The sequence below is a fragment of the Cyprinus carpio genome, chromosome B3 (genome assembly GCF_018340385.1).
Source record: "Cyprinus carpio isolate SPL01 chromosome B3, ASM1834038v1, whole genome shotgun sequence".
NCBI lineage: Eukaryota > Metazoa > Chordata > Actinopteri > Cypriniformes > Cyprinidae > Cyprinus > Cyprinus carpio.
The window spans coordinates 39,225,772-39,297,860 of NC_056599.1; the positions used below are offsets into that span (position 1 = coordinate 39,225,772).

The following is a 72,089-nucleotide window of genomic DNA, read 5'->3' on the forward strand; positions in this document are numbered from 1 at the left end:
AGCCCAGGGGGGACCAGGGTGGATGCGCTAAGCTCCAGTAACAGGGTAGCAAAACAGCAGCTGAAAAGTTTAGATGAGACCGTAACTCTCACAGGGACAGATGTGAGGATAGGCGAAGCCAAAGCGGAAACGTCTCACCTAAGACAGACAGAGAAAAGGGGAGAGGGAGAGATGAGAGAGAGACCAAGGAAGTGGTTTAAAAAATCAGTGAACGGGGTCAGGATAGAAGAAGAAACTATAATATAAAGAGAAGAGAGAGATAAAAATCAAAGTGGAAGGAAAGCAAAACAGAATGAAATATGGAACCAAAACACAGATGAGTTTGAAGTAGAAAATGCAGTAGGAGTAATACAGATAAGTTTGCATTCTCTCACCTCTTGCTCTTTCACACACTTTGCTGTGTAGTTGCTTAGCTGTTCAGCCCCCCTCCAAGACTGGCGATGATTGCTGGACTGGCAATCAGGGGAATTAATGGGACAAACACTGCATGAAGTGGTTGAAACTTCTCATCATCTGTTTTCTGTGTAGGACAGCTCTCCAGGTTCCCTGTCCTGAAAACAACTTTTTCGTCCCTCCTGCGTAATAATGTTTATTATTTATTATTAATGTTTATTTTATTTGTTATTTGCTTGCATTCCGGGTTATCCTACTTTGTGTTCATTGGTTACAGACTCTTGGTCCAAATAAAAATATATTAATTTAAATTTCAGCATTTTTAATAAACACATGTTAAACAATATTAGGACCCAGGTGGTCTTGTACTGTAAGTACATTTGTGTTAATAGTTGCATTGCAAAACAATTTTGCTGCTATTTGAGGGTGGTATACGGGTAAAGGTTAAGGACTAGGTGTGGTTGGTGTAGATTTAAGGGCTAGGGTTAGGGTGTAAGGAATGGGTCAAACAGAGTAATTCTATAAATGTAATGATAGGATAATTGTGACTAAGTGCATGATTAAATAATATTGTATGTATTTCAAGATTACTATTATTTTTGTACTTTCTAAACAGTGTTTTTGAGAGTTTAAAGTTGTTAGTTTGACAAGATAAAATTGTATCGTTTAAAAGGGAAGATTATTTTATACAGAAATATATTCCTAAGAAAGTGGTTCAAAACCAGTTCCCAATGTGAACTGAGACATAAGACATGATAAATTCACAGATGTTCTAACTGTTAATGTTTTCATATTGCCTTCTTGTATAAAAAATATAATTAATTTTCATGCTCATGTGATAACCAACAAACTAATTTACCCCAGTTTGCTTGAAAGAAAAACAAACTTGAAATCCTAATACTAACTCAACGCTATTTTTAATTGGTGGTGTAGTTCTGTTTTTTTCTAATAGACTGGAAATATAGGTTAACACATACATTTAGTAAATATCCTTTATATGGATTATTAAAAACTTAAATGGATAATGATCAGACCAGCAGCTATTCAACCAATCAGTCCCCCTGCTTTTCAGGGATGGGGTGAGGTTAAATGCTTATGATGTTTACTATTTTGTTCCAGCAAAGGCAAAGGGATGTAGATCCAGGAGCAGTCCTACAGAAATACATTAAGTATGATGTTGTTCCCCTCATGTGTCTTGTTCCTACATGCACATTTTTGAAAATAAACCAGTAAGAGGATATAAGACCTTATAAGCAAGATTAAAGTTCACTTGATTTTTGTTTAACAGTATTTGAAAGGACTTCTTCTTGCTCCAAGATATTCTTTTCCCACCATATTCCCTTCCTACCACCTGTATTGACTTATAGTTGTACTACTTGTATTCACGAACGCACATGTGTGGGTGCAGATTGTATGCACTATGCTTAGAGTAACAACAGGACCGCCATGTTACCGTTATAGCGTGTCTACGGTTAAAACTTTGGACCTATTACGTCTCTTTGAACTAGTGAAGTGCTAATGCACTGGGAAAAAAACCACCTCTTTCAATAATAATGAAATAACCTGACCTCAAACTGTGTTTGGGTCAACTTCGCTCAGAGGAAAGGCAAGCGCATAGAAAAAGCACTGTCAACGCAGGGGATTCATGACTCAGAGACATGAAAAAAAAAAAAAAAAACGCATAGCATTCAGTCACTTTGGATAAAGCTGGCAGTTCTTTGCCAGATTAAGCAGTAATGTTGACCAGACTTTTTGTACTAAAAGTCAAAAGAGCACAAGATGTTTCTCTTTATCTTGAAGTGGCAAAATATGTTGCCAGGTTGGAGTTTATCAGCATTCCACCCCTAAAAAGTTGCTCATTTGTATCTCATCTGTCAAATAATGTTTAGATTGAATGCACACAGCCAAATTGTTAAATTATTGTGGTTGAATTACTCAGAATGTTTTAAAATGTAAAAAATAAAGAGTTAGGGACTGATTTGGGGTTCAACATTAAGGTTAACCTAAGCTAAAACGCCTTAACATTTCTTTTAGAACACAACTTGTTAATGCAGGACAACCATCATCAAAATTGCTGCTGTACATAACTTTTCGAAGCTTGTTGTGGTTGGAGTGTGATTTTCGGCTTATATGCAGACTTCTGCAGTAAACATATGTGTCTTTATTTTGCAGCAGACTGAGCGGGCTGAGATGATGATGGCAGGGGCAGGGCTGCTCGTTCGAGTCTCCATGATGGACTATTAAGGACAGGACCGGGGACTATGATGTTTTATCGAAATCTATAGTGTTCAATTATCATAGTGCATTCGCAGTGGCAGTTAACACTTTATGTTTTATTTGTTAAGATTAGTCACTGCATTAGGTATCATGAACTAATAATTAGCTATTTTCAAACCATTTCAAATGTAGGTTAATGTTTATTTAATGTTTGTGTTTTCCAATGTTAATGTTAATTTATACAACTTGAAATTTTAAAAATGTATTGATATAGCAATTAACATAATCTACCGCAATAATGATACCGTATACAACATCATTTTTCATTATTCCATGACATCTAATGCATTAACTAATGTTAACAAATTTAACCTTATAATAAATTACTGCCTACGTTGTACCAAATTATGTGAACTTGCCAGGAGTGTGGCAAAAAAAAAGACGAAGATCAAGAAAAGGCTGAGATGAAATCTGTTACAACGGGTTTGTTGTTTTGAGAAAAAAAAATCAAAGGATACATGTGGGAGCCCATATTGTTGTGTTGGAGCCATGGCCTGTGTCATATTTTTCTATTTCCCCCTTTCTCTACCTAATAATTTCATTTTTTTTTTTTTTTTTCACTGTCTGTTATATAAAAGCCTTTTAAAATTCCATTTCCTACATACTAGCATGAAACTGTCTAACACACAATCATGCTTCTTCCTGAATCTGAACTTGGTATTTATTAAATTATATAATGCACTTTATTCCAAACACCCTATTGATATTCAGCTGTCCTTGTGGCTCATCAGAAGTGCCACCATTTGGGCTCCATTTTGCTGCAATCTGCTCTTGAGTTTAAATTTGTTTAATAGCACTTAAAGTAAATGTCACGGCTCTTGTATGTCCCTGTGTCATACACAGTGAAGGAATGTTTTTGTCTTCTGTGAGAGCTCAAGAACCTGAGGGAAGCTTCTTTTTAAATATTCACTTAAAACAATACGCTCTGAGCCCAGGGCAATTAGAAAGCACTTAATAGACTTCGATGGCACTCACAGGGTCATGGCCTCACTCTAAGGCGGACAGAATCAGACGGGTTACTCTGTGTTTATTGTTCATGTTTCTTTTTTTTATATATCATTTATAAATAATGCAGACATTTAATGAAGGTGCATCATCATAAGTACGCCATTATTTTAATTTCAGCTGCGTTTGTGGTTGTGTTCCCTGTGCTCTGCATGTGATATGAGCACTCATCTCCAAAAAACACCAGCACTCAGGAGATACTGAGAGGATTTTGTGATCGATTAAAGAGAAACCAAGTTTCCAAAACAATTTTCAACCAAAAGGACAAAAAATTATAATTCTAACTAAAACTGCTGTTACTTTTACAACTGTCCTAAAATATTCTGTGTATTTTTAGATTTTATACTCAAGATTAAAATCTCTCAGTTACTTACACTTTTACATCATTAGGTATTCAGAGTGTGTAAGGATGATGTAATCTACTTTCTCCACTAACATAAGCTCAAATGTTTCTGTTTTCAGCTCCTTTTTTGATCACTTCCCCAAAAAGCTTTAATGTTATTCTTTTGTAGTCTAGCAAGTGCTGTACATTTTTTCTTTCAGGAAATGCAAATTTAGACTTTCTAAATATAATTTTGGTGAATCTGCACTATGCTACACTGATAGGCTTAAGATTACATACCTGTCTAATTGGAAAAACCGGCTTCTACCTACATTTTTTCAGAACTTCAAAATGTAGCCTACCTACACAATACATAATTTCCAGCTGAAATTAAAACTAATGGCAGTAAAACATCAACATCTTTTATTCCTTTTGACATAAATTATGTCTGTATTGTCAGATTATCGATTATGGAATGTAGATGTAATTTTGCACAGTTGAACAATACTATGTTACTGTATGACCTCAAAGTTTTACACTGATACATTTTGACATGTGCATCAAATGACCATATGTACAGCTTTTCCAATGTACTAAACTTGCTTCGTAGCAAGCACTGCACTTATAATGCAGAGTGCTCGGGTACACAGCACCCTCGTACTTATACTCACTCTTACGTATCTACATCCCCCCAGAAGCCTGAGATCTACATGTGAGCAACGCTTTATGTTACCAACACAGAGAGGCACAAAATCACTTTCCAGAACATTTTCATTCACTATTCCTGGCTGGTGGAATGATCTTCCCACACCCATCCAGAAACTTTCCTTTCACTTTTTTTAATCCCTCCCTATCTATTTTATACTAATCTGAACCAAATCTGAATTTTGCTTGTGTTTATTTGCAACTTTATGATGAATTGCTTGTTGTATTCCTCAAATGTAAGTCACTTTGGATAAAAGTGTCTGTTAAATGAATAAAGGAAAATGTAAATAAATGTATTGTAATACACAAATCCGAATAAAAGAGCTTAAATACTTGCTGGCATGGCTTCTTCAGCAAATGCATTTTTATCTCATGTTTGCTTTTAACACTAATGGTTAGATTTAGGGTTTAGTGCACACAATTTTAAACATAATAGAGCTTTAAAATCTTAGTGCCACTCACAGGGCATTTAATTTCTGAACTGCCACGATTTGTACAACAACCAACATAATAATTGTTGCCAGATTCACATTCATCTGTTTCAGGATAAAACCAAAAAACAAACTTTTAGTGCAATTTCAACCAACATTTGAAAGAGATCTGTGTTCAGCAAAAATATCCTTGTACTAAAATTTGCTCCTAGGCACGTTTTTCCAATGAGCCTGGGCTGGGTATCTGTCTATCTGTTTGTTTTGTTGTGTGTGTGTGGTGTGTGTGTGTGTGTGTGTGTGTGTGTGTGTGTGTGTGTGTGTGGTGTGTGTGTGTGTGTGTGTGTGTGTGTGTGTGCGAGTGTGTGTGTGTGCGAGTGTGAATGTCTGTCCCTGATTGAGGCACTGAATTCAACATCTGTTGTTCCATTTCTCCAGCCAAAGCTATTCATCAAAATGGGAGTGAATGGAATTTCTAAACCCTTTAAAATCAAACAAACAAATAAAGCTTAAGAATAGATGATTTGCATCCTTCCATTTTCTTCCGTTTTATTTCAGTGAACCTCACGCAGCTGCAGCCAATGATAGGCACAACTAAGAGTATTATAAGATGAATAATCAATTTCCATATCTCATCTAAATATTGATTATGTCAGCAGGCATGGTGCCTAGATGAACTCCATCCGAATAGAACAGTTTAAGCAAGGCTGGCCATACAGTACACACTGAGTGCAATGCAGAAAAGGTCTGCAAAGGCAAGACCCTATCAATGGGGAGAATTGGGAAGAAATGCCTCTGCAGTTTTTCAGACTCCATCTGCTGTTCTCCATCTGCTGTTAGTCTGTCACACACAAACACATACAGGGGGACCAGGATGGTGACTCACTCTCAATCTGATAATAGCCAACAGCAATACTGCAGCACACACACACACACACATATACATTGTACTCATACAGTTTCACACACACACACACCACACCACACACACACACACAATACACCACACACACATATACATTGTACTCATACAGTTTTTGTAGTATAACAAACTGACCAGGTAGATTCATGTGTGTTTGCTTACAATAGACTGATCTGCCTCTTATGTTCACCAAGGCTGCATATATTTGATCAAAATACTGTAAGACAGTTTAATATGAGAACACTTATATTACAATTTAAAAATTATTAAGTATCTTTTCATATATATATAAATTTCTATCAAAAAGAAAGAGCTACTTTTCTGTATATCAAGATTTACATTCTGAATTTTACCATCAACTTAACACATCTTTACTAATTTCTTATTTAATTTCTATCAAAAAGAAAGAGCTACTTTTCTGTATATCAAGATTTACATTTATTGATTCGGCAGGCAGTTTTATCCAAAGTGAATCGAGCCTGTGACCTTGTGTTGCTAGTGTCATACTGGTTGAGTAAGAAAAAAAATCCATAAATGTATCTACATCTAGGTATATTTCTTTATTGATCTGACTGATCTCTTTTTGTACTATAGATCTAGTAGTTGATTTTTGATGAACAAACTCATTCAAGTAATACTTTACAATAACAGTATGTGAATAATCAAGATTACTTTAATATGAACTAGTGATGAGTTAAGGCATGTACTAATCAATGTTAATTAATGTATTAACTCTTTGTGGTAAGTTTTCAGACATGAATACATATGACTCATGTCATAAGGTTTGTACATGCACTAACTCATCATTAGTTTATATTAAACTGATATTAATTTAAGTATTAGTGCATGACTATTCATGTACAGTTATTACAGTAGAGTGTTTACCAAGTCCCTCAGTGTCTGTACAGACAGTAAGAGAATGGACAGTATGTGTTTGTGTGCGCTCATCATTTGCTGGGTGTTGCTTCCACATGAACAGATGGTGGAATCATGTCATGGCAGTCACTGTTTAAAGTGTGCCAATAGAGTGCTCTGATTGAGACAATGACAGAGTAATAACCCGCTGTTTTTGTGTGTGTGTGTGTGTGTGTGTGTGTGTGTGTGTGTGTGTTTGTGTGTGTGTGTGTGTGTGTGTGGCTGTGTGTGTGTGTGTGTGTGTGTGTGTGTGTGTGTGTGTGTGTGTGTGTGTGTGTGTGTGTGGTCATCTGAGCATGGGTGGGCAAGGACAGTGTTAGCGTGCAGGGTTTTGTGTCTGTATGTGAATCTGCTAATATTAAGCACGACTGTGCTACAGAGGAAAAGTTATGCACTTCCCACTGTATTTATATTTGAGCGTCCCTCCATTTTTCTCTTTTTGTCACTCTCTCACTCTGTCCTAATTCTGTCTCATATTCCACTCTGCTTTCTTCCGTTGGTGGTCCTGCCTCATTTCTCTTGAGGGGCAGCAGGTGGTATGTGGTGTGGGGTCTACATATGTGTGTGTGATGGAAGGTATTGATTTGTAGAGCTGGATATCTTTCCCCGTCCCAAAGAACTTCTGATATTCCAGTTTGGATAAGAAAAAAAGAGTTCATTACATTCATTACATCATGAAAACATAGCGTCATCTTTACAACTCAAAAAAAGTTGTTCAAACAATGATGCAGACTTGTTAATAATAAATATTCTTATTATTTAATAATTAATAAGATAATATTTTTCAATTATCCATAATAATGGAGAATCTGAAAAATTCGTTTTTTTTTCATATTTGATTCAGAAGTGCATGTGAATTAATAGTCCTCTCAAAGTTATGGTCTATGATGTCATCTATTCCACAGTTACATAAAAATGGAATGGCAAATAATTTATGGTGCTATTATGACATCACAGAGCTTAGATTTGTAATGTGACCTGAAAATGTGATCGGTTCACCCTACCTCTTTACAATAGAACAATGAATTGTTAGAGCTAAGATAGTTGTGACTGGACTGACAGAGAAATTAAAGCTAATCGTTGAGAAATCTGTGTAAAATTACCTATGATTACACTTTATTTCTGTAGTCCACTTTAGACATTCAATAAGACTTTAGATTATGGAGCACATATTTACTATTGTCTAAGAGTTTTCCCTCAATAAACTCCTAATTTGCTGTTTATTAATAGTTAGTAAGGTCGTTGTTAAGTTTAGGTGTGGGGTTGGATTAAGGGATCGTACAGAATAAAGCGTTAAAGGAGTAATTCACTTCCAGAATAAAAAATTCCTGAACTCACCCCCATGTCATCCAAGATGGTCATGTCTTTCTTTCTTCAGTCGGGAAAAAATAAAAATAAAAAATAAGGTTTAGGATGAAAACATTCCAGGATTTTTCTCCATATGGTGAACTTCAGTGGGAGCCAATGGGATGAAGGTCCAAATCTTGGGTTAGGGCAGCTACACAGCTGAGGTATAAGTGTCTTCTCTAGCAAAACGAGCAGTCATTTTCTTAAAAAAAAATAAAAATGTATATACTTTTTAACCACAAATGCTTGTCTTGCACTAGCGTGACCTCATGCATTATGTAATCACGTTGGAAAGGTCACACATGACGTAGACAGAAGAACCGACCCATTGTTTACAAAGCGAGAAGAAAATGACTTTTCCAACGTGATAACATAATGCGTGAAGTCGCACATGCACATTGCAGAGCTAGTGCAAGATGAGCATTTGTGGTTGTTTTTTTCTTTTTAGAAAATGACCAATAGTTTCGATAATACCCTTATTCCTCAGCTGGGATCATGTAGAACCCTTTGAAATGGCATTAAAACTGTGATTTCTGCCCGAGTCCCGTCGGATTGCATCGGCTGTAGGGATGAAGACCACAACTCCCATGACTGCACACTCAGTCATGGCGTCTTCAAACTACGCTACCTGATCTTTGTTTCTTTTTAATATGCACCCTCTAGCAGCAAAAAATTACATATTGTGCCTTTAATGCTTTAGAAGTACTAATGAAATGCCAATATGCTAGTAATATGCATGCTAATAAGCAACTAGTTAAAAGTGAACAGTTTCCTAATCTAAAGTGTTACCAAAACATTCTACTGACTATGAGTAACTTTGCAAGCACAAATCATCTAACTTTCATTAGAGTATTAGAAAACCTTTAGGTTAGGGTTAGTAGAGATAAAGATATGTAAAGGCAAAGATATGTATAGAATGTCTTTTGGGGACCATCAAAACAGAGTGCTTGCAGATTTTAAGCAGACAATCTACCAATACCTTATTGACTGGTAGCTGACATGTACTTGCAAAATTACTTATAGTTAGGAGAATGTCTAATGTGGACTATCAAAATTAAGTGTTACCAGATTTTTATTCACCTTTATTTGCTTTCTACTTCTCTGCATATCTCCACCTCTGTCTGTCTCTTTCTCTTTCACTTCCTCTCACTGATAATGGCAGTGGTTTGTCTGTGTGTGTTTCTATGGACAGATTCAATGACGTCATTATTCACTTTCAAGTCTTTGCATTGCCAAAATGAATAAAATTCAGCATCGTTAATGCCCCTTTTCATGACGGCTTTTAATCTTTTAATCTCAAGTTTTAGCTGACTCATGGTCCTTCTTAAGTATATGAGGGTTAAGGACAAAAAAGGGACGAATTATTCGATTAGTGGCTACATTTTGCTGTGGTAGTTGGTTTGTCTGGCTAATCTAATTGAAAGTGAATGCAGTGACAGTGGATCTTATCTCTTACACCCTGCTGCTCATCACTGTCTACAAGCCTGCTGACAACCATCAGTGGGTAAAGGCTCTGATGTACAGGCTTTGTAAAGCGCTGGTTCTTGTGCAAGCATTGTTCTCTCAAGCGGTTTTCACACACAGTTGTTATGTGGCTGTGTAGGTGGTGTATGAGCGTGTCTAAATGCTAACATACACCAACAGTCAGGAGTTTGAACACTATTGACTGGATTTATTTCTCACGAACCTTTTGATGAAGGCTTTTACTTCAAATTTGTTTGTAGACAAGAATAAATTGTGTACACACAATAATGTACTAGAATAACATCTATACTTGTTTGCTACATTTCTTAATTATTTGTTTTTCATTAAATTTTAAATTGCTTGAAAACCTGTAGACACGTGTACAAATAAACATAAAATATATATACACAAAAACAAAACTATTACTTCAACATCACAACCAAATCAAACTGTATATAGTATACCAAAAAGTATTGCGTTATCTTCACCATCTGATTCCAATCATTGTAACACTCTTTATGGAACACTTTTCCAATCTGACCCCCGAGCATGTGGCAGGGCATCCAGGCCATCAGTGGACTACAAGCCAAGCAAATCCATCCAACGGTCACGGACGTCTCCTTCCTAACGAGATAAATACTTTTATGCTCGCTTCACAGCGATAGCAAGGAGTCGCACCAAAACCACAACTCAGCCAGATCACCACCTCTCAAAATCACCTCCACAGAGGTCCACACTGCCTTAAGCCAGGATCAACGCACAGCAAGGCTGACGGCGGAACGGCATTCCTGGACAGTGTGCTTAGAGAATGTGCAGAGAGTTGCAGGGGTCTTCACAGAAATTTTCAACTGTACCTCCCCCAATTAACGGTGCCCACATGTTTTAAGTCCACATCCATTGTGCCAAGTACCGAAACACTCTCCCCGATGTGATTAATGACTACCGCCCGTAGCAATCACACCCATCATTATTGAAGTAAAAGTGCTGGAGCGACTGGTCCTAGCCACACCTCAAAGACTGACTACCAACACAATGCGAAAATCATCATGTGCCGACCGCAAGAAACAGGACCACAGGGAGCAGTGCTGCACTCTCATCACACACCTGGACAATAACAACATATTACGGATGTGTTTGTTGAACTTCAGTTCTAGGCATTAACACCGTCATTCCCTCCAAGCTGACCACAAAACTGGCGACCTGGACATAACACCTCCCTCTGCAACTGGATCATGGATCTTTCTGACCAAAGCGCCTCCAGCATATTCGCGCAGTGCCACACCCCCTCCACCACAATCACACTAACACCGGGCGTACCACAGGCTGTGTGCTGGAGCCCATTCCGTCTAATACCCTCTACACCCACAGACTGCAAGCTGTGCAGTGGATCAAAACGACATCTTAAGTTGCGAAGCCACCACGTTGATGGCCTATCCGTGACAACGGATGAGGGGAGGAGACTGCTACCGGGAGGAGGTAGCACCTGGCCACTGGTGCGCTGACAATAACCTGTCTTAAAAAAAAAAAAAAAAAAAATAAAAAAAAAAAAAAAACAAAAAACACCAGTCAAACAAAGGAGCTCATTTGTGGACTTCGAAGTAAGAAAGGAAGGCACGAGGACCCCTCCACATTTAGGGTTGGTTGTTGAACGTTCTCCAGCTTCAAGTTATCTGGGAACAACCATAACGGGGACCGGTCCTGGAACCACAAACACCTCCAGCAGGTCAAGAAGGCTCACAAACGCCTCTTCTCTCAGAACACTGAAGAAGAACAGCTGTTTCAGCAATTTGGGTGAACTTACCGGTGTGCGATCGTTCTTTGTTCTGTGGTTTGGCAAACAATTGTCCAAAACATACTTCAACTTCCAAACATTAAAGGCTGGTTCTAATGAAGCACATGGATGTTCTTTGTTCTGTGGTTTGGCAAACACTTGGTCCAAACATATTTTATGGTCTATGCTTTCCTGCCACTTTCAAACATTTTTGACAGAATTTAAAACAGTTCTCACTTCTCATAGAGATGAAGTGACATGACCGACTTTTTATGTCTAAGGTCTTTTTAGAAAAGTGAAAGACTAGTGAATTATTTAATAAACACACATCTGGAATTGTTTCTTTCAATTTATTTGTTGCCTTCACACTGAAAGAATAAACTTCAAATGTGCATGCTGCTAAAAGGCCAATAAGTTGTGCTGGTATGTATTATTCTTTATGCACTGCTTCATTGAAATTCTCAGCACAGCAAATTTCACATAGTTTTACAGAAGGAATCTGATGCTTGGCCCATGTTGTTGGGGTGCAGATCTTAAGGGCTTTGTTTTGGTTGGGTTCCGCACACTGTGTATTGTGATTGCTGCTAAAAAAAAAACAAAACAACTTCTTGGGGCTAGTATTAGTTGTGAAGCCTCTGAGGGCCATATAAAGGTTGAACCACTGAATAACTTCAACCATGGATCATGGGTTTGGTGCCTGATTCCCAGGGTGTTCACATGACAAATCAAAACAGGGTGTCTAAAAATTTAATTAAGGATATTTTTTTCCTTCAGACGACGTCAGCCTTTGGTCAGAACAATCACACACACAATAGTATGACTACGCTGAAGCCATTAGTATCTAGATGTTTGATGTTTTATATAAGCCATTGTTCATGATATTGGCATAAAATCTTGTCAATCTTGTCAGGTGAAGCATTTATTAATTTTTTTTTATTTATATATATTTTTTTTTTATCATCTATTTTTGGAAAATCACTGTTTATAATTTTTTTTTTTAAATCCTGTATGTTGGGAAAATCACAGCTAATAATGGAAACAGACTGTGTGGTAGCAGTCATATTTGGTTTTTATTTAATAGAATTCTAATGCTTTAATTTCTTGTTACATAAGTGTACTGTCATAACAACTCCAAGAAACAATTTACACAATGCAGTGTACAGCATGGATTACGTACAGAGAACATTCAGCTCCACTGGAGGCCGAACAGGGGAATTGATTTTATAAAGCATCATTTGGAGGTTCTTCCTAATATCCTAAGTTGAGTCTCTTAAATGTGATATAGTCTCTATTTGAACTAATAGTTAATGTACAATCCCTTTTTTATATCAACATATCTGTAAAACGCAAAAATTATCAAATATTGCCAATATTTAGGCTTATGAGTGAAGAGCTCAAAGATTTGTAAATTAGGTTGCGCTGAGGTGAATGAATGGAGTTGTCTGATGTAAATTACCAGTGACATTTATATGATACTTTCAGTTTTTTGGGAGGGTGTATCATCTATTCCCACAATGGGATGGACATAACACATACGGCATTTGTCTTTTTACACTGCAAAACAAAAAAAAATTCTTAATCAGTTTTTTGTCTTCTTTTCCAAGAAAGTATCTAAACATTCATAAAGCAAAATAAAATCACTTTCAGAGAATATATTTATTTAATTACATTTTACTTACCCAACTGGTAAACTGTTTTAAGCATAAATCTAACATAATTGTATAATTGTAACAAAATATATATATTTGCAAGTGGTGAAAGAAACTTAATTCAACATAAATTCTCTGAAAATGTTTTGTTTCTCAAACAAGGATGTTTAGATATTTTGCCTGTAAACAACACAAAAATACTAAATAAGAAGGATTTTTTGCAGCGTAGGCATTTCTCAGAAACAGAATAATAGATAACATTCACCTGGATGTATTTTACCTGGATAATGACATACTATTTTGAAATCCTCATCAACATTTACTTATAACTAAAGATTAACAAGATAAAAAACAAAGGCAAAAAAACTATCACATACACTTAACACCGAACATACAGAATAAAAATTGATAACACAAACATTTTACATGAAATCAAACTTGTTGAACACTGCTCAAAGACACCTGACCAAATCTACAGGCACTTTCTGGTGATGGACACTCGTTGAGTGTTCAAATTCAATCTGTTTTAAGTGCTACGAAAGTAAACTGTCTCTATAAAATACTGCTCTCAAAGAATAAATCTATTTGAAAAACAAACAAAACACTTGTTTATAAAAAAATAAAGAATTACTCAAGTAGAAATGAAGAAAGATGGAGGGATAAGGATGGAGTTTTTTAGTATGTGAATATATTGCAAACAAGTTTTGTTTTCATCTGATACACAGTCTGGCTGACAAATGGATTTATATCCATTTAAGTGGACATTTTAATGTGGAGGTGTTTTATGTATGGCAACTTTGGCACATTCCAGGGAATTGATTCAAGACTTCATCCACCTGTTAACTTCAATTGTTTTAGATGCTTACCGATTGATTGATTGATTGATGCAAGTTGTCTGGTTTATATGTGAAACACATGGTAAAAGGCTCTCCTTCACACTTATATTCTCAGAACACATTACGACAACCAATCAATTTAACATTCTAGGAAAATATAGCCATATTTTCGATATAGTATACTCACATCACCACCCCCTGAGAAGCATCAATCACTCAGAATTTTATTGTTATTTCATCACAACTCTCTCTATGTCTACGTCTGCCAACTTCTCTGCTCTGTGTTAAGAATCAAAGTGTGGGATAAACACAAGCCAGTCTGTTCTCAGCGCATTCCCGCAGACAGACGAGAGATCTTATCTTGATCTCATCAGGTTCTCTCAAGTAGGCTAATATCAGAACAAACATCAGCGATGTGCCCCACGAGTGAACGTTCAACCCATGATGTGAATTAAACACTAGCATGCGAGCAACTCCAGAAGTCAATGATATGCTTCGCTGCCTGATTTAATGGAAAGCGCAGCTCTAGGGGAGATGCACACTACTAAAGCCATATAAAAGCTGATGGAGCCGACAACCTGCCTGCCAAAAAAGGAGGCAGTGATGTTCCACCGACTCATATATCAAACTTTAAGGTAATGCATGACTTCAAGTGGGAACTGAATTAGAGTCTAATAGTTTAAACCAGTCAGTAATTTACCTTGAGTACAAGAATAATGGCCCTGCTGGAAAATCCAGCTTAAGATGGTAGCGTTTTTTTTAACATGGTAGTCGGAAAACCATGGCACTGGTCATACCAGCTTAAGGTGGTCAAGTTGGCTTGAACAAAGCTGGCAGGTCAACCAGTTAAAGACTGGCAATGTTCTAAAATACAGCTATCTGCTTAAGATGGATTTTGCATGGTGTTGTTGTATCAAAATGTGATTAATCACTGATGTACACTCTTAAAAATAAAGGTTTTTAATTGTTCCATTAAGAACCTGTAACATCCATGGAACCTTTCCATTGCACAAAAGGTTCTTTAAAGTGGAAAGAGGTTCTGAAATTTAGAGTGTTCTTAACACTAAAAGGTTCTTTGGGGAACCCAAAATGGTTCTTAAGTTGCATCACTGTGACAACATTTTTTGGACCCTATTTTTAAGAGTGTAGGAATATTAGTGGAGCTGAGAGCAGAAAAGTTGGACGGTGAGTCCCAGAATGGAGAGGCAGAGCTTCAGGGAAGGGAATCCGAGCAGTGCAGATCCCCGGGAGAGTGAACTGACTGTGGGGAAGAAAAATGGAAAGCTTCAGGGGTAATTACGACCTGCCTGACAGGAATGTCTCACTAATGCCTCTCATGTTTATTCCAGAGCCTGACAGTGAGCGCATTAGAAATGCAATGAAAGACAGTCCATTAGATACTGTGTGTGTGTGTGTGTGTGTGTGTGTGTGTGTGTGTGTGTGTGTGTGTGTGTGTGTGTGTGTGTGTGTGTGTGTGTGTGTGTGTGTGTAGGTGTGTGTGGAATATCTGTGTTAGGTCCCTTAAGTCTATTTACAAGTGCAATATCCATTGGATGGATAGAAAACAGGAAGCAAAGACTATTTGTAGTTGTTCTGTTTTTTGTTGTATGTTAACTTGTTTGTTTGTTTAGACCATTCCGATTTACTCTAAAGCTTATATAATAATGTTAAGGTACTTTTTATTGCCCCTTAGTCCAGGTCAGTGATGTATTCTTAGACCAGCTCTCTTTCTCTCAGCTTCCAGCTCATGACTGCTGAGATAGTTGAGTAATTCAAACCACATTATAGCATCTGAATCTGCATCAGCATTCACGGAATGAATCATGTAACCAAGACAAAGAGTAAGAAAGTATGAGCAAATGTGGCAACAAAAGATGAAGAAAATCTAGACAGATGACTCATCAAGAGCTACAGTAAGAATCACTGATTGTTGAGTCTAAGAAAAAAAGATTTGTTTAAGGCTTGTGAGACTTAAGTCAGTGTAGTTACTATGTAGTTAATATGTAGTTAAAGATACACATTTGGAGTTTTAAGTTTTCAATTTAAATATTAGCAAAATAGTATAGTTTTTGTTTAGTAAATAGTAAAGACAAATTATTAAGGTGGTCGATAAGGTTTCCTCAAAAGTACTAAAAGAATCATTACAGGAATCCTTAACGAACACGTGCTGCTAAGTTAAATCCAAACCAAATCCCTATCAAACCTGAATTCATGGTGGGATATAAACACGGTGATTACTTCTAGGAGTGCATGATGGCATGAAAATAGTTGTGTAGATCTTTAGTTCTGGTTTCTCTTTGCACTGTGACTCAGATTTCTGAAGAGGTAAGGTGAGAAGATCTAGGCAAGGAAACCTAAACTGCAGTAACTAGAGGAAGGCAGGGAATACCGATACGCTATGTGTGTGTTTTATAGAGAAAAGGTTGTGAAAGAGAGAAAAGGAAGGCGAGCTGAGTATAGATCTGAGTCATTACATTATTAAAGGTCAGCAAATGTCACAGTCGTGAGTTGTTGCCCATAAACGCTGACCTGCGATCAGCTGCTTTGAAACTAGACGGCAACTGGTAGTTCTGCGCTAACTGCATACAACCCCCCAAAGTTTTAACACACACCTGAAAATGTGTACAATTCTGATTAAATAAAGGGCCTTGATGTTATAGACAAAATCTATTAATACTTCAAAGATAAGGCAAAAAACGAAATCCTTATTAGATCAGGAAGAAGGCTCCAGGTGGAGGAACCATGGTGTGGCTGCTAAGTTGCGCGATATCCGTGAAGCTTGTGTTAACGTCTATTTGCGTCCTCTTGTGAAGCCCGGGACATTCAGAGTTTGTGTCACAAGGGCACATTAATATATCTGAGAAACCCAGCATATGTTAAACATTCATCAGAGTTTGTGGTGGGTTTCAGTATACATTATGGTGAACTTTCTTCAGGGTAATAGGCTCATGTTTATTTAGAAGTAGCTATTTTAAGCCAGTGAGTCTGATCGCTGATGTGGATCCATTGGTGCTGTTGAACCAGCTCATCAGTGAATAGTCCCTGCTGGGTTCAAAAGGATCAAAGGTCTTGTGTCTGTGTCCCTTGCTGGATGGCCATCATGGCTTCGCTCTTCCATTCTCCTCTTTCTGCTTCCTTGTTTCCTTCACTCCATCCTCTCATCCTCTCTTTATTGTTATATTGATAACATAGCATCCTCTTCCTCACTGGTCAGGCCTGAGGTGGGGGGGAGTCAGGCTGAGCCCCTCCATCCACTCTCACCACTAGAAGAATAAAGAGAAAGAAAACGTTAGTGGTTCGTGGTTAAATTCTTCAAGCAGTAATGTTTGCAAGTCAGTGACTATACTAATTTATTATTTACTAATTTAAATCATTTTCAGATCAGTCTTTGACAATTCATTTTAGTGAATCCTGTGGTTCATTCAAAGGATTCATTTTAAACACTTTTTCCTGAAACTGAATTTGAGTTAAATAGTGCTGATTTGTCCCAAATTACTTGACTGCATAAAATTTCTCTATACAGGATTAATAGTGCACACCAATCATTTTTTGTAATTACACACACACACACACACACACACAACTATCTAAAAATATTAGGTCAGTCATTCGTTCGTTCATATGTTCATTCATTTGTTCATTCGTTTGTTTGTCTGTCTGTTTGTTGGTATATTGGCTCATTCATTTGTTTGTTCATTCATTTGTTTTTTCATTCGTTCGCTCACTCAGTCATTCATTTAATTATTTATTAAATGTTTCAAAAAAGAAGTCTCTTATGCTAACCAAGCCTGTATTTATTTGATTACATTTATTTGATTACAGTATTAAATTAAAAATACTGTAAAATAGTAATATTCTGAAATATTATTACAATTTAAAATAACTCATTTCTTTAATATATTTAAAATATAATTTATTCCTTTGACGCAAAGCTGAATTTTCAGCATCATTACTCTAGTCTTCAGTGTCACATGAAATCATTCTAATATGTTGATTTGATGCTCAAGAAACATTTATTGTCATTATCAATGTTGAAAACAGTTGTGCTGCTTAATATATTTGTATAAACAGTGACACATTCTTATAGGGTTCTTCAATAAATAGAAAGTTCAAAAGAACAGCATTCATTTGAAATATATATTTTTTAAGTTTAAAAATTGCTATTTTATGTTGTCACCCTAATTTATATCCTTATTGTTTATTGTGCCACACAAATACTGCCTCAATGCAGTAAGCTATTTTTCGCTAGTGTAGATCATTTTCAAAATTGTGGTTTGACTGTAGTTGAACTTCTTTGACTAATGAATAACTTAAAGCAATGTCACAGTAACTTCCCTAAAAGTGAACATTGAATATTACAGAATATTACACTAGGGGACTTTCAGTTTGTTCTTACACTGTTTGACATTTTGTATCTGTGTCGACTAGTCATGGATCACACAACTTCAGTTATGAATATAGTTGACTAGAAAAATGATTACTTATTGTGCATGAATAGTAGTAACCTTTAAATATTATTGGTGTGCACTAAATCATCCTTTACGAAGAAATATAATGCATTGCCTCATGTCATGTTAAAATGGAAAACTGAAAACTTTTTCTCACTAAATAACATGCAGGTTCCATTTTTAGCCGATTTTAGGCGAGCAGCGAGCAGTCCCCCTGGAGCTCTGAGCATCCCGTTCCCCTCTGCCTGCCCTAACCATTTAACTGCAATCACTACTACATTCAGCCTGAGACACAAATGCCTCATTTTCCCACTAACCCTTCAATCTGTTGTCAATTGTGGGATGCCATGGAAACAGTTCCGGAATGCTGCAAGTAGGCTTTTAGTTCTGAGAGCAATTCAGAGCTGTGCCATTTGTGTAATACCAAAAAAAAAAAAAAAAAACACCTTTTTCCCAACTAAAACAAAAAAAAAAAAAAAAGACACCTTTTTCCCAACTTGTAAATGATATCATAGAAGTCTATGGAGACAAATGTAGCCATACCCACTCACTGGAGAAACAAAAGTCTACTGTTTAATTAGACAAAAAAAAAATAATTGACAATTTTCTTACAGAGGTAAGACATGCCAAGACCACTCAATAGAAAATCTAGGATTAATTCCAATATGAAGTAAACTGTGTACACTATAAACAAGCAGTATAAAAAGGCAAAAAATAAATAAGTACTGTAGTGCTCAATAATAACAAATTTAGATGTTTGGGGGTAAAATACAACTTAACCAAACTGGAGATTGTTTGTCATATTCTATTCATACTTTGAATCAAACCTGGAAATGCTACAGTCTTTTGTCCCATGAGGGGCGTCCTACATTTTCAGTGTCCTCAGTGGGGGATGCGGTATTTTGAAATCACATTCTCTCAGCCTACCGAGGGTAGTTCTGACCAAACGTTATACTCAAGAGCAACTCTGAGAGCACTGAGAAAGTGTGAGAAAATGTGCATAGGCAAATAGCAAACGTAATATTTCAATGTGGCTTTTTCTTTCATAGTTAAATATAGTTCAACAATATTATTAAAGGGACATACTGTATACAAAAGGCAATGGACTGTTATGAGTCAAATGCACAAAAAAGTGTTGAACTTTATCAAATGTAAACAGATGTAAATAGAGAGGCGAGAGACATGTACCTTTAAAAGGATAGTTCACCTTCGTGTTATTCCAAATCTGTGTGACTGACTTTCTTCTATATCTTCTATTTATTTGAAATATCTTTAGTGTTTCAAAGAAGAAAGTAAGTCATACAGGTTTGGAATTACATGAAGACAAAAGCTCCAAATGTCAATGTTAAACCTGCACTGAAAAAAGGGAAAATGGGGCATTTAGATGGATGAGAATGAATCTGAAATGTATATATAGAAAGGAAGAAAAGCGTAGAGTGATATCAGAAAATGTGCCTGAAATTTGCTATGGTTCATGCCGTACTGCCAGCCTTCGACCAGCTCAAATGAGGCACAGCCCGATGGGAATTGTCCCGACTCTCCCGATTAGCCGCTCAGACCTTGGCAGATGGCGTGACTGATCTTCATGTTGAGCAAAGTGTGGATCCATGTGATCACAAGTGCCTGAATCGAAGAGGACTGAATTCCTTTAAAAAATTAAATACCCTTTCACCTTCATCCATCTCCTCTGATATCCACTCATCCATTCGTTCATTCCCTAGAGTCTAGTGAAAGCTTGGAAAAGTAAGAGCTGCTAGGGAGTGACAGAGAGGGAGGGAGAAAGAAATACTGGTATACCAGCACTAACTGCTGACAGTATGTTGGTAACTCCTCCTGATCTACTGACACAGCACATTTACACCAGTTAATCAAGTTATCTGTCACTCCTAATTGACAGCAACAGACAACAGAGACCAGTGACTCTAACTAAGAGTTAAATGAGGAGATATGTACAGACAGGAACTGCTGATTCTGCAGCACATTCACTGGCCTCTTGGGTGCTCTAACAAGTTCGCCCTATTAGCTAAATAAAAATACATCTGCACACATTTCTGAATACACCATGTGGGTCGTCTGAACGTTTTAATGATTCCGTAGAAGCAGCGGCAAACATTTGAAGCTGATGCTTATTGGCAACTTGTTGGTAGATCAAAAAAATGCAGGCACTGACGCACCAGTAGGTCTAAAGTCTTCCTGCGATTTGTCATACAACAGCTCCTAATGAGCCAGTCTTACTGTCAGACTGTCTGGCCAGTGCATATTTCTCTAGCCTTATTCAACTGTTCACTGACCATCTACAGTGTTTTGCACACAAAACTAGAAAGTGCTATCTAAAAATCTGCAGCTTCAATCTGATTCTTCTTCATTTCCGGCAGGTTTGACTATTTTAGATGAACCTTTAGGTAAAACTTGTAAAAACAAAAATGTATGGTTTTGCTTGTATTTCATACACACCCTTAGACGGTTCTTGGCCAAAATAACATGCAATGGGCCCTTGATGCCATTAGACAAAAGTCTGGCAGTGCAAGATGAAACTGACATTGATGTTATTAGCTGAAGAGGCGGTGGTTTCTTAAACCTTCTAAAAGCTTTTAAATTTGGTCATTTTAAACCCCATAGTTAATTGTATTCAAAAAGTGCACTGATACATCAATTAAAAAGACTTCTAAACATGATTTAAAATGATAAAATGAAAATAAATGTTTATTATGTACTGTATTAGGAGACAGATGCTGTGATGGAAGATCCAAGGGCAAAATATTGATCACTAAATGTGGGCACTGAGGACTGAAGCTATAGACAAAGAGACCCTTGCCACTAATTTGTTTACAACTGGCGTCTGTGTGTTTACAGTAGCCATGTTTGAGAAATAAAGGAGGGTTTGCCAGAAAAACCTGATGGAAAAATCACACCTGTTCTGGCTGACATTGGTACATTATGTGTGTGAATGCATGTGTGAATATGTGTGTTTAGACAGAATATAACACTCCAATCCTAACCTAATCAACTCAAGGCAGACAGCAAAGAGAAAGGGAGCAAACAAATGTTGATGAGAAGATAAATTACATAGAAATAAACTAAAAGGCATGTGGATGAGTCTCAGAAAACTTATCAAGAACATGTCAAGGCCTTATTTCACCCCAAAATGAAAAAAGAAAGAAAAAAAAGAAAAGAAAATCGATTTTCATTCCAAACAGTTTTGGAAAAATCAAACAGTTTTGGTTACCACTGACTTTCATTATATGAAAAAATAAAAATTCACTTGGATATATATATATATATTATTTCTTTTTTTTTTTTTATTTTTTTTTACTGCATTTATCATCATATTCTAGTAAATAATTACTTTATTATACAGTAATAAAGAAAAATAATAAAAAAAATCTTAAAAGTAAAAATGGTCAGATATAACAAGGTAATGAGAACTTTGGGAGGACATGCTTAAATGTGATGTCACAACGCAAACAATCTTATGATTAGCTCAATGCAAATGGGACCTGTATGTGTTTTGTTGTATACTGGGCCTCTATGATGGTGTTGTTTCAAGGGTCTGCTTCACATTCCTGACACTCTTGTTTTTGTTTTCCTCTTTCTTTGCAAAGGTTGCATCTCCTCCCCCCAAACCCATCACTATTCACCACCCAGCTCCCAAGATGCACTGCTGCACCCTCTCAAGAATGTGATAAGTCTCATCTCCAAAACCCAAGACTGTCTTTTTCTCCCTCGTCTAAATCGGGTCTGAACTCAATAGTCTGATCATCTCTTTAATAAATGCCTGTGCTGATGTCCTTCTTTCTTTTTCTTTCTTTCTTTCTTTCTTTCTTTCTTTCTTTCTTTCTTTCTTTCTTTCTTTCTTTCTTTCTTTCTTTCTTTTTTTCAAAGAGGACTGATTTATGTATGACAGGTTAAAATAATGCCTTTGGCTCAAAGAACCATTTTCAATAAACGCAAATGAAAATGCTACTATTTATTTATTCATTAAGAAGGTGCTTTTATCCATAGTGATTCACTCAGGCCAGTACTTTCTCTCTTTTTCCTTCTCTCTCTCTCTCTCTCTCTCTCACACACACACACACACACACACACACACACACACAGTCGTGTGGAACATTCGATATTTGACATTTTAATAATAAACTGTTCAATGTACTAACCTCTCTTTGTAAACAGACTATACTGATGCCAATATCATGATCTTTAATTTCTCTGTTCTGTGATATTTGCAGGCCTTAGTCACAAAAAAAACAGTGATTATTTATTCCTCAAAAGCATCAGTTAAAGGATCAGTTCACTTCCAGAATAAAAATTTCCTAATAATTTACTCACCCCATATCAACCAAGATGTTCCTGTCTTTCTTTCTTCAGTTGAAAAGAAACCTTCATTCCTTTTCGACTGAAGAAAGAAAGACATGAACATCTTGGATGATGGGTAAACTGTCACAAATTTTTTATTCTGGATGTGAACTAATCCTTTAAATATTTTGTGTTTTAAAAGTTTTCTCTAAGACTGTTGACTCAGAAAGACACAATATAGCACATCGCTTTAGATATTTAATGCTATTGCATTGCTGGATTTTCTTTGTCTTTCTTACCTTTTTTAACTCTCTGAACAAGGCAAGAGGAATATAGAGTTTGGGGAATCCATTTAGCAAAAATTGTTATTATCTGCAGTTCCTTTTGGACACACTAGTGGCGCAATAATTACACTGCACCTTTAAATGAGTTTTGGGTGCTGAATCAATTATATTAAGTGATATGCATACAGTTAATGTTCTTCCAACCTAGACCATTTGTCCCCAGTGAAGATGTTTGACATCCTTCCATGCACTTTGCGCCAGGTTGAATCAACATGGCCACTTTATTGTTGAGCTGTAATCCCTCCCTGTCTCGTCCCCATGGCGTCAGTCCTGTGCAAAGGAACTAGGGGACTATAATTGCCGACTTGTGGTCTTTTAAATATTACTGAACAGCACACAAGCGATTTAGAGATTTCCCTGGAATGTATGAAAGTTCTTCTTGGGTTTATTTTCAGGGTTTGTGCGTGTATATCTATGCAGCTCTCCACTTGTGTGTTCCTTTTCAGATCTGAATGATAAACGTGTCAACTGTGTCATCCACACCCAGCCTTACATGGAAACCCAAGTGTATAAGATAGTGGAATGTAAAAAAGATATGAGAGCGAATGGAGAGATGGGACAGGGAGAGAGAGATACTAAAGATACACACAAGAGAAGTGAGAAGTATGGGAGTACATTTGTAAAATGCACTGTACAAAGTGACACTGGCTCAACCAATAGCTTGCGTTAGATCACAGTTTGTTTGAAACTAACTTTCCGTTATTTAGACTGGTGCAGAAATGACAATAATCCTCTTGAGCCCTGTCTTTAGCTCGTGATCTTACCGATCTGATCTGCTGCATGCAGCTGTGTGTGGGCCTGCGCCTGCGTCTGTGTCTGTGTCTGCGCTTGCTGCTCCTGCAGACTCTGGCTGTCCACTGAGATGCCGCTGTCACTGTGCAGCTTCTCTCCCTCTGGAGATGGTGTCTGATTGGCTGTGGCTGCGCGATTATTAGCTGCCTGTTTATTCTGCTTGCAGCTGTTCCACCTGGAAGGCACAGATGCACATGTACAGCACAAATGAAAGTAATGAATGAGAGGAAAGCATAAGCAGCTTTCAATTTCAACAACAAACGTGTTTGCACAGTGCTGTTTTAAAAAATGAATTATTATAAATATTTAACTAAATTTATAGATTAAAATTAATTTAATTTATAGCTTGTTATTAAGTTAATATAAATAACATCACACACAATAAAGTAATAAAGTAATTATTAAACATAATTAGCTGAAACAATCATCTAAAAATGACTTGAAAATCCTTTATCTGATTTGGTGTTCCCAGTTTAAAATGACAGGCTGGTAATACTTTACTTATGAATAATGCATTATAAAGGGTTATTAAAGGGTATAATGCATTATAATTATTCATAATGTGCACTGTAAAACATTATATCTTGTCGTGAATAAGTACAACTGAATTTAAAATGCATATAAGTGTTATAATGTATTAACTGTGGTTACAATTATTCATGAGATGCATTATAAAGTGCATTACCAGGCATAATTGATGCATTAAAACTACTTTTATAATGCATTATACATAAAGATTTCAAGGGCCTTGTAAAAATTGGTTGTAAATTTCTCATTGTGCTATATTATCACCAAATCTTGCATTTAATCTTTTTGTCAGCTTGTTTTCTTTCAATTATAACAGGTTTTGTATTTCTTTTTGCAACACTGATCTGAGCTTATACACCTCAATTTTTTAATGAAAAATGAAATTTTAAATGAAAACAAGTTGACAAACAGATTGAATCCAAGATTCAGTGATGATATAGCAAAATGACAGATTTTAAGTGATTTTTTGAAGGGTGGTTATTTTTGACCGTGAACACCAGAAGTGTAACATGGTGGGGGAAAATCCCCCCAAAAACTATGAAAATTATCCAATTTGGGGGTGTGAGTAAAGTCACTAAATTTCAGCACAATGTGATAACATAAACTAGCATTTTCAGAAAAAAGAATATCCTCTCCAGGTCAAAATGACTGGAACACAGCATGAGGGTTAATCTAAAAATCCAGCATAAGTACAAATTAAGTCCAGGCCTAAATTATTCACCACCTATCAGTGTCCTCAATCATTTCAATCTGTTCTTACGTCTTTATTTTAAGTTTTTTTTTTTTTTCTCTCTATCGCTCACCTCTTGAAGATGATGTAAGCCAGGAGGCCGACTACGACCGCTGCAAGGATGGGGCAGTAGATGGGAATCAGGTTCTCGTTTAGCCCTCTGCCAATGAAATGAGGGGGGCTGGGTTTGGGTGTGGTGGCGTCCCCTCCGGGGTTGGGGCTCCACAGACGGTTGGGATCAGTGACGAAGGAACTGGAATCACTAGTGGAAGCAGGATAGGTAGGACTCAAAGGATCTAGAAAAGAAAGAAATACAATCACACATACATTAGCTCTGAATGCAAACTGATGGTGAAAACTTCTGCAATCTGCTGTTACATCCAAACAGAATTCAAACTATTTATGTAAATTAAAATGTAAATTAGATATTGAATGGAACCTAATGAGACCATTAGTAGAAGGTGTGAAATTGACCAATGGCTGTCTGGATAGTGTTATATGATATATAGCCCTTTTCACCCACTAAAGGCACTATTTGTCTTTTTTTCTTTCTTCCTCTCTCTATTGATTTGATGCATAATTTATACAAAGGCAACCCCCCATAAACTCCTTCCAGTTCCCAATAGAGCACAACAGTGGCCATCCACTTTTTCAGAGGCCTTTGTGTCAGAAGTATTTTCCCTATTCATTTTCTCCATAATCATTAAAACCCAAATGAACCAGCTCTGAGATTAATCACATTACAAACTTTTGGTTTAAATCGAAATACTTAAAACTGTTAATAATACATTACTCATCCAGTGAAGTAATGATGCAAATGATGGTGAAGTCATGAATTCAGTAAGTTTTAATAGAAAGCAAAATAAATATCTCTATGGAGGAATAAATAAATGGCCTTTACTTATTAAACCCAACTGTTGCACTTATACACACACACACAACTTTCCTTTGTTTTACTGTTGAACTCTTCGCTCTTTCTCAAGAAAAGAGTCCAGAATCGAGTGGAGATCGTTATGGTTCATATCTTTCATGACTGTAAAATTGGTGGTGACAGGGTTCGATCTGGCTCAACAGGAGGTCTTCATGTTGCCATGACTGTCTAAAACACTCTCATTCTCATCTGAACTCTTCCAGAGCGGCCATATGCGTGACTGATTGAGCAGTGCTGAAAGAACTTTGGTTTGATTTACAAGAAGCTCAGCTAAAGGAGGAAATAAAGTTGGTGTCGTTTAAGAACCAGCACTCTTGATTAACATTGACAAAACATTTAGGATTTGGAAACTGCTGTTAATCTTGCCTTTGATCTCACCACAGTATGAAAATTCAGCTTAAGCTGGCTATTGACCAGCCACTATGTTCTAAAGCCAAAAATCATTCTAAAAGTGATTCCAACGATATTGTTATATGTGTGGACGTCCCTATAGACCTTAGACAGGGTAGCACACAGGAATGAAGACAAGACTGTGAGGAATAGAAGTACAGTGCTTTCAATGGATAGTACTGTTGTTTAAACACCATACCGATCATTCAGCTAACAAAACATCTTTCCAAAAAAAAGAACTTTCAGTACACAAAACTCTATAAAACATTTTTACAAGATGTGAGAAGGTGATTTAGGTCCTTAATACATTGTGTAAAGACTGCAAGTCTATCCCTCACAGCCTAGTTTTTATCTACATTAAAGGGGTCATAAACTGAGAAATCTATTCCCTTGATCTTTTGACAAATAAGAGGTCATTACTATAAAAACATCCTGTAAGTTTCAGAACTCAAAACTTGTCAGTAAAATCTTTTTACCACGGATTCATTTACAAACAAGGCACAATTCGACACAGGATTTTCAGAAAGATTAAAACTAAAGATTCATTTACAAACAAGGCACAATTCGACACAGGATTTTCAGAAAGATTAAAACTAAAAGATGATGCTGTACTTAGTATATTGGATCAGGCAGTAATGTCTCAACACAAGTGTGAGGAACTGCTTTTATTACATGGTAACTTTTGCTTTGTCTGTTATTACAGATCATTTGAAATGTACTGAGTATTTGTGCCTTTTTAACCTAAATCACAGCAGCGTCCATCTGTGAAGAATGTAGGCTGTCAATAATACACAACTATTAGCCAATCATGCAGTGGGCTTCTAAATAAACATTTTGATATAAAAATCTTGATAACTTTAGTGGACATCAGAGAATAGTATAAAATAAAAAAACAAAGGCAGTTCATGACCCCTTTATATTCAGTATGATGTCTAACCCGATTAAGATCTCAGTCTATTATTAAAAATTAATAGTTATTGTTATCATTATAGTTATAGTCCTTGGTGTGAACCAGCTAGAAACCAGCTACTCTGTTCCACAGCAACTAGCTTATTGTTTTTGCTTCATTTTATAGTCTATGAATTGTCTGTAAAATATGAGTCATGTTTGAATATTAAAGTCATAATGAAAGTGACTAAGTTATGAGCTGTTTAACAATTAATTAAAGAAAATTGTTTTCTAGATGGATTTGCAGACACGCACACACAGTCTTCTTATCTTTGGCACACCTTTCAAACTTGTGGGCATCTAAAGATGTGTAGCTGCCCTCTTTCTTTTCTTTATCAGTCTCTTTCACATGCTGTCTCTCCCTCAGTAGCTGTCAGTCTTCTCAAGACCTCTCCCAGCCCGTCTCCTCCCTCTTTCTTGAAGGAAACATTCATTTGTTTTCTAAACGAGTATGCACTAAAAGTTAAACGATTTCTGAAAGTGCTCTCTCTATTTCTTTCTCTGTCTCTCTGATTGAAAACAGAGTATGTGAAATTGCGATATGTGGATGTGTTTTCAGCCTGACTGAGCTTGAAACCTGAGTGAAAACGAGGATTTGCTTTTTTAGACAGAGGCTTGTAAAACTCACCCAAGCCAAAGGTTAACAATTTTAAATTCTTCTCTTTTTATTTTAAACATTTTTCTTCTTAAGTGGGCGCTTTCGTGACGAGGTGCCAAGTGTGAAGTGCTTGTTAACCCTCAGCTGGGTGCCTTATTTAATGAGGAGTCTTTATTCTCCACCTCTAACAGTGCTGTTTTTTGGAAGGGATTTTAATGCTTATCTGGCAACCCTTTTCAAGTTTGTTATAATGGCTCTCTTTATCTAACAGAAAACACTCTCGAAAGACTGTCACACACACAGCAATCCTTATTCTCTCCTTTTGTGTGTGTGTGTGGGGGAGTGTGTGATAGACAGGAGGGGGGACGATAAGAGCCTGATGTGTGTGTGTGTGTGTGTGTGTGTGTGTGTGTGTGTGTGTGTGTGTGTGTGTGTGTGTGTGTGTGTGTGTGTGTGTGTGTGTGAACGGATGGATGGCTAAATGAACAGAAGCTTTGCTGTTAAGTGCTCTGATTAGCTGCAGTAATTACACTAGCAGGAAGCATTAACACACACGTATGCGCACACACTTATTAATCTGTCGTAAACAAGGATTTGTTATTTAAAATGTATATAAATAGAGAAGTTCTTAAATTTGGGGCTATTTGTTTGTCTATGCATGTTTGTGTTTTTGTCATCGTTTAGAATTTTTTATTTGGATTTAATTTACATTTTATTTTAAATTTGTCTTTTCAGTTTAGTTTAGGTTTTGTTAGTTTTCATTTTACCATAGTAAGCTCTAGTTTCATAATACGCCAAGAAAAAATTGATTTGTATTTTATTTTAGTCCCAGTTATGAGACTGTATTTTATTTTAGTTTGTTTTTTCCCAGGTAATTTAGTTTTTATTTTTATTTTGGTTAACAAAAGTGTTTTCATAGTTTCAGTTTTTGATTTATTTAATGAGAATGATGCTGAGTATGCATTCTGGTCGTCCTATAAACATTATTACCCATAAGATCTCATTCCATGTTGACATAAAATCAGTTTTTGTGCAGCAAAAAAAATTACATTCTAGATAGAAAAGCACACACACCCTCCCTCCATGCACAGCTCTCCCAGAACAGGAGACATGGGCCGATAATGATGCTTTGAATTTCTTGAATTAAGCAAGTTCTCTCTCTCAGTCTTTATTTGCTTGTTTCTCATGGTTTCCCAACAGAATTCATAACATTAAAGGGATACTCCATCCCAAAATTAACATTTTTTGTCATTAATCACTTACCCCCATGTCGTTCCAAACCCGTAAAAAATTTGTTCATCTTCGGAAAACAATTTAAGATATTTTTGGATTAAAACTGGGAGGCTTGTGACTGTCCCATAGACTGCCAAGTAAATAACAGTGTCAAGGTCCAGAAAAGTATGAAAAGCATCATCAGAATAGTCCATCTGCCATCAGTGATTCAACCGTAACGTTATGAAGCAACGATAATACTTTTTGTAAGCAAAGAAAACAAAAATAATGACTTTATTCAACAATTTGTCTCCTCTGTGTCTCTCCGCATCAGCGTTGAATAAAGTCGTTACAGCTTCATATCTTTATGGTTGAACCACTGATGGCAGATGGACTATTCTGATAATGTCTTTCATACTTTCCTGGACTTGACAGTGTTATTTATTTGGCAGTCTATGGGACAGTCATAAGCTCCCGGTTTTCATTCAAAATATCTTAAATTGTGTTCTGAAAACGAACAAAGCTTTTATGGGTTTGGAACGACATGGGGGTAAGTGATAAATGACAAAATTTTCATTTTGGGGTGGAGAAACTCTCTAAGTATGTGAATTACATCGCTAACACCATAGAATAACATATTTCTAATAGCTGGGCACACAGTAACACCTGCACAACTGGGATTTACATACAGTGTCTTCTGTTAGTTAGCTAGGCATTAAAGAACTTTCTAATCTCTTAAATTACAGATTGGAGATTAAAGGAATATTAGACTAAAACTGAGAGTAAAATTTATCTCCAGTAAGAAATGTGATATTTTCCAAAAAAAAAAAAAAAAAAATTAATTCGGGCACAGTTTTTTTCTCTATATAGTGTTGATACAGCATCTAGTAAAATTAAGCTGTAATAACAGCATACTGGCAAAACAGATCCCGCAAACGCTCCAGTGTTTGTTCTCTGGAAAGCATCAGAGGTTTCTATTTACAATGTGTTTTTGCAGCATTGAGCAATATAGCTGATCACAGACATATCTGTGGATTTCTTGAAAAATTAGATGCATTTTAGTCAGAATCCACTCAATATACAGTAGCTCAAAATGCCAGAGTTTTTGTTTAATGCAGAGGTCTGCACACTCCTTTCAATATAACAAAGTGTAGACACAATATAAAAGATTCGTTGTGTAGTGTAGAGAGCTTGGTTGATTATAATGGAACTGTGTGAGATCACTGTGAACTAAGATGAGTGACAGATTTTAGTGGTTATAAAGGGAGAGAGCTCTTTTTGAGCTTTCTTTGCTATTTTATTCATTCAGAATTTTAATAAATGAAAATAGTTTTTCATGCTGCTATAAGGACCAGAGGCAACACGCTGCAAATTAATCTACATATAAACATGGGATTCACTTTCGAAATTGCAAAGATTGACATAGAGATTGAAAACCATATAGCAAAAGAAGGGACAGAAATATGAAAAATAGATTCAAAAATAGATTATTAACTCTACATCAAAAAAAAAAAAATAGGAATGCTTGAAGATAATTTTTTTTTTTTTTTTTTTAAGTAGACGCTTTTTTCTTTATTTAGATGTATTGCATGTTCAGAAATTAATACAACAAAATATTCTGGGGGCCATGAAAATTGAGTGAAAATGATCAAAAACGCTGGTGGTGGCTGGCAACTTTTTTGAAAAACACTGATGAGCAAAGAGTTAAGGCTAGAGCACCTTTAGTGATTTGATTCTGGAACCTGGTCTGTGCTGATTAGAGATAGAAGTGATAATTCACATAACCACGAGTTCATTGTGGCAAATGTGGTCCAAATTTACTCACACTACTGTGACTGCACTGTGTGTATTACTGGCACAGCAGTGTATGTTAGGCTACATTTTGGAATGATCTTGTCTCTCTTATCTGATTTACTGTAATGAAGCAAAATGTAGAATTTTAATTTATACAATGACTTTCAGAGAAGTTGTTCAGGAAATCTAATCCTGATGGTAAACCTTATGATGCATACCTGATGAAAGCACCACACAATCATGTCCTCATGTTTGACAAATCATCTAATCTAAATCAAATTCTTTTAATTACCTTACAGGCAAAAAGTTTGCTTCAAGAATAAAAATAAGGGCGTTGATAGTTCTGCTGTAAAAACAATAAAAACAGAAAGAGCAATCAATGTTTTAACATCTGTCTATATGAAGCATAGATTTTATTCAGTTCACAACAAGTCAAATAAATTATTGAAAAATTGCTATACACAGTCTTCCAGACTAGGGTGAAGTCATTATGTACATTAACAATAATGTGAGAAAAAAATAATGCACATTTATAAATTAACAAAACAAATCCTTTTTTTTCAAGAGATTTCTCAAGAGCAAAATTTTAAATTCTTTTAATATTCAACATTTATAAATTAACAAAACAAATCCTTTTTTTTCAAGAGATTTCTCAAGAGCAAAATTTTGTGCGGCCAATCAGATGTCAGGGGTGTCAAGTGCCACCCTGAACACCCATCTGGCTCCCCACAATGGAAAAGGGGTTTATATGAATCGTAACCATACATATCCGTATCGTTACTTTTAACTCAAAGTAAAAGCATTAAATTAAGTAAAATTATTTCAGTTATTAGAAAACAACATAAAAAAAAAAACAATAAATGAAAAAAAAAAATATCACATGGGCTACTAACTGAAAGAACCAAAAAAACTAAAAAAAAAAAAAAAAAAAAATAAAACTAAAAAAACCGATAAAAAAAAAAAAATTTCTTAAAAAAAATAAAACTAATAAAATGACAAAAGTACGTTAAAAAAAACATTTAAACAAAAGCATATAATCATATATACATAATATTAAAATAACACTGGTGCATAATGAGTCATATCAAAGATGAACAGTGTTTTCTTTGCCACTACAGCCATCTATCTGAACAAGTGAGTGACGATATGACAAAACAATAATGCTTGGAGTGGGAAATGAAACCCGGAGCAGAGTTGGAGCAGAACAGCTATGCAGTTCTTCGGGAGGAGAGGAGAAATTTTGCTGCCGCTCCACTCCACTCACACACTCTGATATGTATCTGCATGTGTGTGTGTGTGTGTGTGTGTGTGTGTGTGTGTGTGTGTGTGTGTGTGTGTGTGTGTGTGTGTGTGTGTGATGCTGTAGCTGTGATAGAGGTCACAGATTGAAACCCGAGAGTAAGAAACTCCAGCAGCCTTATCGATCCAACAAAGGAAAGAGCTCAGCACATCTCTCTCTTTCTGTCACACGCACACAGACACATGCCACTTAAGTCCGTATGTGCTGCAGGAAATGAATCATGGACCACCAGCGATGAGAGAAACTGGTCATTCAGGCATGTGTGCCTTTGACTCCTACTGTGGTCATTTTCATGAAAGAGCATGTTTTTAATGCACCACCCTCATCAAAGGGCACAGAAATGACTGACCCACCAGAGAAACAGACATGAAAGGGTCAGAGATACACAGACAGCGAGTGGGATGGATAGAGAGAAGCAGGAAAGGTCACGTATAAGGTCATTTTAAGGATGATAATGTGGTGCTCGTGGAGGGTGGTCATCTGTACAGAAACACACAAGGACCTCTATGACTGTGTGTGTGACGGGGCAGAACAAGGCTGCTCTGTGCTGTAACCGTACACACAAAAGATGATCATATTATCTTCAGGAAAGTGAAACTGTAGCTTCCAATTATACAAGCTAATAATAAAGTAGTTGAATTACAGTCAAGTGAAAAAGTAGCTTAGTTTTCTACACTACAAGTTAATAACAAAAAGTAGTTTGCAAACTTAAATGTAGTTATGATATTAAAAGTATACACACTACCATTCACATTTCTTTTTTACTGTTAAAGCAAATCTAATTAATTAATTTACTTTACAAATAAAAATCATTCACAATAATAATCACAAAACTTTTTTAGTATTATCAGTATTAAAAACAGTTGTGCTGCTCAACATGTTTGTGGAAAGTGTGAGACTTTTTTTCAGGATATCAAAGAACAGTTCATAATAATAATTATGAAGGTCTTGTCACTTTTGATCAATTTAATGTGTCTTTAATTTCTTTCAAAAACAAAATCTTACTGACCCCAAACTTTTCCAAATGTAAGTATGCAAAAGGCAAAGACAAAAATAACTAAAAATGTCAAATAATGTGACATCATTAAATTTGAATATACAGTTACACTAAATAAAATAAACTAAACTAGCAAACACACTGATTTGACAAGTTAATGGGAACACAACACACATTTCAGCTCTTTGCTTATTTTGTTCGCTATTTGTGTCATTTGTTTCTGAGGCTGAGAGTCACATGAGAGCAGGAACTGCTGTCAGTGAAGCTGAACGTGTGTGTGTGTGTGTGTGTGTGTGTGTGTGTGTGTGTGTGTGTGTGTGTGTGTGTGTGTGTGTGTGTGTGTGTGTTAGTCCTGACAGCACTTGCAGATGCTTTATGATTTACAGGTTCCATCTGCAGTGATATCTCCTTATGCTGCACACATTATGCTACCCCACATACACAGCAGAGCACTTCAAGTCACACACATTAAACACTGTTTTAGCAAACATTCACTTTGTAAATCAGATAAAAGTGTCTATTTTGTTTAAATTAATTCTTACTATGATATTAATCACAATTCGGTATGTTCATAAATAAAGGCTTTTAACTTCTACTTTATATGTGGCTGTTGTTCTTTCTAAACATTGCTCTGTTTTTTGAGGTTGCTGTTCTGGACTGCTCGAAGTTTGAGTTTGCATGTGTGAAAAACGTTCAGGAAACCTGTTTGGAAACAATCCATTTTTTGTTAAACCTTTTTTTTTTTTTTTTTCTTTTTTTTTTGGCCACTGGACTTTACCTTTTTGTTGTCTGGGATGCATCAGGACGCATTAGCATTTGTACAAGAAACTCCATGCGATCACATGCATTTTTCAGCTACCTCTAAATGTGGTTTGAGTGATCCAATAACAAAGCTGTTTGGACCCCCGTTTACACCTGTAGTTAGCATTGTCCATTTGTGATCAGATTACCTGAGACAGATGTTAATCTGGGTGTGACACACACATGAACCAAAGGGCCAGGGCTGACACTAAACCCCAAACTGACAGATCTAGCCCACCCAATCCTCGTCAGCAGCAGCAGCAGCCATAATGACCCTCACACATACAGCCCCAGGCTTCAGACATCAGACAGTCCCACAGCCCAAGTGCTAGCACACTAATGCAATGACACGCCACATTACATGCCCTCTCCAGCCATGAAAACAGAGCTTTCTCTGTGTGTTTAGCTGAGCGTGAGTGTTAAAGAGGTAGAAAAAGGGCCATCATTTCACTTGCTGGCCACTGCCAGAGTGTCTCTTTGGTAACCACAGCCCAAACAGAAACAAACATTCACCTGGTCGCAGTTTGGTTAGTTTGTGAAATATGTAGGACTTTGAGAAGGACAATAAAGTATCGTAGGAGACATCTTGAAATGCTTCTTGCTGATCAAGGACCTCATGAAATAATCCCAGAAGGTGCTCTTTGGTTGGGTTTGAAACAACTATTACGAAAAAGAATCCGAGGTACTTTTTCTGGTCCAAAAAAGTTTAAAAGCCTTCATTTACATTCTAGCCATCTCAAAAAACATTAAAAATGCCTAAACCTCTGCACACTGATGCATTTCAGCCTTCTGCCTTCCTCAGAGTGTGTGGATAATAAAGTGGACAAGTATTTTGATTATATTATATTATAATATATAATTATATTATTCCACAATGTAAACTGAAGGTATAAAAATCATTTGTGCCTGTATAAGTGCAATTTTTTGAATAGTAGATCAAGCTGATTTGTGATTTTTGTTTTATTTTGATGTTTTATTTTATAATTGTGTGTAGTTTTTTCTATTGTTGATGTCTAGATAGCAACATGGAGTCTACACAATTCTCACAATTTGATATATTATATTATATTATATTATATTATATTATATTATATTATATTATATTACTGACTATTCTAATACACTACACATTGAATATCAAATAAATTAATATTATCAATAATTTTAAACAAAAAATCTGCTAAAACTAGAGGCAAAACATGGAACTGCAACAGTCTTTATTTTATTTATTTTTTATTTTCATATATATATATATATATATATATATATATATATATATATATATATATATATATCATAGGTAGAGGTATAAGAACATCTGTTACCTGTTGTAAAATCACTGTGATCCACATGCCTGCTTTTATACATGTGTGTTTGCATGTGTCACTGGGTTTGACCTTCTGGACTGTTGTGACCTCTATAACTACAGGGCTTTGCACAGAGTATGCACACTTTGACCTTTAAACTGCAAGGCCACAAGCAGACACATACGGAAATGACCCAGACTGATCCTTAAACACATGGAGCAAAGCAAACATTTTGACTGAGGCTAAGAGAAATTAGCTGTTAGAAAGAGTGTGAGAGAGATCAGGCTCGTATACAGCCAAACAAGTTGCTTGTAGTGTTCATGCAGTTGCCCATAGTGACTGTCCACAGGCTACAAATACTACAAGTGCACACTTTATGTGCAACTTAAATATGCACAAAAAACCTGCAGAAGTAAACTGAAAAATGAAGCAGAACTATAGTTTATGACAAATATGAGGAAATATTTTAAACTAAATATATTTATAATTTATAAACTATAAGTGTATAAACTATACACTTTTTATTTTTTCTTATATTTGTAACAAACCATATATAAACTATATTTCTATAATTTTCCTTTTTAATATAATTTAGTTTTTTTATGCTGTTTATTTTTTATTTTTCATTTTATTATTTGGTTTCAATTTTGATTGTGTTTGCACATGATATTGTTGAGGGTATTATTCTCTCACCATGACACCATGCATCTTCATTTGGTGTGCAGTTCCTCATGAGAATCTCTATTCCCTCCTCGCAGATGGTGCAGGGCAGGCAGGGGTCCAGCGTGCTCTCCTGATCAGAGTAGGTGTCGTCCAGACACTCCTCACAGACCGTGTCGTGAGTGTGCTCGCAGCGTATCATCACACCCTGACCACGTGGACACACAGTGCACGGCTCGCACTGACCTGTCAGATCGCTCATGAAGTAGCCATAGTTGCACACGCACACAGCGTCGTTCGAGTCGGTGCAGGGGGTCTGCATGCGCATGAGACCCGTGCACTCTATACACGTCTGACACTTCTCTGTGTGACTGAACGTCTCAGAGAACGTCTCACCTGGAGAAAAAAAAAAAAAAAGAAAAATCATCAGAATGACAAGATAATTACAACCTGCCCGTCTGCTGTTAATAATGACCCCTCAGGTTAAATTATAACGTCCTTAGTGCTTTAATTATAATTAATCAGTGATGATAGTAATAATAAGACACTACAGGCATGGAAAAACTGAGGAGGGAAGACGTGTGAAAAAAGACAATGTGGAAAAATTAGTAATCAAGGAAAAGAATGGTCTGCTAGATTGTGTTATAGAGATCTGTGTGTTTTCATTTCAGCATGGCAATGATTTCTGCAGTCAAAACACAGTCTACTTGGCATTACTGAATACATAATGCATCTGAGTCTAATGGACCCCTTTTTTACAGGCGGTGAGGACGTTTTTCCACAGATATTAACTGTGTGACATTGACGTTAACATATAGCAAACTTTTTTCAATTATGTATATCTATGACACTTTACTTTGTGCTTTATTAGCTCTGCCTTAAATTACAGAAAACTAGTTTACATTGCTACATGAGTCTTTCTAATACAGTAGCTGAGGGAGTGATGAGAAATTTGACACATCTCTCTCTTCTGACCAACATCATCAATCTCTCAATATTTTTTCCACTTTTGGAAGTCATGGAAATTCTGTTGTTAATTTTTCTTTTGTTATTGACGCAAATGGGAATGCAAATTTTTCATTTCTTGTAGTTTTCATTCACCACATTGGTAGTTTACCCAACTATAATGACTTCTGCTTCTGCGAACGCTGGAAATGTGAAAAGGGTCCATAGAAGGCCATTCAAAATAGTCGTCTTTTCTGACTTTACTGGATAATTTTTTTGCAAGCAGCAGTATGTTTCATATTATGATGTTCCAAACGTAGGTTCAGTAGTTGCCTATTCATTCAGTTCTGTCAACAGGGGGGGCATCTCTGAGCCCACCATCAGGACTGGATGAGCAGCCGAACTCGTGAAATAGATGTTTTGCTGCTGACAGTCGCAGCTCTAGTGAAGGGTTTGGGACTGTATGCATTATTGTGTCTTAATTCAGTCAGTTTTGCAACAATAACATTTTTAGCAGAGTGATTAGTCACATGGCATTCATGGCTCAGATGATTTGCTCAAAAAGCTATGATTACCATAAGTTACGTATTTCCCAGTTTTTGTAACTGATGTAAATGGCACTGCTAATGGATAGTTTTCTCCAGGTATAATAAAATGTATAGAGAATAACAGGAAGTGATGGAGCGAAGAGTCAGTAACAGGATCAGCAAATGACAGACTGATTCAAACTCGCGTCAGCCAAATAATCATGAAAAAGAAAGCTTTAACTGCCATTTTTAAATACTTTTAATACAGTATGTCCTCTTTCCTATTTTGTCTTCTGTCTTTTTCCATCATTCCAAAAACTTAGTTTTGAAAGTTTCAAGATTTGCAGGACAGCATTTGTAATGCCTGAATTCAGCCCAGAAATAATGCTTCACTTTTTGGTGTTTACCTTTATTACACAATAAGAGTTTTTCTCAAGAGGAGTTTTTCCTATATGTGAGTTTGAGATGCTGTATGAAAATAAAACATTGGGATGAAAAATTATTTGGAAAGCTTTAAATTATTCAGAAGGTTTGTATGTGGTGAGGCTTCCAGTGAAATAAGGGTTCACTGTAGGACAAAAAAAAAATTAAGTGTGACAGGCATTTTAAATGATGTGGAGTTCTAAGGGTTTGTAACGTAATCCCTGCAAATTTGGGATTTAAATATCTTTCCCTAGATCTTGTGTCACTCTGATAACAGGAGGGGAGAAAGCAAGGATGAGAGGGCAATAAGAGTGTGTTTGTTTGGTTTTGATTTTGGTTTGTTTTCACAGAAAAAAAGAGGAAGCACTTTATGCCTGATGATCTTATATAAACCAAGTTGTTTTAAATGCCTGGTCACAGCCATGGCAGCTCTTGCTTATGGGGGTCTCTGCTGTCTCCCAACACCCAGACAAATAACTTTCTCTTTAAAGGTCAATTTACACCGCACAAGCAAATGCTGACAAAGGCTACAGACACATTTGTCGGGTTTTGTCTGATCAGTGGGTTACCGCTGTTTGTATCCGATGCCATTATTCTGTGCTTGTTTTCTGATTTAAAGCATTGAATCGGCATTTGTTGGATCTTAAAAAGTCTGAGAAATTATGTACTGTACTCTGTCAGCTGTCAGCATTAGTCAGTGTCAGTTGTGTGAATTGATCTTAACAGTCCTCATATAAAAGAAAAATGACAAATGAGATCCCTTTGTTTCTAACACACATATAAAATAACACATATAGACACTTTTCTCTAAAATTATATATTCTAAAATATAGTATAAACAAAAAAAAGTATTCATTCCCCCTGTTGCACAAAGCAATACAATTTGAAACCTGTTCAGACCAATTTATGTCCTGCAGATAATGTATCATTGCCATAAAAGGATCTGACAGATAAATTTGAACTATTCTATTGGACTTTCAACTCCTCTTTTATATTACAGCCAAGATCTTACAACAGAAAGCAAAGGAATGTGAACAGGATGTGAACAAGACATCATAGGTTGAAAAGGCAAAAGCATAATTTTTGCTTCAGTACAGCGAAAATGGAATTCTTTTATTTCTACATAAACACTTAAAGGTGGATTCTACAAGTCTGAGCTGTTAACACCAAATAAACCAGCCATATTTGTCTGAGGATGAAGATAATATCTGAGAAAGAAAGCGGTTCCTCACAGCGAGCAGCAGATACACATCTGCACATTCATGAGAAATGTCATCACCAGCACACTAATCTAATGCTTCTCCACGTACTGTTTAGAAATGACAGTTTTTCTTCTTTAGACTGGTCCGGCATGCAGTAAGGGTAAGATATTATCAAGCTGAGGTATTCACACAAGCACAAGCTCCTGCATGTGTCTCTCATGTGTGTCCCTGGTCTTTTATTCTCATGGCGATAAATAAATGAGTAAACAAACAAACAAACAGAGATAGGCAGAAGTACATACAGATAGATCTCTGCTGGAAATGTTCTTGTATTCCTGGAACACAGGACAGCTTTTCATCAAACACCACAAACATGAAACAAAAACAAGCCCACAGCTGTTTTCCAGAGGAATATTTCATGGCTCAGAGGTTGCCGGTTCATAGCTCAGGAGAATTTTTAAAATAAGTTAAAAATTTAACTTATTAATTAAAAAAAATGGTGTAGAAACTGTTTTCATTCAGACATTGCTAGTAAGTTTAACAATTCATTACGGCAAGTAACACACTGGATTAGCCTAAATATGAAATTTCGAAGTAGAAAGAACAAAATCGTATTTTCTTGTAAATTGTACTCCAGTAATCTTTGTTCACAACTTTGAAAAATAATTTTTTACATATGTTGAATAATTTAAATTGATAATTTGTTTATGGAAAAAAAAAATGATGATTTCATATTGAAATCTCTGAGGTCTAATTACAGACTTGTGTGACATAGCTGAAAATGTGTGATCACTAGGATACCATTCTCAAGAGAAACGTGCATCCTGAAACTATGAAAAAATATTGAGACATTAATGACATCATATTTAGGATTTTCCTTCCTAAACAATCTGCACTTGACGCTGGAAGGATTTGACACTGGGCAGACAGATGTGTTCACGCCTAAGGTTGGCCTGAGGGTGAGGTGTTCACCTCTCTGCCATACCTCGGACAGAAGCACTTCTTGAAACACTCGACGTTCTTGTCATGTTTGCTCTTGTTGTGCAGGTGATGCTGAAGCTAATGACTTGCCTGAGAAATGCGAGAACAACTGCTCAAACATGTTGTGCTGACAAACATGAGATTGCTGATGCCGCGATAATGTTGTTTTTGATGTTTTTTAATGCTCTTCATTGATGGGCTTTGATGTTGTGGGTACTTACACACAGTGTACCACTTCTCCATATCACTGTGTAACACCCTCATTTACACACACAGACAGACTCAGTAAATGTTCTTTCTGAGAGCAAAGAGCATACGTGTCTCTAGTGCTCTACGAGAGAAGAGGGGGACGATGGGTAAACATATGGGTCATGTGATGCAGGCCACAGTGATCTGTGAAAGTGTCAATTCAGCCGAACAACCCTTTCAGCCCATCTGTTTGTTCTCTCGCTCTCTCCTTCATTATTTATTAATGGATGGATATGACCTCGTTCTGCAGTGGAGAATTTAAAGATCAGTCCATTTGTCACCCAACTTAGGCTGGCCTAGCAATATAGTTAAATAATATCTCTATATTTTCCTTATTATCTATCTATCTATCTATCTATCTATCTATCTATCTATCTATCTATCTATCTATCTATCTATCTGTCTGTCTGTCAGTTTGTCTGTCTGTCTGTCTATCTATCTACATACATATATACATACCAGTGGTGCTCTGAAAGGATTTTTTTTTTTTAACAAGTCTAAATTCTTGTCACAGTCACATTTTCTTGTTTAAATAAACATTATTTAAACTATCAGAAAAAAATTCTATTTGATATTTTTACATTTAAAATGTTATTAATATTCTATTTATTAAAGCCAAATATGAATCTCATCAAGTTAGTTTTTTAAGCATTCATTACAAAATAATAACTCAAGGCAGTAACAATTTAAACTATATTTTTTATTTGTGATCTTATGTTCAGCTATTCTTTTTAATAGCTAACTTTTAACAATTTTTTTATTTTTCAGGTCATCAGTCATCAAAGCTTGGTAAATATTGGTCACAGACATGGAGATTTACTTTAAATTAATGATTAACTGCTAAAAACAGACCCCTACAGATTTTCAAGTTTTCAAGCCATTTTAAGTACCTTTTATCGTAACAAAGTGGTTATATCTAAGTGTGTAAGTTGTTTGCTTACTTTTTTAAATTGGTCTTTTCATTACAGTTTTTCTCAGTCACTTTGGTGCATTTCTCAGATCAGAAATGAATTCTCAAAACTACTTGTACAACCTCCACATCATCTAGTTATTTGTACACATCATAAAACCAGTTTCTCATTCTTTTGAACAAGTTGTGATTGCTTTGGTATTCATGCAACTGATTATGCACATTTATCTGTGGTTTCCTACATTATCAGTTGCTAATGTCATGTTGCTCAAAATGTGTTATATAGTTTTCTGTGCAATAGTCTTACCCCTCAAAACATCTAGGGCCTCATTTACGAAATGAACGTACGTCGGAAAATTGGGCATACGGTCGTTTCAACGCAAAACTTGGAATTTATCAATATGAACGTGAGCGGTGGCTACGATCAAATCTCACATCTGGTCTCAGCTCGTCTACGCAAGTTTTTGAGTTACCTGTACTTGTGCGCAGCATATAGTAAACTATGGGGGGAACAAATGTAAATGTAGAACGATGTATTTTGTTTCGTTTTTATTTTCCTGACCACCAAACGAAACTCATTAGTCTAAACCAAAAAAATAAGAATATAATTTTTTTTTTTTTTTTTTTTTTGGTTTTATACAGGGCTTTAGCTAATTATACATGTGAATAGGAGCGAAAGCCACAGACCATGAGGATTCAATTGTCGCATCATGCACCTGCAGTGCTTCTGTTAAAGGAGAAAAACAGAAATTAAGTCTATAAAAGGAATAATAAAATAAAAATTAGGATCACACAAAATATATAACAGGCTAATATAATTAACAGATTAACAAAAGAAAAAAAAACACTACAACAAGTATAGGCTACACTTGTTTTTGTGACACTCTTAATGCATTTTATTTCTTTTCTTTATATCTTTATTTGATTTAATCCATCTGATTGCACAGGCGTCTCGTGCACACAAACTACATTGGTTCTAGCGTTGGCTGACATTTCAGCCATTCATCATCAAACTAAAATGCAGTCAACCAAACATAAAATTTGCACTGTTTAATTTAAAATGTCCGCTGTAAAATCAGCGTGCAGCGCCCAACAAATATTTTTGCGCATGCAAGGATTTTACACAGATATTAAAACATGACTGAAGTATGAAGCCATGTTTAGGCTACATAATGAATAATATTTGGATTCTTGTGGTATGAGACAGGCTCGTGAGTCCAATACCGTTTCAGTTTTGCTTGACATTTGTATGCTCTTCATAATGGATGCCACTATAGCCTAATTTGTGTTTTATTTTATGGTTTAATATATAATTTTATAACTACTTATTTTTCATTCTTCGTTCTGTTCTGAATACCATTAAATTTAAAATATTTGTTGCATGGTGAGGGGAACTAAATAGTATGCTTACCACCATTATAATAAAAAAAAAAATAGCATCAATTAATGTATTCTCTTTCATGAGAGTACTTCCTCTTTTTGGCTGGGTTTCGTTTCTCCGTGTCATAAACTCTAGGGGCGAGGCTTCCAAACCAGGGTGTTTTTAGGGGTGTGATATTGAAATGATGATTGTTTTCTGCCGCCACATTTATCAACGTGCGATCACTCGTATGATGACATTGGCGGCATATGAATGTTTCATGAATCACACATGAACTCTGTCGTAAGTTGATTTGTGCACACGGATCTGTGCTCGTTTCTACGTTATATTGATAAATGAGGCCCCTAGTCTTTAGTTCATCATATAAGTCATTAAATGCAAAATGGTTCATCTAGTTGTCATGAACTGTCAAGCACATTTTTTTACACATTATTAGACTTTTTGTAAATTTGGCATGAATTGTGCAAGTGAATCTTGACTAATAAAGAGAATGTAGATCAACCAATGATAAACCAGTTCTCTGAAATAGCTCAAAGGTTCATCTCATGAATCTTCAGTTGGAAGCATATGCTGTTTAGACAGGTGAGTAAACACAAGAGTTACAAATTCTGACAATGGGGGGGACTTTTTTTTGTTTTTTTTTTTTATCTTTGTGCCCATATTTACTTTTTTCCTTTTCTATACCACAATGACATTGTAAAGGTTTTTTTGGGGGGGGGTGTTCTTGTCTTTTGACCTGTTCTTGTTTGTGTGAATAATGACACAAATGGACTTTTCATTCTGATGGCACTGTTCATTGACATAAATATTTTATTTATAAAATAAAAGATTAAAAATAAATTAAAAATAAACTAAAGATAATCTGTTGTGTAGTACTTACGAATTTTTACGAAAAGTTTTAAAAAAATACACATACTCAAATTAAAATATTAAGGATGATTTGAGAAATGCACCAAAGCGACTGAGAAAAACTGTAAGACCATTATATTGTTCATTCAGACTGATTTGATGAACACACACCACAACACGAGGTATTAATCACATCAAGAAAACAACAACAGACCATAACAACCAACAACAAACAATAACATCTGCACTGCCTTCTCTCACGTTACTTTTCCCTATTCATTGTCAATTACTCCCCACAAAACTCACTGCATGCTTTAGGGGGTCTGTTAAAACTCAATGGGCTAAGGGGAGGCGAAAGACGAAAACTATTGATTTATACACTTCTTATTATGTATTGTAATACTGGTGTTGTTGTTTTTTTGTACTATGAAACACTGCCGATATATACATACATATGTGACCCTGGACCACAAAACCGGTCTTAAGTGTCAATTTTTCAGAATTGAGATTTATACATTATATATATGTGTGTGTGTGTGTGTGTGTGTTTGTGTGTGTGTGTGTGTGTGTGTGTGTGTGTGTGTGTGTGTGTGTGTGTATGTGTGTGTGTGTGTGTGTGTGTGTGCACACATTTGACGTTGTTTGTCTGTTTTGTGTTCACTATAATATCACTGACCTTGAGAGAGGAACACATGGCCCCCATGCTGTCTGATCTCCATCTTACTTTCATTACTTCTATAGTTTGACTTTAGTGTTTACTTTTTTCCTTCTTGATTGAGTTTACTTTAAACATTTCATCTTTATGGTGCATTGAACTGTGAACAGACAAACAGAGCACCAGCCGGGTTTTCGCAGGGATGCACCTGAACGCAGCCATCCCTGCACTGATTATAAACGCATATCACAACACTAACAGAAACAACAGAGCGCCCACCCACACACACACACATGCTCTGCTGATGGCTGTTTACACGCATAATAAATACCTTCATCACAAAAAAAACAAAAACATTTCTGTCAGGAGGGGCAGTGGAAAAAGACCGGGACTGCCTTATGCAGCGTGTCTTCCTGTGACGTCATCAGCCCAAGTCTCTGTGCTTTCATCCTTTTACAGTTACATATAAATCAGTCAGGTGCATGAGATCTTTTTACACTCTTTCAAAGCTGCATTTCTGCTTGGCTGTCATTTGCTGGAGGAGAACTGTAACTGGGGACGTTTGCCAATATTTTGCTGGCACATTTTGAAAGATTTTGTAAAGTAACTTAATACTGAATGGGCAGAGGGAAAAACGTCCATTGCGTAATGCACTGTATTCTGATTTATAATCACAACCATATCAGTTTATCGGAACAAACTGGAATGTATTTCTCTCTCTCTTGTTCTGTTTTCACAATTCAGTTGTTCCTTATTAGTATGACTGTTTCTGTTATAATACGGTTAAAGTAATACATCAAAGCTGCTTGGAGTAGTAGAGCGGCTGCATAGGCCAATAAAAACAGTGAAGGCTCCAGTCCTGAGTTCTGCCTAAATGATCAGTAGCATTAACCTCTCTCTATTTCTTTTATTTCTTTCTTTCTCTCAGGTGAGTAAGGGCTGTATTAGTCTCAGTCTGGTTGGGTTAGAGCATCTGATGTTGCATCTGACTTACCCCCATGTCGTTCCAAACCCATAAAAGCTTTGTTCGTCTTCGGAACACAATTTAAGATATTTTGGATGAAAACCGGGAGGCTTGTGACTGTCCCATAGACTGCCAAGTACAATACACTGTCAAGGTCCAGGAAAGTATGAAAAGCATCGTCAGAATACTCCATCTGCCATCAGTGATTCAACCGTAACGTTATGAAGCGACGAGAATACTTTTTGTACGCGAATAAAACAAAAATAATGACTTTATTCATCAGTTTCTCCTCTGTGTCTCTCCAAATCACTGTAGCGGCATTTTGGAGAATCTGAGCAGTACACAGAAGGCGTACGCTCTTCAGTGTCAGCCATGCTTCTTTTAAACCAATGCATAAATACACATAGAAAACGTATCCTTGTGGCTTTTATGGGTTTGGAACAACACAGGGGTATAAGTGAATAATGACAAAATTTTAATTTTGGGGTGGAGTATCCCTTTAAGTATCATTATCTAATGCTTTTATCCCCCAAAACCCTGTCCAAAACTACACAAAAACACACACTAACTCAGCACGGCTCCCACAGTACCTATTACAAAAACAATTACTAACAGAATTTATAATAGATTGACTTCCATTCACAGTTCACTTCAAAACAACAAAAAGCCTTTAAATTGTGTATTGTATTAAAAAAAAATGTAAATAAATAATAAAAAAATAAAAAAAATGGGTAAATCTCATGAAAATATGTCCCAGGGTCACATTTCCTCTAAAATCCAGAAAAATATTTTAGACTTTGAATACAGAAAACCTTTTAGAACCTATTTTATATATTTATTTTCAGATTTCAATTTAAACTTTTAATAAATATGGTAATGGTGGTAATTCTTATTAGACAATTCTTAATTACATTAAAGTAAATGTTTTTTTTTTTTAATCTGCATAATTCTGCATAATCTGCATAAATCAATACAACAAATGCTACCATAAAATACATTCACTGTAATAGAATAATATATTTTTTTCTTTTTTTTTTAGAGATTGAAAGATTTGAGAGAATAACTTGCATGAATCAAATCAATGACCTTGTGGTTGTTAGAGCCAAGCTCTGAGCTACTAGATTATTTTTGAACTCTCAGGCTTTATTAATGAACCAAAGTAATCAATGGAAAGTGATATCTGTCAGCTAGTATGTGTGAATCCAGGACATTGGCCAGACATGTAAAGAAATGAAGACTGAGACAGTAGCTGTGATGGTGAGAGGTTTGTGTCACACACACATTGCCATGAGTTTGTGTGTGTGAAAGGGAAGGGGAAACAGAGAAAAATGGACAGCTAAATATTTCAGTAGTTGCTGATGTATGCTTGTGTCTAGACCGGGTAGGGGATGAGGGGGCGAAGATGCATGAAAGAGGCACGTGTGTGTGTGTGTGTGTGTGTGTGTGTGTGTGTGTGTGTGTCTTTGTCTGTGTCTATGTGTGCGTAAGCGTGTGTGTGTGTGTGTGTGTGTGTGTCTGTGTCTGTCTTTGCCAACACTGGGTAAAATGCGACAGGAAATAAGTGCAAAGGTCACAAAATGTGTTTTTGTCTATCAGTAAACAAGAAGCTTGTTTTGTTACACTAAAAATGAATGCAGGTGCTTTTTTAATATAACATTCACCATATTTATTTATATCCCACACAGGATTGAAAAAACAAAAAGCACCCAGTTGGGTTATTGATGTAAAGTGTCCTGTCCTGAAACATAAGACCTCCTCTATTTCAGGCCTGTCGTCCTAAGTGCTTCTCAGCGCTCGCAGAGGACTGTGAGCGCTTCTCTTACTGAGAGCAGAAAAAGTAGGATAGAGCCCCTTTAGGAAACTCTCACAACAAAAGAATGAGACCTGCTGTAAAATGGGTGAAAAATGTGTCTTGTCATTTCCAAATGTGCCAGTGCAGTTTCTAAATGTGTCAGTGTATGGGAAGACTATACTGTATTTTTTTAACTTTCTATTCTTGAAAGAATCCAAAAATATTAAGCAGCATAAATGTTTTCAGCATTTATAATAATAGAAATAAATGTTTCTTGAGCAGCAAATCATCATAGTATAATGATTTCTGAAGGATCATGTGACACTGAAGACTGGAGTAATGATGCTGAAAATTCAGCTTTGCATTATTGGAATAAATTACATTTTAAAATATATTCAAATAGAAAACAGTTATTTTAAATAGTAATAATATTTCACAATATTAAGTTTTTACTGCGTTTTTGATCAAATAAATCCAGCCTTGATGGGCACAAGAGACTAGATATTTTCCTATTGAAAGATGTGTGGTGATGGCGACATGTGACTTTCAGTGTGTGTCCATCTATCACTTCCTGTTTTCCTCTGTTACTCTCTCTTTCTGGTTTTCCTTGCAAACTATGAAGCTGAACATTTGGCCTAAATGAATACATCAAACACACACACACACACACAAACACACACAGCAGCTCATATACCATAACCGACTAATTGCATAATTACTCTCAGCCTTCTGCCTGTTCTTTGAGTATATATGTGCACGTGCGTGAGTGTGTGAGGGAGCGAGAGAACATAATTATGTGTTAATAAGTATACGTGTGTACGTGTGAGAGACTAATTATGTGTTAATAAATTTATTTGTCTGAAAGTAAGTGTTTGTGACGGTGTGAACATTTGTGTGTGCATATGCATGGAAGATTATGAGTACATGAAGTATGCATGTGCATGAACACTTCTGTCTGTGTCACGGCCTACATGCATGTCAGTGTGTGGGTTTGCATGTGAGTACAGTTTGTGAATATGTGTGGTTGTACTCACTGTCTAAGCATTGACCGCATTCGGTCTGGGTGGCCCCGCACTCCTTGACCACTCCCTCTCCTGGAGGACACTGCAAACAGCACTCCCCATCGTGAGTGAAACTGCCCGACTCACACTCCTTGTCTATGGCCCGCTCCAGCTTAGAGCCAAACACCAGCCCCAGCTACAAAAAGAAAGAAAAGACATTATTATTCCATCTCTCTAGGGCTCCACAGGTTCCTAGTCTCCAATTACCCATAAACCCCTGAGAAATTTTGATGTTAATACATTAATTAAAGTGTTTGCAAGGCAATATAGTCATATTGATATTCCTCAAATGCTAGTTTCTTCTTATTCTCCACTAATTGCTGCAATTAATTCAGCTTGAACCACCTACAGTCTCCATTTAAATGTTGTTCTGCAGATAATTCACAGTGTAATATAGCCTACATTTAAGTATTGAGTTATATGAATTAACTACATGTACTTACTGTATGGTTAGGGTTAGGGTTTGGCTTAGGGTTACATGCATGTAATTATGCATAATTTATTGTTATTATAATAGTAAGGACATATAACGTGTAACAAGTGTTACCGATATTTGTACTGGAAAACTATTTTTATTTTTCCAGTTAATCCCCCCACTGTCCATGAACTCCTTCATATTTGCTGCATATGGAACTACAGTTTGGTAACAGCTGCATCACAGCACATTGTGCTGATTGCATTTCACTGGTATGTCCAAAAGCTGGGGCGTGTTGAGCAAGATGAGACAGGCAGTTATACATATGTCTACTGCATGTCCAGCTGTTTCTCTCGTATTGTCGTGGGTACGATTACACATATTTTACACATCGAGGTCTCACAAATCAGAGTCCGCAGACCCTCTTTACCCAAGACATCCATTAGCCCTCCCTTCCACTGTGTGCTTCCTCTTTCACAGGTCCTGATCTGTTTGTTGAGTATTGTCAATAACCCAAGGGGTCATAAACATCTGTACCCGCAGGCGCTGTAAGAGGTGTTTATGGGCTCATTTTGTCCCAGACGACAGATGTGTGTGTGCGGTGTGTTTAAGAGGACTTGGAGGCTCATTTGTGAGGATGCAGACTTCACTTTGATTAAATTTACTACTGCGGCACTTCACTCTTCCTCTCTCTGTAGGTTCAATCTGGTCATGTGTTCACACTCAGTGCTGATATGTGATGTGTTTTTATGTGTGTAGAGCTCAGCGGCGACCACCCACACAAAAGAATTTTTTCCCATTCATTTTCTCCATAGGAATTCTTCAGTTTCTTCATTAAAATGACCCCAAAAGACATGAACCAAACCAATCAGATCAGTTATCACATTACAAACTTTGATTTGAACAAAAAAAGTGTGAAATTTTCTTTTGATTAACTTTTTTTTGTTTGTTTGTGAATTACTCATCCAATTACGTGTTGTGAATTATGTACAATGCAGTAGTTCGATTAAAAAAATCACAGCATGTGCATTTGTAATAAATTTACACATAACTAATAATAATACAAAATTATTCAATATTTTAATTGAACTGCTTTATATATATATATATATATATATATATATATATATATATATATATATATATTTTCCTGTTTGTTAAGCAATAAAACCATTTACAAAAAAAGCCAAAATGTTTCATCTTCCAAATGTAAAAATTTAATTGTTTCCTGTTTGTTAAGCTATTAAACCCATTTTTAAAAAAATGAACTTGAAATTACACTGACTTGTGACTGCTGTAGCAACATATAATAGCAAAGGACCACAAGTAGGGAATCGAACTCGGGTCACCAGAGGCACAGTTGCACTACATGTCGTCGCACTGACCACAAGACTTTCAGCACCAACATATATCATATCTTAATCTCTGAGCTCCGTGTAGGTTTGTTTTGAAAGGTTTATGCAATATCATTAAAATCTATTTCTCTGTGGTGTAAATGAATGGCATTTTTACTTCTAGAGCCCTACTGTTGTGCCTTGTAGAAGCATTTCTCTTTGATATAGCTGAAAAAAGGAGAAGCACAGATTCATTCATTAACCTGTGGATTCCAGAGCGTTTCAAAGACACACTCACAAACAAGCATGTGCGCACACACACACACACATACGGGGTAATTAAACTCACAGCACATTTTTCTCCTTGCATTCATTAATCAATTAGCATACTCTCTCTCTTTCTCACTCACACACACACACACACAAACATCCTTTAATTGAAACCATAACACATTACAAGTTGTTACAATTACATTCAATTCTGACAGGTAGTCACCCTCTAGACTCCCCACAGTCAAAATAAAAAGGGAAAACCTCTCTGATCTACTTCACATTTTCACCACTTGTTTCTAATCTTATCTACCTTCCTAGCCTCTCTCTCTCATACACTCTCTTTGCCCTTTAAGACTCCTCTTTCTGCCCTCCTCCTCCCCCCTCATCCACATCCTCTCTCGTTCTCATTCAGAAACAGATGCACCAGTACAGCAGCCAACTCACCCCCTCATTTACTCTCTCTCTCTTTTTGTCAAACCCTGGCTGTCTTCCTTTCTTTTTTTTCTCAATTTGCATTCGCTTGAGTAAGTGTGCCGATGAGTTAACTTGGCAGGCTTAAATGGACTCCCTAGTATGGAGCATGCCCAATGCTTAAGACATCTGAGCAAAGTGTGTACGAGTGTCTGTATTTTGGGAACTAAATTAAATCTGCCAAAATCTTCCTCTGGTCAAATCCAGGAAAGTTCTCAACTAATGGGTTATTTGAAGTCTATGGAATGTCCTCATTTACATACTGTATAGTCCCTATCATGACAGTGATCTGCACCTGTCCGTACAGCACTGCTATGCACCGGCCAGGAAATGCTACTGAGCTTTAATACCATGAAACATCAAGGCTCAAGCTGCTATCACTTCTTTCACCACCAATTAGGCCATTTCTGTCCCTGCCAGATCTCTTGTAAAGTGCACCAGGAGCGTAAAGCCTTCACACAGCTGTAAGATCCCACTCCAGATGGAGCGCTGCTGGCTCATGTGTCAACGGAGATTCTTCACCGACTCTGTGCACCTGGATCAAACTCAATTGCCGGCTCCGTTTGCCATTTTGCAAATCAGATCACTGAAAGGAGGTCACGGTGTAATTGTGTTTAGTCAAGAGCGTGTGCATGCTTAAATTGATTTGGTCCGTGTTACACGAGACTGGAGGTGGTGAGGGTCACGTAGGGCGCTCTGTAGGGGACCCTCGGGGTCACATGCTTACGCACTTTGAGTTTTTCACCCTGAGCATCAGACGTATCCCTTACAAAAAATGTACCGTGATAAGTTCACGCCAAAAATACCACAGTATACAGTTGTATTTGGCACCACTGTGGTCGTCAAAAAAAGGTTCAAAAAAAAACTTCTTAGGTTGAGATATTTTTTTATGGTTCTCATTATTAACAATAATTACTTAGTGGAAACCATGGTTACATTCACTCTTAAAAATAAAGGTGCTAAAAAGGTTCTTCACAGCCATGCCATAGAAGAACCATTTTTGGTTCCACAAAGAACCATTCAGTCAAAGATTCTTTAAAGAACCATCTCTTTCTTACCTTCTTTCACCACAAAGAACCTTTTGTGAAACAGAAAGGTTCTTCAGATGTTAAAGGTTCTTTATGGAACCTTTTAGAAAAAAAAAAGGTTATTTTATGGTATCATGAAGCACCTTTATTTTTAAGAGTGTTGGTAATTTTTATTTTAAGGTTTTGTGATAAATTCTTGCACATAGTCCTGTCTGATCTAAATACCTACGCAAAGTACGAATAATGGGTGTTTCGTTGGCTGTGAATGATCTTATAAAATTAAAATTGGTAGACTACATTTAATTATATATAGCCTACGGTTTAACTGTAAGCATTTAAGTATTCACAAAAGTTACTAAGGGCATGTATTTTCACCTGGCGCTAATTAACAGAAATCGTAACCATGGCAACAGTAGCAATTTCCGATCATTATCATACCGAACATTTACAAAACATATTAATGTCATTGCGCATTATTATAATTAAAGATTTAAATATCGCAAATATATCACATAAAAAAAAATAAAAATATTCAAATCTCTTTGAGGCGTTTGACTAAATTTCGAGTTGTAGAAGGTGCATGTGCCAAAAAATATGCCAAACATTAAACGAATTAAGCCGGTCTAAAAATTCGACAAACTCATATTTATCTGAGGCAACTTGACATGAAAGTTTGGCTCCAGTTTTGCGCTGCACATTGCTGTGCATTGACTGGAGCCTATTTTCAGGAACCATAATAAACAAATTGAAAGTGTAGATTCATTGTAAAAAGACTAAGAGAGTACAGGAGGCTGACACCTGTTTCTTCCCAGAAACCGGGCAGCTGAGATTAGTCATCACTTCCACTGTCAGACCGAGCACAAATTCTGCCGTCAGATCCGCATCACCGGAGCATCACCGAGCCGAAGCGCTTCACCTGATCTCAGTTAACCTACAAGATCACCGAATACTAGCGCTCATGCGCTCCCGTCTAAACTAACGCGAACACTTACCGCTCCACAAACCAAGATCCACACCAAGGTGTCCATGTCTGATATGTCCCCTTCCCTCTCAAACTGTAAATCTGTGAGTGTGAGTCGTGAAGTGAAGACCAGCCCTCCGTCAGTTCAAATTAGCTCCATGTGGGTGCTGCTCTCGTGTTTGGGACTTTAGGACTGTAGGGAAGCGCTAACTGTCCTGTGCTGTCCTGTACTCCGCACTCAGCGCTGTCCAGCAGTGCACTGCGGAGGAGAGAGTCGTGCACGCAGAGATGAGGGGGGCACGAGTGCTTGCCAACTCCCCCCATCAGCACCTCTCTCTCTCTCTTGCTCTCTCTCTTTCTAGTATCTCTCTCACTTTATCTCTAACAGAAACGCATATGCAAAAGACTGTACGAGCTGGTTTGATCTGATCGCATTTAGACTCCTTATTCTTATGTATTGCTTTGCCGACGCCTATATGCATGCATGTATATCTATGTGCATATATACTGTATATAAATATAAATCTCTCTGTACACTGACTCTGTTCCTCACGCTCTGCATTTAAATTGTTGAATAAAATGTATTGTTTGAAATAGAATATCCAAATAGAAAATCAGGAGTATTTGCGAACCAAGCCTTTTAAAAAATGGAATGTAAAAGATGAATAAATTCGATCATTTGAGTGAATGAGTGTAATGGGTGTGACGTCACGGGACTGGTGTAATCAAACAGACGCCACAGGAGGGCGACTGCAGCCAGTGAGTCACCGATGTGACAGATGAGGCGTGATGAGGCCATAGACGGTTAAGCGCCAGGGATGAGAGGATTTTACCATTTTTTCCCGTTCACCTCCTTTCTTCCGATGTTTTTTTTCCACCTGTTCGGTGTTTATGAAAACGCACGTTAATGCACACTGAATACATGTGTTTGTAAATATGGCTCTGAAATTTCCGTGTGTGAGTGTTTTTATAGAAGCAGGTTGGTGCACTGCAAAAATCATTTTCTTAATTATCTTATTTTTGTATGGAGAAGTAAAATTGTGCTATAACAAGATCTTTAATTCTTGTATTTAGTACATTTTCTTATACTGACATTGTTTTTCTTTTAACTCTGTAAGGTGCTGTATCATATCTGATACACAAATTTTTGAGGCCTCTTAATTATAAATGTGGTCAAATCTGTACTTCAAAAACATGTGTACGCAATCTTCTACATGCCTTCTGTCATCTGACTGATACTTAATACAAGCAAAAGCCCTTTCAGTATAATTCTAAAAAACATCCATCTTCAGGTTGTAGCGCAGTAGTATTCTTTTTGCTCTGAAATCTTGAGTTCAGTATCCCTATATCATAGCTAAATGAGCCATATTAGCCTAATGTATTAAATATAATACTAAAAAAAAAGACTCCATGCAATTTTGCTTCTTAAGTTAATTGATTTTGTGCTTTTTCTGCTTGTCTAGAAAATGAATTTAAATTTGTGCATAGTGTATAAGATGAACTGTTTTAAACCCAAATCAGTATAGCTGTTCCTGTCCCCCCCATTTACCTTCTTTGAGACCTATGTCATTCTGGTCTATGAAAATATCTATATGCATAAATAATGTTAGTGTGTGATTTTTTCCCTCTCCATGACAGAAAGTGCTGAGAGTAAGGAGCGATGATCCTTTGTGCTGATATGAGCTTTAAAGGTAACCTAGACCTGTAAAATCAGCTTTACCAATCCATTAAAGCCGAGCAAGACCTTTCTTAAAGTGGTCTTCCAATAGTCAGGTCTACAGAGACTGCAGACTGGCATCAACTCACATCTTAAGATCAAATGACACTGGGATGGGGCTTCGGAAACTGACCATCTATTTTACACTTAAATATCTGTTTTATCAGTAATGGGAAAACTGCTTTATATCCGTCAGAGCAATGTTTATCTGGGACAAAAACAATGAGGAACTCAATTAGGGTGACATCATTTATAAACATTTGGACAGATTAATTTATACTACCCTCTAGATAACATCATAATTTAAATAAATCATAAAACAAGTGATGAACAGTGAATTGGTAGTTTGCATTCATTTAGACAGCCTGGTGCTTCATTACATGAAATATTATTGAACTGATAATGAATTCCAAAGCATTCTAATTGCATTGTTTTATCTTAAAGTTAGTACAATCACTTTTTGGTGGTTTACTCAACTATAGTCAGTTACAACCGGCGAGATTCAAATTATAAATACATGTGAAAATGAATCTTTAGCTAAACCATTTGGATTCCAGTCTAACACCATCATCACTTTTACAATCTGGATAGTAGGTGTTTTTGAAGTCTAAAGTGTAAGTTACATTAGATCTGGTATCACTGGGACCATGTAGCCAGTCGGAAGCAGTTCTTCATCGATCTGTTAATTTATCAATAAATGCACATCCTACATTGTCAAAGACGACCACCACTACCACTGTAGCCACACACACACACACACACACACACACTTGAATTAACTCACTCTCTGAAATTAAGACATCGCAGAAAGAGCTTCGTGATCGATGAATAACAAGCGAGCAGTCAGGAAAGACAGCAAGATCAGACTCTTTTTTCTGCCAGTGCAATTAATTCAGGCTGGATAATGAATCCAGTCAGGATAAAATTAAATCTGTCAGTATATATTGATGTTCCTTAGCGTCAGAGACGTAAATTAACAATGTAATACTCATAATGCACAGTTTGTATTTGAACAGTTTTTTATTGATTAGAATTGTCTTGATATCATCTGGCTCTTTTAATCTATTCTGTTTTAATAATAACACACAGGCTAAATGGGTCCTGGTATTATCACGGATGTCTTAGTGCAATCAGAATAGGCAGTGTGTGTGTTTATAGTTTTATCCTGCTTTATATTTAATGGTTTGAGCTATTACCATTGCTGTCTTGTCTCTTCAAAGCCCTCTCTCCCCTGAGAAAGGACAAGTATGTCCAGATGGAGACCTATTACTCTCATTACAGCGGATTACATGCACCGCATGCCTAAACTGAAAATAGTACACGGCCGTTACATTTGATCTCTGTCGGTAAATATAGATAAACGGCTACACGACTATATGCTATATAAGTATGAATATACGAGTCAGCCATCTATCACAGCTCCAGTATCAACTGACCTGCTTTATCATGAGTCAGCAAAAAAAGCAACATCCACGACCCATTTTGCCAACATATGTGTTCAATCTAGTATAAAAAAAGCAGTATTCTTTAGTCCACTAACTGATCTGCAACAGTAGTGTTCATGCATTTCTTTGATATCATCACAGTCAATTGTCATTGAGTTAATTGACAGCAGAAGCAATAAAACAGAAGATTTTTAATTGGCATTGTGAAAAGGGAACTCTTGAGAAAACTTGAGGGGGGAGTTTTAGCAGATTGGCAATTACTTGATGGACTGTCCTTGCAAATATAATAAGACGTTTTTCATTGTTGCTATGCACATATGATTTTGTAAATGCTTGCACGCTGGCCCTTTCAGGCCGACGGTCTGTTCTCATGACAGATATGGATCACACACAAACCTATTTTAAAAAGTTGTGAATATGGGAGCATTGCCAGTGTTTTCCTGAATGCATGCAGCTCACGCACACTTCTGGCTTGTGAGAGAACTTGTGGTGTCATCTGATTGTGCGTTCTTGTTCATTATCAGTTCATAAAATGCAGTTTGTGGGTCCCGCAGGTTGAGCATAATGAATTCTGCTGAGTGTTCACAATAGTGTTGCTATATTTAGACCGGGGAAAGAGCAGGTTATATTAAACAATCAGCTGACACTGTCTGTAAGCAACATTAAGTCTGTTTTTGCCATATGTCATCAGAATCTATTAATGTTTAACAATCCCAGCACACACATTACAAAGAGCTGAAGATGAATACTCTCCAGACAAAAATGGTTCCTGGTCCAACGTTCCCACTGCTGCCTGTTTACAAATAATCCACACTACAGATGTGGAGTTTTCCCACCGCGGAAAGCTATGCCTCTTGATTCCATCCATATGACAGAACAGTGGTACATGGTCCATGCCCTTTCGCTTTGCCATTTATTCCAAAACTGCAACAGAAATGGGTCACTGGCAGCAAAAGATAGTGGTCATGCCCCATCCTGTGTTGTGGCTCAGTGCCAAAGTGATGAGTGAGTGCATTTACAAACAGTAAAAAAAGAAAAAAATACAGTGGAGTTTTTGGTTGCTCATAGATGTTCATGCTCCAATGCACTATTCAACTGTTTTAGAGGGTCAATCATGGTCTTCTTTCCTATTGGTAGTTGTCACCTACATCAATGCTCATTTGCTTACTTTTATTTATTTATTTATTTTAATGTACATTTATAACACTAAACTTTGTCTTTTATTGCGTTGACATATGGAAGTGACGGCCAATTTAACCTCTGTCTTTTGACCACCAAAATCAATCTTTCGATATTTTTCCCCCCTTTTTATATATATATGACTATAGATATTTATCTATCATGATGACTTCTGTATCTGAGAACCCTTGAAATGCAAAAAGGGTCCATTAATTTTTCTTCAACAAGGAGCACAATGATAATAACCAAATATGAATATGCAAAAAAATTCTTTAGCTCGATTATATCCATGCATGTAAATATGTTACTCTGGACCACAAAACCAATTTTGCAACTATTTGAAAATCTGGAATCTGAGGGTGCAAAAATAAGTCAGAATATTGAGAAAACTGCCTTTGAAGTTGTTCAAATGAAGTCCTTAGAAATGCATATTACTAATCAAAAATAAAAAAATATCATATATTTCAGTAGGAAATGTATAAAATAATCTTCATGGAACCTTATCTTTACTTCATATCCTAACGATTTTTGGCATAAAAGAAAAATCGATCATTTTGACCATACAATGTATTTTTGGTTATTGCTACAAATATACCTGTGCTACTTGTAACTGGTTTTGTGGTCCAGGGTCACATATACGTATGAGAGCAAGAGGAGTGTTGCTGTTAGTTAGGAGAAAGAAAAATGGTGCCTGCACACGTTTATATCCACCACATGAGAGAAAACATCACCTGTGATTGGTTACTGAAAAAGGAATTAAAAACTTGATGAGTATTCCTTCTTTCACAAATATGTGGTGTGTGTGTGTGTGTGTGTGTACTGTGCCTGGTGTGGTGTGTGTGTGTCGTGTGTGTGTGTGTGTGTCTGAAGCAAGCTGTAGTGTGGGAGAGTATCTTAAAAGCACGTACGTTACCATCCCTTCATCCTAACTGTTTATCATGCTGTCATTTTCTAGGCCCCCTTATACCTTATCTGAAAAACAGAAGGATAGGAGGGAAAAAGCAGAGAGGAGGGATTTGGTAAGTGATGAACCATCAAAGTCTCATCATTTGTTTTGCCTATGTGCTTTTCTGTGCTTTTTCCTGTGCTATGTCTTTATAACTTCCCCTCTCTAGATCTTGCGTTGAGCTTTCTCTCTCACATACACACACACACACACACACACACACACACATACACACAAACACACGTTCATCCAGTCACTGCAAAAAAAAAATTGATTACATGCAGTCCCCCTGATGATGAATGTTGTCTCTTTTTTTACTTTGCCATGCAAAATAAAGTTGGTTTACACAGATGGTACAATAATGAAAATCAGTGCAGCAGTGTGGTATTTTTAAGTTGTTTGTACATGTGGTTTGGTTCTTATTTGTGCTGCATGAAGCCACATTTCTGGCCACCTCAAGTTCAGATCCATTGTATTCTCTCATCCTAAAACATGGGAGTGAGGAGAGTATAGGCAAAAAATGGCATCACTCTGATTGGGCTGATCATGCTGTGAGCGGCATAACGCCTATTTATGATATTCATAACGGGCTCTCAGACTTCCTGACTGCTTCAAATTGGTGAAAATGGATTAATGACAAAGCAAACAACTCAACCACTGAGACACCATCACTATTCATCATGTCTGAATTGAATTGAACTTGAAATGACATGAAACACAAATTGAAAAATACAACATTCATTAACAACAAACAGTTAGTGAATATTCATAAAAATATCAGTTTTGTTGTGAAAATACAAAGTTAAAAATGCTTTTTCAAAGTTGTAAATAAAACAAAGATTATCGGAGTACTATTTCATTTCGTCAAAATTTAGCATTTAATAAATTGTTGCTATTTCTTTGTAAATAACTTTGTAATTAATTACTGCAAATTAATTAATTTTTTTAAATACAACAAGTGTTCCGCAATTATCTCTTTATGTAGATGCTACCACACTAAATATGGTCACATTAATTATTGTGTTGGGTTGTCACCTGATAGCCAGTACAAATCTGAGTCCTGAATCAAAACCAGTTGAGATTCTCAGTAGGAAAAGATAACAGTCATAAATATCAGAAACAGACACTCAAAGCTTTTGAGTCTCAATCATGCAAACAATTATACTTCCCTCTTCTGGGGTTAAAATCAGTTCAGCATATTGCTACAATCCATTATGCTAAACTTCTTTCTATTGTGTATGACTAAATTATCCGGCCTCTGTTTGATGACTGGTTAAAGGTTTCATTACAAAGCTCATGATATCTTATTCCATGACTGAAAGTTCACGCATGACATGTAGCCTGGTAATTCTTCGAATCGGTCATTTCTATCGTGTTCCAGACCATTTACTCCCAATTTGAGCCATAAGGAGAATACACACATTTACACACACACACACACACACACACACACACTCCCATATGAGCACTGAAGAATGTCTTTTACTAAGATATATTCTTGCAGTCCCTCTAGGTCATCAGTTTCAATTGCAGCCAGACATTATATTGAGATTGCAACATCAAACACGCTGACCCCTTTTACAATGGAGCATAAACTTTTCAACTGCATTATTTATGATTAGTCACAGAGAATCAGCGCAGTGAACCTAAAACGCACATATGTCAGGATAAAATACAGGATAAAATACAGGATGGGATTTTATTTACCATCTGTGGAAGGTGTGTGTATCTGACTGTGTTTTGCAAAGGAAAGGTCAGATGTTTGAATTTTGTATCTCACACACATACACGCAGAGCAAAAAAAACCTGAATGGCATTGTGGTCCAGCAAACTATCAGTGAAAATATTATCAATATCAAATCAATTTCTAAGGCAAGCTAATGGACTACAGTGTGCTTGTGTTTATGCATGAGTGTCAAATGGAAATGTATCTTAATAAACCTCTGACCCCTTGACACACGTAATATGAAAAGGTGAAAAGGTCAGGTGTAAGGGCGTAGTGGGGGCGATGAGGTGAGAAAACTGTGTGAGAGTCAAAAGGTGTCATGCTCATCATGTTTGAGCAGCTAATTATGTGCTGTATATCATTCTTTCTATATAAAAAATTTTCCCTTCTTGTCATTATTTATTTCCACTTCGGATTTATTTGTGAACCTCTTTTTCTGTTGTTTAATTGCTGGTGTAATTAATTTATTTATTGTAAAGAAGTGGCTTTGACTTTTCTTTGGTAAGCTTTTCTTTTCATTATGTGTCTTAGTGCATGTGTGTTTGTTTGTCTGTGCATGTGAGGGAGTGTGTGGTCTGAGCTTGGGTATGTGTTTCATGCCTGTGGTCTCCGAACCCCTGCTGGTGTGGAACAGAACACATATCCTTTCTGCCAAAGTTACACACACCATTAGACACCACACACATTCAGTCACATGACTACAGAAGATTATTCCATAGCAGGACACAACAAAACTGTGTGAAATATAATGAGTTTTAGGGATATATATATATATAAGGACTGCATATTTTACTGTTAGAATAGCATTTCACAGTTTCCATGTTACTTAAATATCACTTACTTTTAATGAGTTACATATAGACACACACACACACACAAAGTCATTTTACCACTTAATAAATTTTAAGTAATATTTTTAATAATGATGATGATGATAATAATAAATATTGACAAAAATAATTAATTAAAAAGCTAATTAATAAATACTTAATATAAAACTATGTAATATTTAAATATAAACTATATATATATATATTATATAGATCTATATATATATGATATATATATAAGTAATGATTAATAAATAATATAATAGCATGAATGAACAACTGAAGTTAAGAAGTAAAAAATTAAAAAATAAACTTATTATTAAATATGAAGAAAAAAAAAAGAAATTCTCAGGCTTTCACTGTGTTATTTTTAAATGCTCAATGCAATTTTGGGGAATGTAAAATTATTTGTGAATTATTTTAAACTAATGGGCGGGGGTACAATTTGGCTCTTTTTTTTTTCTTTTATTGTTAGGGTGCTTTCACAGATCGTCTTGCTTTATTTCCGAAACAGGGTTCAAAATTATTACAATGTTGCTTTTATTTCTTGCTGCGGTGTGCTTTTCACATGGCAAAGTTTTCTAAACGGACCAACTTGTTAATACCCCCAGTCACACGCGAGGTAAACTGTCCTCTCATTGGTCAAAGTTCCTCGGTTTATTTTCCGGGGTATCCACTTAGCGGTCATCCATCAGGATGGAAACGACATTTCCCTGTCCACTCCCTTGTCCCTCATGAAGACAGAACTTCTGGATAAATCCAGGTCTTTTTTCTGATTTCTCACTTTGAGGAAGTTCAAAGAGAAGTGGAGGCTTACGTATTTTCTCTCAGGTTTTGAAGGATACTGATGTTGAGGTCCGTCAGAGGCCACATAGAGGCACCCCAGTATCAGGGCTTAAAGAGTGTGGTCGCGGCCGGAAAAATATCAAGATATCCATCGGACACGCTTCTTATCTGTCCTCGTCCTTCTTCCTTCCTCCTCCCCCCCCCTCCACAACCCCCCTAACAACCGTATTTCCTCATCTCTGTGCGTCCGTTGTCCATGCAATCCTTCTCTTGGCATTCTAAGACAAAGATGTGAACATTGTAAGCTTGGAGAAGCTGGTTAGCAGAGCTTTGATATAGAGCCCCTCTCTTCGAGATGAATACTCCCTAAAGTCACATGTCCTCTGGAGAGTTTTTGTCCTGTACTCTGTAACTATTATTCAACATTCAAAAATGTATATGTTAAATGGGCCTGTCCTAAAGATCACCAGGCCAATTAGGTCAATGCATACTGCTTTTAATGCACATTTCATAACAGCATTAAGTTTGTTAATACAGTCACACCATGCCTAACTTGCTGTCTCACTTTCTTACTATAAGCACGACTTACACATTAGATGAACGATCAGTTTCTGTGTGTTTTAGATCTGACTTGCTGTACGCCCCCTGAATCCAGGCAAATGAAACTGGATAAGAATTGACCTGTAGTTGAGCCATGAGACCGTGAGATTACAATCTGTGGATTGTTTCAGAAGTTTTCCAAGGGAGGAGTTGGTTGTCGGAAAGGGCTGTCCGACTTAACTGATTGCTCATCGTTCAGCCTTATGTAGCCTTTAGGGAGCACAAATTCCACTCAGCCAATCATGCTCTAGTGGAGGCAAATGCTCTGGAAATCCTCTGTATGTGTGGTGTGAGAGTAGGTGTGTCAGGCGTCTCCTGTCTGATATCTGTGACCACTTCCAGTATTATCCTAATTACATAGAAGATTTGTCTTCTGCTTTTTCTTTCTTTAGATTCCTTCAAGTTTCCCTTCCTCTAACGCCGTGCCCCACACAACCAAGCCACACATCCTACAGAAAAGTACAAACGCACAAAAAATAACCTGATCTCGAAAAAAACATCAGAACGCCTTTTTATTTCTACTGCGGAAAGACGTCCACATACCACACCCATTTTTTCAAGTTTAAAGAAGTGCCACCTAAAGTTCATCTAATCACTCCTCTGGTCTGATTTGCTTTTGGCGAGATCTCTGCATTATGATTGGCCAGATTGCTTGTCAGTCAAATGCTCTTTGCCAGACATCGTCAGTTATGCGAAGTGTATCTGACTTAATTATAGTTTATTTTTGTCATTTCACATGCCACTTGGAGTCTGGTAATCCTCCTCTCTGTCCTCACAACTAATACCTTAGTTTTTTCGGTTTATTTTAAGTGTTCATGCATCATCCGTGTTTATTTCAAAGTGCATTTTTTTACTTTTTGGGTGAACCCACTACTCCTATAATACAACAGACATAGTGCGTAATGCGATTGTATATTTTGCGACATTGGAGTGCACCTTATCATGTTTTCCAACAGTCTCTATGTACATTGTTGGATCGACCATGACCTTATCATAAACTGGTGAAATTTAAATTTAATGTACTTGCAATAAGTCAAATACATAGTATATACTGTACAAATAGTAAAAGTCGTCATGTTTGTATTGCGTATTACCAAATATTGCCAGTGCTTTTAAATAAGTTTTTAAGTTTTAAAAGTAAGGACAGGTCTGCGGTGATATACACCACCGACCATTGAAAAGTTTATTATTAATTAATACTTTTTATTCAGCAAAGGATGCATTAACATGAATCCAAAGTTTAACAATAAAGGCATTAAACATGAGTCACCATACATCACCCCTCACCCCCAAAATCTTATTTTTTAAAATAAAAATGGGTTGGAAATTTTAGCTTTTTATTGATACAAAGAATCCTGGCGGGGGGAAAATGTTATCCACTTTTTCTAAAGATAAATCAAAAAAATAAAAATTAAGCGGTTTCTTGAGTATCCAATCATCATAGTAGAATGATTTCTGAAGACTCACGTGACACTGAAGACTGGGGAATTGATGATGAAAAATCAGCTTTGCATAACCGGAGATAAATTGAGTATTAAAATGACAAAAAAAATAATGCATCTTGCCCTCCTGGTGAGCATAGGATACGTCTTTCAAAAAACATAAAAAAAAAAATCTCCTGTGACCCAACATATTAAATGTGTTAGCAGGTAGGATATGTATCTGTACCCCTTCATAACCTGTAAACTGAAGTGAAAATCTAGACTTTGATGCCCACGTGTAATTCCCCCTATTGCGTCAGGTATACAACAGCCATCAATAAGAAACACGATCATGAAGCCAACCCTTGCACCCGGATAAGGAGGCATAAGCTATCCCCTTTGAAAAGCCTGTTGGTTTTTGAGACATACACAATGCTGTTTAAGCCAATGGTGGGATACCATGTATTGCTCCAAACAACGCATCCGAAGACCAAGAGAGTGATTAAAACTAGTTATTGTTTGCTATTTTTGATTTCTCTCTAAGATGATGCGTTCCTTCATTTTTTTAAAGTCCCCTCGCACCCCCTGCACTTAAAAAGTTCAGGTAACTGAGTTCAAAGAGGTTTTCCACATTATTACCATATGAGGCCTGGTCACAGTTAGTGACTGAACTGAGTTTTTATGCTTCCTGTGATTGAAAATGCACACAGTTCTTGCGGTTTCATGGAATCTGAACAATTTTTCATAATCATTGTCAGATGAATGTAAAAACCTGACATATTTGTTGTAATGAAGGAATTAACGTTGCCCCCTGGAAAGGGGTTTTTCCGTTTCTGCAATAACTAAAGAGCACACTTAGCAGATCACAATGAAAAGAAAAAAAAACACGTGCTTCTTCTAACCATGTGGGCAGTCAATTTCACATGGAGCCACTACAATTAACCTAGTAAGTTTATTCACATGTTGACATTTGCCCTTCTGATCACCAGTGTACATGTACATTGACCAGTACTCACTGATTGTATCAAGCACAGACCTGTTAGCGCAAAGGTGTTGATGCTTATTGAAACACTGCGTAAACGGATTACCGGAGCAGCCGTTAACAATGGAGCCAGCCTTCATGCGAGTCACGTCAAAAACTCAGACCCGTTCCGAGGCTCTGCACATCCCCACCACCTATAACCACCAGTAATTGCTTCCTGACCCTTTGACCCTGACAGCCTGACTTTGCCCTGTCATGTTCCCTGTTCTGGTTCCCCAGTGTTTTCCAGATTGGGATCGAGGAAGGGGACCCCTGATAACCAGAGACATGCTAAAACAGTCCTCATAGTTTTAGATTAGGTTCGCAATAGTGCGATATCTTGGCGGCTGAACAGCAATGGCTGCGAAAAATGCCGGCTGCCGGACGCTTTGTGTGCAGATGGACCCCCTAAGAGAGGGGGGAGTGTTAAATGGTCCCACCAACCCCCCCCCCCCCCCTACAGTGTGAAGCCCCTATAGCGGCTGAAGCTGGCAGGTGTTAGAGCGTACATAACTGGGGATCAAGCAGAGGCAAACAGCCTCTACTTTCAGTGGTTTCCAATTGAAGCTGGCCTTTGAACCTGGAGGCCTCCCATTGTGTGTTTTTGGTTTGCACAGACATACAGGAAGCGGAGGATGGATTGACTCTTTTTTCGCCAGAGTCTTAAATCATCCCCTCATTCTCGTCCCTCCCCCCCTCCTTCTCATCACCCACCTGTGAAAACAGTGGCGAGAGCAATATGATTCCTGACGAAAGGTTAGTGCTTGCGGAGGGTGGTATTTGTCTAAGCGGCTTCAACACCATTACCGCTAATGGAGAGAGAGGCGCGCGGGAATCATCTCCACATCTTCTCTGTCTGATGGAGAGATTGGAAGAAGAAGTGAGAGAATATCTGATTTGATTGAGTCCTGAGGTCTAGTGTGAATGAATGTGGCAGACGCGCGGAGAAAACGAAAGCTCGCTTGTAGTTGAGGACTGATTGTCCATCTCCCATCTCAAGCACTTGTATATATCTTCTTCACACATTCATGCGGAAAGATTATGGCCACCGGCAATACGAGAATCTGACTTTCAGGGCCCCCCAAGCGTCAGAAGAAATCGAGTAATGAGCCACTATAGATGCCAAAATACGGCAAAACTGTTTTCATGTGAACTAAATGAGACATATAGTAAAATATATGAGATATTAGCTCTGTCCCCGGTTGCTCCGTTACCACTACTTATGGTAATATTGTTATGCAAGGTGTGTATCCTTGTAGAATGGGACTTTATAAAAAACCATCAAACTTCTAATTTCTGATTTGACTGGCGGTATACTGCTCGACAAAACTATCGTGCAGAAAGTAACCAGTTAATCTACTGTGGCCGTACCCTTAAAGGCACATACTTTTCTAACCCAATTCCTTTCCCCTTACAAGAATATGCATACTACTACCTTAGAGCAATGTTGTTCCCCATTGCGTGAAAGTAAATCAAGGCTGTCAAGGGTCACTTTTTGGCCTTCCACTCCCCCCCGCATGTAGGCGCGTTCACAACGTTTCTAATAGACACAGGATTTTATAGTACTTCACGAGTAATTCTGCCAAAAGAAAAGATGAAGATGTGAGAGTGAAGAATTTACTGAATTTCAGTATAACTATTAGACCGACAATTAGCTACTTCTTTTCTGAGAGTCGTAGATGTTGTGATGTCCATCTGCTTTATTCTCTCATATTTGCAATAGTCAGCTCTTGTTAGTTTGGACATATCCTGGACCTTAGTTGTCAGTGTTTTTGAATTCAAACTGCGAGAGAAAATGGGAAGACTAGAAACAAATAAGGCTCAAAATATGAAGCAGTCTGTGCCCGTCTTCTCTCCCTCTCAACTTTTTCACGGGGCCTGTCAAAACCATTGGCGCGTAGGTGTCCAAGATCGTGGAGTCTCTCTAACATCAGCATAATGACCCATAAGGGGGTCATGCGGCTCCAAATCACCGTGTCTCAGTTGAACCGCACCTGGCCCTTAATGCCAAATGACACAGCAAATCAGTGCACGACGGCTTTGAAAATTTTGTGACTTCAGGAGTGATCAGTCGGGTAGAAGCGAGCCGTGTTTCAATCTTAACAACATCCGAGCCCCAAATTTAACAAAGCTTTAGCCTCTTTTTTTCTTTCATTCTCTTTACGCGAGGCAGTGATGGAGCAAATGATTGTGCATGTTTTGAGATCTCGTGCTATCATATATTCCTCTCGTGTCTTTGCCCCATCAAGGCCGTTTTGGGATGTCCGACATTATTTGTTATCTGTTTATCCAGCATGGCCCGTTGCCTGAATGAATATGCTAATCGAGAGGTGTGCTTCAAGCTTGGACAATTTTAAGAGTGAGCGTGTCTTGTCTGAATTCAATTAATGGACAAATAGAATATTTCTACAATACTAAATCTAGTAATCATGATTTACCGGTGTTTTAAATTGCTACGTTACACTAAATATCCACTAATAATTGGTGCATAAAAGGTCCTTCTCATCATCAAGCCGATTGCTAAGAAGAAACCATTTATTGGTTTCCCAAAGAACCATTTCAGCCCAAGGTTTCTTAAAAACCATCTCGTTTTACTTAACACTTTTTAGAAACCACTTCTTTTTCGCACAACAAAGAGACCTTTTGTGAAAACAGAAAGGTCCTTCAGATGTTAAAGGTTGTTTGTGGAACCATTTAGGACAAAAGGGTTCTGTCTTTTTTATATTTTTATTTCGATTTTACCTTTAGAGTTTTAAAGAGTCTAACCCTAATTAATCGTAGAGAAACCAGCATAAAACCATTTAAGTGACTTTTTTTTTTTAAACTGTTTTTATAGATGTCATTTTAATATCCAATTGGTAAAATACACGTCCTACTCACAGAAGAGTTTGTGATAAATGGTTTCATATCTGCTGCCATCGTGGGGCTTTCAACGACAAGTTTCTGAGCTTTTGCGTCTGTCCTTCCTGTCTTCAAACTGGCCTCGTCCAGCTGATAGAGGGCGCTCGAGTGAGTTTATATAAGATGCAGTCAGGAGGCGGAACGCAACGTGGCAGCACACCACATGTGACGCAGCTGGGCCGATATGCTGTTACTCTGCTCAAGCTCGCTCTCCAGTCAAACAATTCTATTGCTGTCTCAATTTCTTAAAAGCACTTACAGATGCATCATCATGTTCTTTTTGTGTTGTATCGACTTCTGTACGCACATCAGCAATGAACTGATAAGACATACTGTACGTGAGCCATGAGATCAGTAGATTTACCATCTGTGGATGTTTGTCAGAAGTTCCAAGTGAGGAGTTGGTTTCTGAAGTGCTGGTCCGCTTAACTGATGCTCATCTAGCTGATGTACCCTTTATGGGCACCAATTCCACTCAGCCATCATGCTCTAGTGGTGCAAATGCTCTGGGCAATCCTCTGTCTGGTGTGTGAGAGTGTGTGTTCAGGCCTCCTGTCTTATATCTAACTTCCAGATTTAGTCCAGATTACATAGAAGATTTGCTTCTGTTTTCCTTTCCTTTATTTCCGTCAAGTTCCCTTCCTATACAGAGTGGCACAACAAGCACCCATCCTACAGAAATGTACAAAAGCACCAAAGAAACAAGGACGTGAACATCAAACGGCTTTTATTTCCTACTGCGTAAGACTTCAATACACAATACACAAACCATTTTCCAAGTTTAATTCACCGAAGTTAATCTACTCCTCCGTCTGATTTTGTTTTTGGGGGGGCGGATTCTGCCATTATGATTGGGGTCAGATTGCATTGTCATTCAAGCATCTTTTCTTGAAATAGGTCATTATGTAGTGTATGATTTATACGTTTTTATTTTGTCATTTCAGGCATTGGAGTCCCTGGTAGCCTCTCCCTCCACTTCATTAGTTTTTTTTTCGGTTTATGTTTTAAGTGGCATCATCCGGGTAATTTAAAGGCACTTTTTTTCTTTTTGTGAACACACTACTCTATACTACAAAGAAAGTGCGAGCGTTATTGCGAATTGGAATGCCCCTTAACATGTTTCCAACAGTACTATGCTACATGTTGTCACACATTACCTTATCATAACTGGTTAAATTAATTTAGTGTAATGCATAGTAATACATAGTAATATACTGTAAAAATAGTAAAAGTATAGGTTTGTATTCTATAATAACCACATCTTGCCATCTTTTAAAGTCTTTTAGTTTAAAAGTAAGGAAAGGTATGAGGTGTATATACACACAACCATTGAAAAGTTTTTTATTTAATTAATACTTTTATTCAGCAAGGATGCATTAAATGAATCAAAAGTTACAATAAAGGCATTTAAATTGTTACAAAAAAAAATCTATTTTTAAAATAAATGTTGAAATTTTTAGATTTTTATTGATCAAAGAATCCTGGAGGGGGGAAAATGTATCACTGTTTCTAAAAATAAAATAAAAAAATAAAATATTAAGCGGTTTCTTGAGTATCAAATCATCATATTAGAATGATTTCTGAAGGATCACGTGACACTGAAGACTGGGGAATTGATGCTGAAAAATCAGCTTTGCCATAACAGGAATAAATTATATTAAATTACAAAAAAATAATGCATTCTTGCCCCTGATGACACTTAGGATACTTCTTTCAAAAACATAAAAATGTACCTGACCAAACATTTAAATGTAGAGTATGTATTATATACTGTTCTGAAGGAAGTGGAGTTGCTGACTGTAATTCCCCTGTGCTTCAGGTATACAGCAGCCATCAATAAAGAACATGATCTCAACACTGCCACAGGATAAGGAGGATAAGCATCCTTTTGAGAAAGCTGTTTGTTTGAGACATAACAATGCTAGTTCAGCCAATGGTGTGATACCTGTATGTCCAAGCAACAGAAGACAGAGGAAGTGATTAAAACTAAGGTATTTTTGCTATTTTGATTCTTCTAAATGGTTAGAATCCTATTAAAGGACATGATTAAAAAGTCAGTTAACACTGAGTTCAAAGAGTTTTTTCCACAGTATTACCATATGATGCCTGGTCACAGTTAGTGACTGAACTGAGTTTTTATGCTGTCCTGTTATTTAAAATGCACACATGCTTGTCTGTTTCTATTTAATCTGAACAATTTCATAATCATTGTCATATATGAATTAAGAAAACATGACATATTGTAATGAGAAGGACACTGCTTTGTGTGCCCCCCCTAGAGGGGTTTTCCATTTCTGCAATAAATAAAGAGCACAATTATCAGATCAAAATGAGAGAGAAAGAAAAAAACAGTTAGCTTCTCTAACACTGTTGGCTATTCAGTTCACATGGGAACACTAAAAATTAAACTAGTATTATTCAAATTTGACATTTGCCCTTCTGAATCACCAGTGTAACATGTAATTGAACAAACTCACTGATTGTATAAAGCACAGACTGTAGCTCAAAGTGTTGGGAGGCTTGAGTGAAACACTGCTAGCGGGATTCTGAGGCTATAACAGTGATCAAGCCTTCATGCCAAGTCACTCAAAAAGCTTCAAAGCCGGTCTAGTCTCTGCTATCCTGACCACCTATAACCACCCATAATTGCTTCCTGACCTTTGCCCTGACAGCCTGACTTTGACCTGTCATGTCTGTTCTGGTTCCCCAGGGTTGTCCGGATTAGGGGATCAGTGAAGGGGGGACTTCTGAGAACCAGACATGCTAAAACAGGTCCCATAGTTTTTAGTTAGGTTTAGCAGGGTGAGATATATGAAGCTGGAAAGCATGCTGGGAAAATGCAGGCTGCAGGTGGCTTATGTGGAGACTAGAGGAGTTCCTGATGGTGGGAAAAGTAAGGGTCTACATTTGTGAAGCTCCCTCTAGAGGCCAAGCGGCAGGTTTAGAGGTACATAAATGGGACAGCAGAGGCAAACACGCTATTTCAGTGGTTCCAAGTGAAGCTGGCCTTTGAGACGGGCCTCCCATGTGGGTTGTGGCACACAGACAGGAAGCTGAGGATGGATGACTCTTTTTCGCCAGAGTCTAAATCATCCCTCATTCTCTCCCTCCCTCCCTCCTTCTCTCACTCCACCTGGAAAAACAGTGGCGAGAGAAATGTGATCCTGACGGAAGGGTAGGCTGCGGAGGGGTGTAGTTGTCTAAGCTGCTTCACACCATTACGCTAATGGAGATAGATGCGGGCTGGAATCATCTTCCTGTCTTCTCTGCTGGATGGAGAGATTGGAAGAGAGTGAGAGAATATCTGCTTTGATGAGCCGTGGAGGGCTAGTGTGAATGAATGTGAGAGAAGCGAGGAGAGAACGAAAGCTGCTGGGAGTTGAGGACTGATTGTCCATCTCCCATCTCATGCACTTTTATAAATCTTCTTCACACATTCATGCAGGGAAAGATTATGGCCCGGGCCGATAGAGAATCTGACTTCAGGGGCCTCAAGCTGAGAGAAATCGGTAAATGAGCCACTAGAGATGCAAAACTGATTTTACAATGTGAAATAAATGAAAGAATATAGGAAATATATGAGATATTATCTGTTCCCGGGTTTCTCCTTAACACTACTTATGGTATATTGTTATGCAAGTGTTTATCTTGTGATGGCAGCCTTAATTTCTGAATTTGTGGCGTTACACTGTCTGAAAAAAATTATGTGCAGAAATTAAACAGTTAATCACTGTGGCAGTACCCTTAAAGGCACAACTTTCTACCTTATTTCCCCTTAAAATATGCATACTACTACCTTAGAGCAATGTTTCACCCCAGTGGGATTATTAAATCAAAGGCTGCAAGGTTCACTTTTTTTCCGCATGTACAGCTTTCAACATTTCTATAGACAGGAGTTTATAGTAATCCACAGTATTCTGCCAAAATAAAAGATGAAGATTTGAGAGTGAAGAATTTATGAATTTAAGTATAACTATTAGACCTTACAATTATCACTTCTTTTCTGAGAGTGTAGATTTTGTTCTTCCATCTTTATTTCATACATTTGCAATATCATCTCTTGTTATTTGGACATACCTGACCATTATTTTGTCATTTTTTTAATCAAAATGCAGGGAGAAAAATGGGAAGCTAGAAAAAATAAAGCTCAAAAATATGAAGCATCTGTGTCTCTTCTCTCCCTCTCAAACTTTTCACTGGCCTGTCAAAAACCATTGCAGCGCGGTGTCAGGCTCGAGTCCCCTTCTATGACATCATCATAATGAGCCTATAATGGTGTAATGCGGCTCCAAATCACTGTGGTCCCATTTGGAAACCCACCTGGCCCTCTTAATGACAAAATGATTACAGCAAATCAGTGCACTATTCTGTGAAAAATGACTTCAGGAGTGAGTCATCGGTAGAAGCGAGCGTTAAGTTCAATCTTTTAACAACAATCGAGCCCAATTCTAACAAAAAGCTTTAGCCTCTTTTTTCTTTTTTCTTTCTATTTCTCTTTACGCGAGGCAGTGATGGAGCAAAATGATTGGTGCATGTTTGAGATCTCGTATATCATATATTTCCTCTCATAAAGTCTTTGCCCCTATCAAGGACGCCTGATGTCCTACATTATTTTTTATGTGTTATAAGCAGGGCCGCCGCCTGAATGAATATGCTATCTAGAGTGTGCTTCAGGCTTGTTGCTACAAATTTTACGAATGAGCGTCTTGTCTGATTCAATTAATGTGACAAATAGAAATAATTCTACACAATAAATCTAGTAATCTGATTTACAGGTGTTTAAAATTGTTGCAACATAAATATCACTAATAATGGTGCATAAAAGGTTCTTTTTCTCATCATCAGCTTATGCCATAGAAGAACCATTTTTGGTTCCACAAAGAACCATTCAGCCAAGGTTATTTTAAAGAACCATTCTCTTTCCCTACCTTTTTAACCTTCGCCACAAAGAACCTTTTGTATGAAACAGAAAGGTCCTTCAGATGTTAA

General features: G+C 37.0%; 1 protein-coding gene across 1 annotated transcript; it reads right to left on the minus strand.

The window, feature by feature from the left end:
- Nucleotides 1-14,802: 14,802 nt before the first annotated feature.
- LOC109051318 (tumor necrosis factor receptor superfamily member 16-like) lies at nucleotides 14,803-52,815 on the minus strand. The gene is made up of 6 exons (XM_042720982.1): nucleotides 52,560-52,815; nucleotides 48,020-48,182; nucleotides 36,141-36,503; nucleotides 25,243-25,465; nucleotides 23,884-24,086; nucleotides 14,803-17,297 (listed from the first exon to the last, which is right to left on the minus strand). The coding sequence occupies exons 1-6, from the start codon at nucleotides 52,593-52,595 to the stop codon at nucleotides 17,245-17,247; spliced, it is 1,041 nt and encodes a 346-aa protein (XP_042576916.1). The 5' UTR covers nucleotides 52,596-52,815; the 3' UTR covers nucleotides 14,803-17,244.
- Nucleotides 52,816-72,089: the final 19,274 nt, after the last annotated feature.

Coding starts and splice junctions, on each gene's coding strand:
- LOC109051318 (XM_042720982.1), bottom strand. CDS start 52,595: ATGGACACCTTGGTGTGGATCTTGGTTTGTGGAGCG. Junction 48,183..52,559: donor GGATCTTGGTTTGTGGAGCG/GTAAGTGTTCGC, acceptor TTCTTTTTGTAG/CTGGGGCTGGTGTTTGGCTC. Junction 25,466..36,140: donor TGAAGATGCATGGTGTCATG/GTGAGAGAATAA, acceptor TTTCTTTTCTAG/ATCCTTTGAGTCCTACCTAT.